General features: G+C 39.1%; 5 protein-coding genes across 6 annotated transcripts in view; all 5 read right to left on the bottom strand.

Annotated features, from left to right (window-relative positions):
* mmp23bb (matrix metallopeptidase 23bb) overlaps positions 1-4,999 on the bottom strand; it is a 16,656-nt gene extending 11,657 nt beyond the window's left edge. The window contains exon 1 of the mRNA XM_023277809.3: positions 4,563-4,999. Within this exon, the coding sequence (XP_023133577.1) occupies positions 4,563-4,631 (69 nt within the window). The 5' untranslated portion in view covers positions 4,632-4,999. The remainder of the gene's footprint in view (positions 1-4,562) is intronic.
* A 9,027-nt stretch (positions 5,000-14,026) lies between these two features.
* Positions 14,027-34,110, bottom strand: ap2m1b (adaptor related protein complex 2 subunit mu 1b). Its single transcript, XM_023277779.3, has 13 exons — positions 33,781-34,110; positions 32,572-32,613; positions 31,577-31,691; positions 28,856-29,121; positions 27,466-27,548; positions 25,896-25,901; positions 25,655-25,790; positions 20,811-20,955; positions 18,396-18,515; positions 18,182-18,317; positions 17,970-18,067; positions 15,706-15,817; positions 14,027-15,562 (listed from the first exon to the last, which is right to left on the bottom strand). The coding sequence occupies exons 3-13, from the start codon at positions 31,648-31,650 to the stop codon at positions 15,428-15,430; spliced, it is 1,311 nt and encodes a 436-aa protein (XP_023133547.2). The 5' UTR covers positions 31,651-31,691; positions 32,572-32,613; positions 33,781-34,110; the 3' UTR covers positions 14,027-15,427.
* LOC118470823 (uncharacterized) lies at positions 15,824-17,963 on the bottom strand. The gene has a single exon (XM_035951666.2). It carries the CDS (start codon positions 17,412-17,414, stop codon positions 16,395-16,397), a length of 1,020 nt encoding a protein of 339 aa, XP_035807559.2. The 5' UTR covers positions 17,415-17,963; the 3' UTR covers positions 15,824-16,394.
* A 1,711-nt stretch (positions 34,111-35,821) lies between the features above and the next one.
* Positions 35,822-55,564, bottom strand: LOC111573553 (segment polarity protein dishevelled homolog DVL-3). Its single transcript, XM_055012038.1, has 15 exons — positions 55,156-55,564; positions 51,271-51,340; positions 48,550-48,680; positions 48,368-48,462; positions 48,126-48,270; positions 43,882-43,978; positions 43,535-43,604; positions 41,844-41,983; positions 41,671-41,747; positions 40,298-40,365; positions 40,140-40,220; positions 39,928-40,062; positions 39,672-39,839; positions 39,010-39,192; positions 35,822-38,171 (listed from the first exon to the last, which is right to left on the bottom strand). Exons 1-15 carry the CDS (start codon positions 55,329-55,331, stop codon positions 37,873-37,875), a joined length of 1,935 nt encoding a protein of 644 aa, XP_054868013.1. The 5' UTR covers positions 55,332-55,564; the 3' UTR covers positions 35,822-37,872.
* Positions 55,565-57,665: 2,101 nt separating this feature from the next.
* On the bottom strand, positions 57,666-70,909 carry rnpepl1 (arginyl aminopeptidase like 1). 2 transcript variants are annotated; one of them, XM_023277796.3, is made up of 12 exons: positions 70,442-70,909; positions 68,905-69,438; positions 68,003-68,143; positions 66,598-66,749; positions 65,779-65,895; positions 65,468-65,703; positions 64,227-64,340; positions 63,988-64,100; positions 61,973-62,081; positions 61,660-61,887; positions 61,012-61,154; positions 57,666-59,554 (listed from the first exon to the last, which is right to left on the bottom strand). In XM_023277796.3, the coding sequence occupies exons 2-12, from the start codon at positions 69,391-69,393 to the stop codon at positions 59,243-59,245; spliced, it is 2,154 nt and encodes a 717-aa protein (XP_023133564.2). In that variant the 5' UTR covers positions 69,394-69,438; positions 70,442-70,909; the 3' UTR covers positions 57,666-59,242. The 2 variants fall into 2 exon arrangements, 1 of the variants encoding a protein (XP_023133564.2); XR_004847982.2 differs by having other exon boundaries at positions 59,414-59,554; positions 61,653-61,887; positions 68,905-70,909.
* Positions 70,910-71,515: the final 606 nt, after the last annotated feature.

Genomic DNA, 71,515 nt, shown 5'->3' with positions numbered 1-71,515 from the left:
CACAAAATGTCAAAAAACAACCAGAAAGAGACACAATACAACAAATACAAGATGCAAAATAACCACAAAATATCACAACGCAACTCCAAAGATACAAAATTCTAAAAAGCAACTGCAAAGAGACTCAACACAACCACAAAGTGAAACAAAACAATGAGAATGAGACACAAAATGATGACTTTACGATGCAAAATAACCGCAAAAAGATAAAAATGACCACAAAGAGACTAAAAATGATGCAACACAACAATGAAAAGCTACAAAATGTTGAAAAGCAACTGCAAAGAGACACAACACCCCAAAAAAGAGACAAAAATACGTATATCTGGAGGCATATCAATGAAAAACAGACACAAAACACTACACAAAATGAGACTATTAGATGCAAAATGATCTCAAAATATAGAAAGTGACCACAAAGAGACACAAAACGGCTTCAACACAACAACAAAGAGTGGCAAAATGGTAAAAAGTGATGACAAAGACACACAAAACAACAACAAAGAGAGACAAAATGGTAAAAAGTAACTGCAAAGAGACTCAAAACAACCAAAAAGAGGCAAAACAATGAAAAACCAGACACAAAATGATGACTGTAGGATGCAAAATGACCACAAAAGGATGAAAATGATTAAAAAGAGACACAAAATGAGTCAAAACAACAACAAAGAGACACAAAACTGTAAGAAAGCAACAGCAAGAAGACACAAAACCAGAAAGAGCCACAACCCAAAAAAAAGACACACAACAACCACAATGGGCCTCTAAGACCTGAGAACAGATGCAAAGACTCAACACAAAGAAGAAAAACAAAAGATACACAACCACAAGGACGGTTGCCAAATGTTATAAAACCAACAGAAAGAGACACAAAACAACAAGTATACGATGCAAAATTACCACAAAATGCCACAACAGAATTCTAAGGATTCAAAGTGTTTAAAAAGAAACTGTAAAGATTCTCAAAACAACCAGAAAGAGACAAACCCAAGACAAACTGACAAAAAAACACTGCACAGACACACAAAATGAACACTGGAAGGTGCAAAATGACCACAAAAACATGAAAACGACCACAAAGAGACACAAAACAACCAAAATGAGGCAAAACAATGGAAAAATGAAGTCATGATAAGATTAAAATTACCACAAAAAGATGTAAACAAGACACAAACCAATCAGAAAGATGACAACCCAACAAAAAAGATGCACAACAGCCTCAATGGACGTCTACAAGATGAAAAAAGATGCAAAGTGTTCAAGTAAAAACCATAAACAAAAGATGCACCACCACAAAAAGACCAGCCAGTGAAAAAAGGTCTCAAATCACTGCAAAGAGACACAAAACAGCAACTGTAAGACACAAAATGAATACAAAATAATGATAAACTACTTCAAAGATACAAAATATTGAAAAGCAACAACAAAGACACTCAAAACCACCACAAAAAGACACTAAGCAATGAAAAACAGACACACAAACACTGCTAAGACACACAAAACGATGAGTAGAGGACAGAAAATGATCATAAAATTACAGAAGTGGCAACAAAGAAACACAAAAAGAACTACCAAGAGATTCAAAATGTTGAAAAGTGACCGCAAAGAGACCCAAACCAACAAACAAAGACAAAAGAACCAGTAGAAAGTGAAAACCGATGAAAAGGCTCAAAACAAAAGATTCACAACCAAAAAGAGACGCAAACCAATGAAAAACAACCACAACGACAGACAAAATGACAACTATGGGATGCAACATGACCATAAAACGATGAAACGACCACAAAGAAACACAAAACAACCACAAAGAGACACAAAACAACCACAAAGAGACACAAAACATCCACAAAGAGACACAAAACGACCACAAAGAGATGCAAAACAACCACAAAGACACACAAAACATCAACAGAGACACAAAACAACCACAAAGAGATGCAAAACAACCACAAAGACACACAAAACATCAACAAAGAGACACAAAACAACCACAAAGACACACAAAACTACAGCAAAGAGACAAAAAACATCAACAAAGAAACACAAAACATCCACAAAGAGACACAAAACAACCACAAAGAGACACAAAACGACAACAAAGAGACACAAAACCTCAAAGCAACAACAAAGAAGCAGAAACCATCTTGTAGTTTTCCAGCTGCAGCTACTTTCAGACAGAAACTACAAAATAAAAGCTGGGTTCAGGCGGTTTTCTGCTCACATGGCTTCAATCTGACTGAAAAACGATCCGACGTTCTCCTGAGAGCCCAAAGCAGGGGCTGATGGGTAATCTGTCTGCTGAAGACGACAATAATCCAGACCTTTCTGCACATTTAGAGGCAAACACAGCTGATGTTTGCTTCAGGGGCCCCGAACGGAGCCGAGGGGCCCGAAGAGCAGAAAATACAGGAAATAAAACAGAAAGACAAAATGTTTATCTTCCTGGGAGACAAAGAAAAGCTTCAAATCATCACATCTGAGCTCAGAAACTCAAATATTTAACATTTCTGCCAGAAAATGACCAATTTTCAATCAATCCGAGTTCTATTTTCTTGTTTAAATATCACATTATTCACTATAATCCATTCAGACGTCCTGAATATTTACATCTGTGTGTTTTAATCTGATTAATCTGCTGTTTGTGTCTCACTCTGACCTCATTTAGGTAACTTTCTAAAACTGTTTTCATATTTTTGAGGATTTTTTAATAAAATTTTGCCATTTTCAGATATTTTTAGAATTTTATTTTATTTTTATTATTTTATTCTCCATTTTGTAATATTTTTCCAGATTTTTAGACACTCTCTGGATGTTTTTCTTATTTGGTTTAGTATTTTATTATTTCCATATCTTGATTTGTAATATTATATATTTTTATTATAAATTTTTTTTGTTGTTTTTTTTTTTTTTTTTAAATGAATTTTCCAATAATTGTTTGAACATGTTATATTTCTTGTACAGAAGCTACAGCATATTTCATATTTAGGAATATATTTTTAAACATTTTCTGGTTTTTATTTAATTTTCTTATTATTTTATTCTCCAATTTTGTAACATTTTTGAGATTTTCTGGATATTTTGTGGCATTTTTATAAATATTAATAATTTAATATTTCATTTTATATTTCCTCATATTGTTTTGTAATATATTTTTGAAAATAAAATAAAATTTAAAAATTAGCTTTATGTTCAGAACATTTTTTACATTTTCCGATAATCGTTTGAATATTTTATATTTAATGAATATGTTTTATTTTTCATTTTATTTAAATTATAGCTTGTTTTAAATTTAGTGATATTTTTCTAAAAACTTTCTGACATCTGTAAGAAATTTTTTGTCAGATTTTTTTTTAGAATTTTATTTTATTACCCATTTTGTAATATTTTTAAATTGTAATTTGAGATTAAATGTATTTTTTCAGATTTTTAGACACTTTTGAACATTTTGTGGCATTTTTGATATAATTTATTTGGCTTAATTTTTTATTTTACTATTTTTACATATTATTATATTATAGATTTTAAATAATATTTTATGTTTAGTAATTTTTGTAAATTACATTGTCCTATAATTGAATATTTTCTATTCTATTCTTTATTTTAATTAAACTTAAAAAGCTTATTTTATATTTAGTGATATTTTTCTAAGCATTTTCTGACATCTTTAAGGAGTTTTATAAATACTGCCACTTTTTGTCAGATAATTTTCAGGAATTTTATTTTATTTCTTATTATTTTATTCTCCACTTTTGTAATATTTTTCAGATTTTTAGACATTTGCTGGATGTTTTCCTTCATAATTTTTTATTTTTATATCAGAATATTTTGTGGCATTAAAAAATTATTTTATTTAATATTTTATTTAATATTTCCACATATTGTTTTGTAATATTATAGATTTTAAAATAATATTTAGTATTCATTTAGTAATATTTTTCTGAACACTTTCTGACATCTCAAATACTGTCCCTTTTCATCAGACTATTTTCTGGAATTTTATTTCTTATCATTTTATTCTCCATTTATTTATTTTTAGACACTTTCTGGACATCTTCTATGATTATTTTCAGTCTTTAGTCAGACACTTTTCTGGCATTTTTAAAACAGATTATTTTCAATATTTTTCAAACTTTTTTAGACATTTTAATTAATATTTTTCCATATGTTGAGTTTGTTGTGATCTTTTTTATTATTTAAAAAATTATATTGATTTATTATTAATATTTCCTAATAGTTTTATGTTTAGAAACATTTTAAAATGTTCTTGAAACTGTACATTTTGGCACCTCATTTAAACTACAGCTTATTTTATATGTAATGATATTTTTCTAAACATTTTCTGACACATTTGATGATTTTTATGAATACTTTCCACATTTATTTATTTTATTCTAGATGCTTCTCGTGAATTCCAGATTATTTTTAAATCTTTATTCATTCATTTCTTTTTTTTCCCAACATCCTGAACTTTCTTTGTTCTGACTGGAACTTGAAGCTTCAGTTTCCTGAACAGAAAAATTAAATAAACTGAAAGTAAACCAAAGTTCGGTTCTGGTACCGACCTGCGGCCTCACGGCGGCTCCGCTCCTCTTCATCATCATCATCAGCAGCAGCAGCAGCTGGAGGTCCATGATGAGATCAGAACCGAATCATGACCCGCCAATCAATCAATCAATCAATCAGCTGATGCTCTCCGGGTTTTTAGGCTCCACATGAACGCAGCTGCTTCTGATCCCCTCCGAACCTCCTGGACCTGAAAACCCGCCTCGTCCGGATAAAAACCCAGAACCAGAACCAGAACACTGAGTCCTGGTGAGTCCCGGTGCTCCGTCCCCTCAGAGCGGCTCCGGTTGACCCGGTCGATCCGGTTCGGTGCCTCCAGCTCCGCTCGGGAACAAACTGAGGGAAGTTCCCAGACGGTGCGCTCGCTGCGGCGGCGGGTTGGTCCGGAGGGGCGGGGTCAGGTGAGTGTGAGGGTGTCCGTTTACAGAGAAGCAGATTAACTCCTTAACCGCCTCAGAGACCAACTTTATCTACATTATTATTAATTAGTCTGATTAAAACTGAAAATAAAAGTCACTGAGATGAACCAAACTTCTATTTTCTGTTCCTTCTCTACTTTTAAACATCACATAAACAAACCCTGATGTGGGGCCCCTGGGGGCCTCCGGTCCGGGGAGCAGGTAGGGCCACCCTGAGGTGTTTTCCCAGCAGCAGCAGTCCAGATGTGCAGCGTTCAGTCCAGAACATCTGTCCAAACAGCCTCAGACTCTACAGAACATCAGCTTCCTGTCAGATTCTGCTGCAAAACAGAGACGCTGCTGCCACGCAGACAACTGACAAAACACCCCAGAAACACAAACAGCCAGAAATATCCTAAAAACACCCCAAAATATCCTGAAATATCCTGAAACACCCTTAAATATGCTGAAAACATATGGAAATATCATAAAATGTATTGAAATATCCTGAAAACACAATTAAATCTCCTTAAAATGCACTAAAAATATCATGAAACACAGTGAAAACACTCTGAAATATCCTGAAAATATCCTGAAAACACTTCCAAACATCATAAAAACACACTGAAATGTCCTGAAATATCCCCAAAACACCAAGAAATATTCTGAAAACGTAATTATATCTCTTTAAAACGCAGTAAAATATGATGAAAAACTCTGAAAACACCCCAAAATATCCTGAAAATATCATGAAATATCCTGGAAACACTTTCAAACACCCTGGAGACACTCAGAAGTGTCTTGAAATGTCCTGAAAACACACTAAAATATCCGGAAGCACCCTGAAAATGCCCTGAAAAATCTTGAAAATCCCTTGAAATATCCTTAAAAACACACTTCAACCTCCTTAAAACACACAGAAATATCATGAAACACCTGGAAAACACACTGAAACATTCAAAAAAAATTGCGAAATGTCCTGAAATATCCTGAAAACACATTCAAACATGTTAAAGACATCCTGAAATGTCTTTAAATATCCTGGAAACACAATTAAATTTCGTCAGAATGCTCCAAAAATATCATGAAAAACCCTGAAATATCCTGAAAACACTTCGAAATTTCCTGAAAGTAACCTGAAATACCTTGAAAATGCTCTCAAAAATCCTGAAAATATCTGGAAATATCCTGAAAACACAATTAAAGCTCCTTAAAATACATTGAAATATCACAAAACACCCTGAAAACACTCTGACACATCCTAAAAATACATCCTGAAATATCCTGATATATCCAGAAATATCCTGAAAACACAAATCTCCTTAAAATGCACCAAGATATCATGAAACACCCTAAAACACTCCAAAATATCCTGAAAACACTTTCAGACATCCAAAAAACACCCTGAAATTTCTTGAAAACATCCTGACAACACAATTAAATCTCCTTAAAATGCATCAAAGTATCATGAGATATCCTGAAAATGCCCTGAAATACCTTGAAAAATACCCTGAACTATCTTGAAACAATCTGAAATATCCAGGAATATCTTGAAAACACACCAAAATATCCTGAAAGACCCTGAAAATGCCCTGTAAAATCCTGGAAATATCTTGAAAACACCCTGAAATGCCTTGAAATATCCTGAAAACACGTGAAGACATCCTTAAACTCCATGAAAATGCCACAAAAATCCTAAAAATTCCTGGAAATATCTTGAAAACACCTCAACACACCCTGAAATATCCTGAAAACAGTGAAACAACCTGAAATATCATGAAAGCATATTGAAAATACCCAGAAATATCTTGAAATGCCCTAAAAATCTCCCGAAAAAACCCCACGCTGAAACGTCCTAAAAATCCTGAAGTCTCCTGAAAACACAGAGAAATAGAAACAGAAATATCAACATAGACGATCATGAAAAAAACAGAAAAATCTCAAGAAGTCCAGAAAAATGCAAAAAAATTCTCCAATACAATCCAGAAAACAGCAAAATGTGGAAAAATCTGAAAAACACAAAAATTTTGAAATACTAACAAATAAAAACAACCAAAAACATCTGAACACCATTGAATCAGAGAAATACCTTGTTTCTCCTCAGGGTCTTTCAGGTTTTCTATGTTTTGGCTTTGATTGGTGTTTTTTGATGTTTGAGCTTTCCTAAAGTCTGGTTTGCTTACTGTTTATAAGTGAAATAACCTCCAACTGTTTGTTACAAGAACCCAAAGGGAAAAGTCTCATTGCTGCAGCAGTTTTTAATGTGTCTGTATGTGTATATGTATGTGTGAGGAACAAAACATTTAGTGGGACTGGACCTTCATTCGGAGCCTAGTCAGACTGTGTGGGAAACTCATTTAACGCTTTAGTCAAGACCCAAAGCTCACGTCTATGGCTTAAGGTTGAAAAATAAACAGAAAGTTTCAGTAGTTTGTAAAGCAAAAGCGCCAAGATACCTGAACTGCCAACATAGTAAGACCACTATCTCCATCTGGAATGTAGATTTGGTGGTCTGTCCATCCATCCATCCATCCATCCATCCATCCATCCATCCATCCATCCATCCATCCATCCATCCATCCATCCATCCAAGGTGTTCCCAGGCCAGATGAGATATGTGATCCCTCTAGAAAGTTCAAGGCCTTCCAGGGGTGTCCATCCAAATGCCCAGAAAACCTGCAAATGGAAGCGATGTTGAACCACCTCAGTTTGCTTCTTTCGACTCTACCACGAGCTCCTCACCCTACCTCTAATGGTAGACATCCACAGGATCGGTCATTTCAATGCTTCCCATTCATTGTCCAAGTGAGCAGCCATGCAGTTGATTCTGGTAGCGTTGTAATACGTTTCTATAGACAGGGTGTCACTGTACCCACTCCTCATTAGCATAAAGTTGAGGCCCGTTCTATTTTCTTCAAACCATGACCATCAAGCTGCCACTAGACACCTCTGGAAACTTTAGAAAAACTTTCAAACAGCTGTTGTCGATTCAACAAGAAGACAGCAACTGTGTGTCTCATTTGTTACTTTAAATGCCTCCAGAAACAGATTTTGATGAATCATTTTCCTAAAATAACTGAAAGTTTCCAATGTTGGTCTGGTTTGTAATTCAGGAGCAGATGACCCTCAAAGGAAGTGCTCGTCCACTCAGGTGCAACCAATGTTTGCAGGGTTGTGGGAGGCTGTAGCTTGTATTTAGCTCTTGTTGGAAAGCTCCTGTCAATCATCTATCATGACACTGTTGAGTCCCACTGCATCAACCATCCAATGCTGTCAAGTGGCACAACTTTTCACATCCAAAAACCACCTGTGGATGATTCCCATGAGGCTCAGCCCAGCCACCCTACAGACAAAACTCTACAATATCATTTAGCAGGTACACAACAGTCCAGACTGTTGTGGCAAAGAAGGATAATTTGGATTGACCAAGCCTTAGAGATAGGGTTAGGAGATCGGAGTAGAGTCAAAAGGAACCAGCTGAGGTGGTTCGACTTTAGGATGCACCCTGGCCACTGTTCTTTGGAGGTTTTTTGAGCAGCTCGGATTGACTCTAGAAGCCTCCTATAAACCTCAGCTGGTTCCTTTTAACTCTTTTCATGTACTGAACAAGAGATTGATGATCAAAAGAAATGTCAGTCTGAGTTCCTCACCCTGTTTCTAAGGCCGAGCCCAGCCATGGTATGGAGGAAACTCATTATAGCTGCTGGTATCGCATTCTAATGGTCGCTACCCAGATTTCAGGACCATAGTTGAGGGTTAGACCAATCATTTTTTTGAGAATTCCTCTTTCTTTGCCCGATGTTCTGGACAGCTGTGTCCCGGAGAAGTAGCCGATGATGACAGCTAAACTGGCAGGATGAGATGCTCATCGAACAATGCTAGACGTAATCTCTCCATAGAGTCCTGTTTTGACCCCAACTGCCCAAAAAACCTCTAAAGAACAGCATCCAGGAGGCTTCCTAAAGTTGAACCACTTCAGCTGGTTCCTTTTGACTCTACTCCGATCTCCTGACCCTATCTTTAAGGCTTGGTCAATCCAAATTATCCTTCTTCGCCACCACGGCCTGGACTGTTGTGTACCGGACAAGCATCAGCTAATGAAAACTTAACTTTCAGGACAAGACGATACCGGATAGCGCCATGATTCTCCAACCCAGGTGCAAAACACAAATCCAGCATGAAGACTTTAAGGTAGAACCAGCAGAACCAGAACCAGTAGATCTTAGAGGTGAATCTAACAGATACCACAGCAACAAATAGGTAAAGACATGGAGGCTCTAAAGCAACGGTTCAGGTTCAGGCTTTGGTCCAGTGTGTTCAGTCAGGATGATGATGATGATGATGCTGTCTCCTTCATCACTTCTTCACACAGCAGCAGGATGGAAACAAACATCTTAAACTCAATTTTGCACTAAACCTCAACTTGTGACCTCGTCCATGGACTCCTCTGATTGGCTGTTAACATGAAGTATTGATTAACAGTCATTTCTCCCGAAACAACAGAATCACAAAGCTGCTGATGGAGCTTTAATTTGGATGCTTTATTGCTTAAATTAATCCGGAGACGATAAATGAATCATTACTCGCAGCCTCATCGGTGACACCCCTCCCCGCCTCTTATTGTTGCTCGTATTGTGTTCATTGTTGTGGTGTTTATCTGTCCGCCCACACTCGGTGCCAGCGTCCGGCTCGCGGTCACCTTCACTCTGTCAAACTGCCTGCAGAGGCATCTTTGGAGGAGCTCATCATATGGTGCATGTTAAGCAGCTCATTAAAGCCGCATTGTGAGCTTTGAATGTTGGCAGCCGAGCGGCCTGGCAGACTCCCATCATGCACTGCAACAATGCTGTGACCTCACGCTGGCTCTCTCTCTCCGCTGGCAGAGCGACGGCCGATCGATGGAAACCTGAGACTAGACGAGGATGCTGGAAAGTCAGAGACGAGTTGTGCTGATGATGACGAGGAGGATGAAGGACAAAGAGTGACGGAACGCGATGGAACATAAAATCTACCGTCTGAACGCAAAATCATCATCACCAGTGTCTTCACAGTCAGTCTGCAGCTCATTCATTTGTGTTAACAACAAATTTACTCTCTGCAAACGAAGTACGCAAACTTCCCTAAGGGTACTCAATGATACTTCAACTTCCTCTGAGGTCATTCATTAAAACTCTAAAAACTAATTTCAAAGTGCCATCACCAACTGATCTTCATTCCGTGGTTCTTGATGCAGTTCCTTTAAGTGCTAAAGTTTCTTAATTTTTTTTTTGGAGATATTTGGTGGCACCAAATTAGAGCTGCAACTCACAGTTATTTTCACTATCACTTAATGTTTTGGTAGAAAAACATCAGAAATGTTGAGAAATTCCCATCAGTTTCCCAAATCCCAAACTAGAATCTTATATGTTCTATCCGACCAACAGTCCAAAATCCAAAATATGAAATGTATTATAATGAAAGGAACCTATAAATGCAGCAAATTCTTACATTTATACATAAATAATTTTTAGTTTTTAAATGTTTTTTGTTTAGATCCACAAGTTAATTTAAGGGTTTAGGGCTTAATTTTCCTCCTCATGGCAACTAATCTTTTTGTGTGTTTGGACAATAAATACAATATCTGTAACTGAATGAAATAAAATGGAAAGTTGTTGTGTTTGCTTTTCAACCAACATGTAAGAAGCTGATTTAAAATGCTCAGCAATCCATTTATTTAGAGAATAAAATCCTTTTAAAAAGATTCTCGACTGATCCGATCTTGAAAATGGTTCTTAAATGGTTGCTAAAGCCGTTTGGAGCACCATTCATGGAACCATTTTTGGATGGTTCATTGAGGCACTTGTGGCAGTTTAAATTAAAACACTGACTAATTTATATATCTGGCTTTAACGTTATTGCTCAGTTTTCGAATTCTATAAAGTTGGAAAAATATAGTGTAGAGACGTATCTTTACCATAGATTTGTGAGTATATATTAAACAAACAGAAATATTATTCATATAAAAATCAAACTGGATTTAAATTTGGTTGTCCTTACTGTTATTAGTCTCCTTGTGCAGCGGTGCTCTGCTCCCAGTGCTCCTGCGACACTTGTAAAGTCCACTTCTGTAATCTCCAATGAGCTGACCCTCCTAAACTGAGTAAAAACTGAGATTTTTCAACTTTAATTTCATTTTGGGGGAATAAAAAGAAGTAGAATCTGGCAAATAGGGCAGGTAAGAAGCAGCGATTGTGCTGTTGTGGCCTAAAACTTGCACTGAATCGCAACACTTTGACGAGACGCACAGTGGACATATCGAACGACAGGGTTAGGGCTAGGGAATTTATTTTTTGTAGCTAGCATGAATTTCAGCCATTACTAATTCTTTATTTTCGGCTGATACATTTGGTCGTCCAGAATGGGGTTTGTCCATCCACTGCCTGTTTCTTTGAACTTTTTAACCACCTTCACCACCGTGGAAAAGCCAAGTGGAATCCTCCTTGGATGCATTAAATTCATCTGCTCTTGTTCCATATGTTCGTCCTTTACGTCCACTGAGACGTACCAGTTCAACTCTTTCTTCTTTTGACAAAGCCATATTTAATCTGTGGAGGTAAAAAAATGATCATAAATGAGATTTCCTATGTCCAGACTTTAGGGACACCCTGTAGATTTGAAGCCAGCATGTTACAGTTCAGAAGGTTTGTTCTAAATATTCTCTCTTAGACTTTTCAGGATGTTCCAGTAAAACTCTGTATTGACAGTCCAACCATGGAAAACAAATTTCAAGTTAAATCTGCACAGTAAAGTGAGCAGAAAGTGAAGTCTGATTACTTTGTGATGGTGTTTTTACCTGTTCATCACACTGAACCTTCACTAAAGGACCTTTGGAGCGTTCAGCAGCTGCAGTTGTCCTCCTCAGGTGCAGCTCTCCGGTTCTGTATCCCATCATGTGTCACTGTTTCTGGTGTTTCTGGGGCCCCCAGGGACCTCACTGGCCTCCATCCAGCCGACCTTGAGGCCTGAGAGTCGGGCTTCTGACGGGACGTCGCTCAGAGAGATGGAGGAGGAGACAGACTTTCAGCCGGAGCTGAAGGATGACGATTTAATTACATCTCTGCCCATTCATCTGTCCATCCACACACACAACTCACAAAGACACACAAAGACACACACACAAGCATGATGAGAACACACACATTGAACACACACTCTTGGTCAGCAGGTTCCCACACCTCCCAAACAGTCACCTCATCTTGTTTCCTTTTTTTTTCTGGTTGCTGAAAGAAAACCGTCTGTTTTTACAGGCTGCTGGTCGTCACGGTGACCGGCAGAAACCAAAAACTGGACGTTTCAACAGTGTGACGTTCTGTTTTACACAACGAGCTGCAACGAAGACACAAACGTTCAACTGAAGCTTCAGTTTCAGTCAGAAACAGAGGAACGATATTTAGAATTATTAGTTATAGATTATCTAATTGTAAAAGGACAGTGAGGAGACGGACAGTAAATGACTCCAAGTCTTCCTTAGAGGATGGTTCTACAACATAATTTATCAGGTGCTGTGAAAAGTCCTGAGAACCCTCACCAGGCAGTTTCACGACCACAAACACCTCGAGTCAAGTTTGACTGCTAATAATACATAGAAACATATCTTCCTTAAACACGACGAATTACCCCTCCCTGGCCAGTTTTACCACCACTCCTTTGCACTTCCACTAACATCAACACCTTGCTGTATCCCTTACCAGACTGTTTCACCACTGGTCACTTTGAGTAATCCCTCCCCTTGCAGTCACCTCTTCTGATCACACTTTAAGTCTTCCCTCCCCAGGTATTTTGACCATAATTCACACCTTGAACCATCCATCCCCAGGCAGTTTCACAACCAATAACGCCTTCTGTCATCCCTCATCAGGCAGTTTTACAATAATTAACAACTTGAGTTGTCCCTCACCAGGAAGTTTGACTGCTAATAATACATAGAATCATATCTTCTCTCAACACTAGATATCAGCCCTCCCTGGGCAGTGAGCTATCACTCCCCAGGCAGTTTTAACACCATTCCTTTGCACTTTCACCAACATCCACACCTTGCGGTATCCCTTACCAGACAGTTTTACCACCGTTCCCACCTTCAATCACCCTGGTAGCCACTCCTTCCAACAACACTTAAAGTCATTCCTCCCCAGGCAGACTGAAGATAATTCACACCTCCAATCATCCGTCCCCGGCAGTTTCACCATCCACTAACAACTTTGGTGATTCCTCATTAAGCAGTGTCACCACCTTTCACACCTAGAGTCATCCCCCACCAGGAAGTTTCACCACCACAAACATGTTGAGTGATCCCTCCAGAGGAAGTTTGTTTGCTAATAATACCCAGAACATATCTTCCTTAAGCACTAGGAATCACCCCTCCCTGGGCAGTGATAAATCACTCTCCAGGCAGTTTCAACATCCACTCACAACTTCTGTGATCCCTCAGTGTTGCCACCACCGACACCTTGAGTTTTTCCTCTCCAGGCAGTTTCGCCACCTTTAACACCTTGAGTCACCTCCCCTCAGGCTGTTTTACAATCATTCAAATCTTGAAACATCCGTCCCCAGGCAGTTTCAGAACCAATAACGCATTCTGTCATTCCGCATCAGACAGTTTTATCGTCGTTAGCAACTTGAGTCATCCCTCCCCAGGTAGTTTCACAATTCAAACAAGCCACATAAGTGAGTTGTTAACATGCCTTAAATCGTGCAATTTGGGGGTGAGAATCAATACCTTGAACTCTCCATCAGTCAGTTAAAACTAAGGAAGCCTCTTGGATGAAGTTGAAACATCTTCAAGAAACAAAAAGAGAAACCCAGTTTCCTACCACTGAGGCTCTTAGGACATAAGCATTTGTCTCTGTTCTGTAGATTTGGTCAGGACTGTTGTGTCCATTTGGTCTGTGACTACCTTGTGGATCAGTTCAAAGAAATGACAGAATATTCTTGATATTTGATGTACTGTTGATGTAGTCTGACTTGGCATTGCTATTAGTGCTCAGTTTGTAAAACCATGACCATGTGGACAGAAACAGAGTTGGCAGTTTTCATGAAATTAAATCAGTTTATTCTCTGCATCTTTTGCTCAACCACGTGATGATGTCATTGGGGGTCGAATCTTATGCGAAGGGAAAACAATGACAAAGTCTGTATAGACAGAGGGTTGAAACATTAAAGTCAGTCTTACTGGTTTTACTAAGAAAACAGAGGAACCATCATCATCTTCATTTCTTAGTCACAACATTTGTTTGATTTACACACAACAAACTGATTCAGGATACAAAACTGTAAAAAAAAAAAAAAAACATAATAAAACACAGATGCATGCTGGGTAGTAACACAGTTTACCACAGACTGACCACAAGACAGGAATTTCACTCTGTTTATGTCTGGTTTAAAGAGTCTGGTTCAAACCTGGCTTTAACTGTCCAGGTGCAGTTTGAATCTGGTGTAATGAGTCCAGATATTGTTTGAACCTTCCAGATCTGGTTCAAGTCTGGGTTTAGCCTTCCAGGTCTGGTTTAGATCTGGTTTATTGTGTCAATGTCTAGTTTAAAGTGTCCAAGTCTGGTTTAAAGCTTCTAGGTCTTGTTCACGTCTAGTGTAAAGTGTCCAGGTCTGGTTTAGATATTGTTTAATGTACTCAGGCCTGGTTCAGGTCAGGTTTAATCTGTCAAGGTCTGGTTTCAAGTGCCCAGGTCTGGTTACATCTAGTTAAAAGCTTCTAGGTCTAGGTCAAGTCTGGTTTAAAGTGCCCGGGTCTGGTTCAAGTCTGGTTTCAAGCTTCTAGGTCTGGGTCAAGTCTGGTTTAGTGCCCAAGTCCAGTTTACATCTGGTTTAATGTGTCCAGATTTGGTATAGATATGGTTTAATGTATTCAGGTCTGGGTCAAGTCCAGTTTAAAGTGTCTAGGTCTGGTTTATATATGGTTTAATGTATCCTGGTCTGGTTCAAGTCTGGTTTAAAGTGTCTAGGCCTGGTTTAAAGTGTCTAGGCCTGGTTTAAAGTGTCTAGGCCTGGTTTCAAGTTTCCAGGTCTGGTTTGAAGTCTTAAGGTCTGCTTTAGATCTGGCTTAAAGCATCGAGGTCTGGATTAAAGAGTCTGTTTCTGTTGGTTTTGGGTCTGTTGGGTTTCTGCCTTCACACAAACACAAAGAAGATGAATTTAGCTCAGAACTCTACTTCCAGTTATTGTTAACCCCTGCCCACTTATGCTTCCTGGAATGTGATTGGCTGATCAGTGTCCCTTGGGAGCTAAACACAGGAACGTGTTGGCAGCAGCTCAGAAACAACAACAATAACAACGATAACAGGAATAATTAAGAGGCCACAGAGCAGAATATGAGTTTGTAAACGGAAGATAATAAACAGGAAATGTATCTGTGTCTGAAGATCACCACGACGACAACAACAATAACAATGATGTCACATTGAGCCCTGGTGGCATCAACAGCGCGTCTCATAGATCCCGCTGCGACCAATGTAGCGAACCCATTTAATGACGTCATGGTCGCTGTAGTTGAGTTTGGGCTCAAAGACCTTTAGGTAGCGAACCTTCAGACCCGAGGGAGCAAATGGGACCTGAGGAGGAAGAGGAGGATGGAGAGGAGGTGGTGGTGATGGAGGAAGAGTTGGATAAAACCACAGTAATTAACAACAGAGTTTAGAGACAGCCAGGAGGAGGAACACAGCAGGTATCTGATGAAGACCAGTCAAGTTCTCACCTCAAAGTTCATTGAGATGGGAGGTCTGGCCCACTTCTTCTTATCGTTGGTGGGAAGCAGCTCGATCTCTGCACTGATCTGAGACTCCTTCATCCCCGCCATTCGCTTTATCCTGAAACACACATAATAATGTTTGTACACATCGGAAGCAGGAGTTCATCCAGAAACCAAACTTTCTAAGACCATGTCAGTCACCAACAACAACACTTGCACCAGGTGAGATTTAGATCTAGGTAATAGTGCCCATGTCTGGTGTACGGTGTTGGTGGTGTTACTGGTTCAGGTCTTGTTGTTGGTTGAGGTGGTGGTAGTACTGCTCAGGTATTTTTGATGCAGATGTTGTTGATTCTGGTATTACTGTTTCAGGTGGTGTTGTCGGTACAGGTGTCATTGGTTCAGGTGTTGTTGGTACAGGTTTTGTTGTAAGTGCAGGTGTTGGAAGTGTTAGTGCTGTTTATGGTACAGGTATTGCGTTGCTTTTCAGGTGTAATTGGTTCAGGTGTTGTTGGTTCAGGTGTTGCTGTTTCAGGCATTGCTATTGGTTCAGGTGTTGGCGTTTCAGGTTTTAATTGGTTTCTGTGTTGTTTGTTTGAGTAGGTGATGCAGATACAGGTGTTGCTGAATGCTTGTTGTTTCAGGTGGTGTTGGTACAGGTTTTGTTGTAAGTGTAGGTGTTGATAGTGGTGATTTTAGAGTGTTTTTGGTGTAGGTTTTATTGTTAGTTCAGGTGGTATTGTTCCTTCAGGTGTTGTTGTTTCAGGTGTTGTCGGTGCACATGTTGTTGAAGTAGGTGATGCAGATGCAGGAGTTATTAATGCAGGTGTTGTTGATTTAAGTGTTGTTGATGCAGGTGTTGTTGATGTGGGTGGTGTTGTTGATGTGGGTGTTGATGTAGGCGTTGTTGATGCGGGTGTTGTTGATCCGGGTGGTGTTGCTGATGCGGGTGTTGTTGTTGATGCAGGTGTTGTTGACGTGGGTGTTGTTGCTGATGCGGGTGTTGTTGATGCAGGTGTTGTTGATACGGGTGTTGTTGCTGATGCAGGTGTTGTTGATGCAGGTGTTGTTGATGCGGGTGTTGATGTGGGTGTAGTTGATGCAGGTGTTGTTGATGCGGGTGTTGTTGCTGATGCGGGTGTTGTTGATGCAGGTGTTGTTGATGCGGGTGTTGTTGCTGATGCAGGTGTTGTTGATGCATGTGTTGTTGCTGATGCAGGTGTTGTTGCTGATGCAGGTGTTGATGCGGGTGTTGTTGATAATGTGGGTGTTGATGATGCGAGTGTTGATGATGCGGGTGTTGATGCGAGTGTAGTTGATGATGCAGGTGTTTTTGTTGATGCGGGTCTTGTTGTTGATGCAGGTGTTGTTGATGCGGGTGTTGTTGTTGATGCAGGTGTTGTTGATACAGGTGTTGTTGATGCGGGTGTTCTTGTTGATGCAGGTGTTGTTGATCCAGGTGTTGATGTTGATGCAGGTGTAGTTGATGATGCAGGTGTTGTTGATGATGCAGGTGTTGTTGATGATGCGGGTGTTGTTGCTGGTGCGTCAGCGCTGATGCAGACCTGCTCTGTCAGCGGACAGTTTGGCTGAGAAGTGGAACTATTGATCTGTTCAGGCCTCAAAAACCTCAACATCAGCAGAGACGATGACCTCAGAGATGAACAGCAGAAAGAAGAGGAAGAAGAACAGCTACACCTGCTGCTCTTCTCCATACTGGAAGATACTGGTTCATTCCCAGGACAACCTCAGAGGTGTTAATGAAACCTGACCTGTGGCTTCAGTCTGCTTTCTATGACAATTTAATGCGATTCTTTGACACCAGTTTGATGAAATGTACTCGACATTTGAGCTCAACAACTATTTGTTAGTCAGTTTCTGGATAAAATTCTGACTGACTTGAGAAGGTGGAAGGGGCTCAAGGAATGGTAGTAGTGAGTGTCTTCTTATTTTTAGTTTTTATTAAAACTTTTACAAGAGCATAAAATATACGAAAGACAATAAAATGCATTATCATACAGAATCTTGAAAGGGAGACCGAGAGGCTGAAATAAACCAGAATTATCTTTATTATTCTGTATTTTTCTGCCCCACAGGTGGACATCAGATCATCCACGTTTATCATCTGAATCAGGACTCTGGAGATTCTGGACTTTGTCGTATTCTCCAGACTTTGATCTGTTTGATTCTCCTCAGAGGTCGGCAGCTCTGTACATCTGATTTATAGGGTGAGGTTTTCTGATCTTTATGACTCTAAAACTAAAACTTACTTCCACACAATGGCGTTCTCGCTGGCTTTATATTTGGCTTTTCCCTTCATACAGATGAGCTGAACTCCGCTGGTGTTCAGAGGGGTGGGAACACGGACCTGAGGAGATAACCAGTGGAAAGTCACCAAAATGATTCTAAAGAAACCGTAAAAACAGGACGCACTGGTAGATCTTCAGCTCTTCTTCAAACCAGGACCTCCTAGAAGCCTTACCTCGATTTTCTGAGCGAGCAGCGACGACTTGAAGTTGGACTTGATGACCACTTTGACCTCCAGCTTGGTGCGACCGACCTCCCTGACCAGAGGGATCACTCTGAAGGGCAGGATGATGTCTTTGGTGGTTCGGTACCTGGACGGAGACACAGATGGTCAGACTCACCTGAACCTGAGCCCACAGGTGTGTGAGTGAGTGGGTGTGGCCTCTGACCTCATGAGCTCATATTCCCCGTCAGGAGGGATGAAGCTGATGCTGCGTTCAGAGTCAAACTTGCTGAGGCGGACGCATTGATGGAAGGTGCAGTCGTCGATCGCTATCGACTGTTTACCGCTGAGGAGGAGGAAGAAGAAATACAGGAGGAAGAGGAAGAAATGGAGGAAGAAGAAGAAATAGAGGAGGAAGAAGAAGAAATAGAGGAGGAAGAGGAAGAAGAAATGAAGGAAGAAGAAGAAATAGAGAAGGAGGAAGATGAAATAGAGGAAGAAGAAGAAGAAATAGAGGAAGAAGAAGAAAAAATAGAGGAGGAAGAAATAGAGGAGGAAGAAAAAATATAAATTTCATTCATTTTGTGTCCTTATGTCTTCTTTTAGTCAGTTTTAACATCTTTCTGGTCATATTTTGTAGTTAGCTTTCTGTCTTTTTTGTTGGTTTGTGTGTCTTTATAGTCGTTCACAGTCTCTTTGTGCTTGTTTTATGTCTCTATCAGTCTTTTTGAGTCTAGACTTCCTTTTTAGTATGTAAGAGGTGATTTTACCTGTTTGTCCTCTTTTTGTGTCTCTTTCTTGTCATTTCTTGTGTCTTTCTAGCTGTTCTAGTCTGTTTTATGGTTCTAGGTATTTCTATAAGTCATTTGAGGGTTGTTTCATCTCTCCAATGGTTTCGTGTTTATGTTTTTTGTTCATTTTGTGTCCTTGTGAGTTCTTTTAGTCAGTTTTAACCTCTTTGTGGTCATTTTTTGGGGTTAGCTTTCCGTCTTTGTGTTCATTTTGCACGTTTTTTTTTTGTTGGTTTGTGAATCTTTGTAGTCGTTCAGAGTCTTTGTGGTTGTCTAGTGTGTCTCTATCCAGTCTGTCGGCATGTATGCTTCCTTGTTTAGTATCTAAGAAGTGATTTTACATCTGACTGCAATGTTTGTGATCATTTTGTGTCTCTTTCTTGTCATTTTTCTTGCTGTTTTTGTCTGTCTTATGGCTGTAAGTCATTTTATGGTCGATTTGTCTATGTTTGCATTGGTTTTGTGTTAACTTTTTGTTCTTTTGTGCATTTGTGCGTTCTTTTAGTCTGTTTTAATCTCTTTGTGGTCATTTAGGATCTCTTTCTGGTCATATTTTGTGGTTAATTTTCTGTCTTTGTGTCTTTTTTTTGTTGGTTTGTGAGTCTTCGTCGTCGTTCAGAGTCTCTTTGTGGTTGTTTTGTGTCTCTATGTAGTCTTCTGGCATCTAGACTTCCTTTTTAGTATCTAAGAAGTGATTTTACCTCTGGTTGCAATGTTTGTGATCATTTTGTGTCTCTGTCTTGCCATTTTCTGCGTCTTTGCTGCTGTTTCGTCACTATTTGCATTGGTATTGTGTTTGTTTTTTCTTCATTTTGTGTGTACTTGTGTGTTCTTTTAGTCTGTTTTAATCTCTTTGTGGTCATTTTTTTCAGGTTAGTTTTCTGTCTTTGTGTCTTTTTTGTTGGTTTGTGTGCCTTTGTAGTTGTATTGTGTATCTCTATGTAGTCTTTCAGCATCTAGACTTCCTTATTTAGTATCTAAGAAGTCATTTTACCTCTGTTTGCAATGTTTGTGATCATTTTGTATATCTTTCTTGTAATTTTGTGTGTCTTTGTAGCTGTTTTTGTCTGATTTGTGACACTTGGTATTTCTTGTAAGTCCTTTTGTGCATCTTTACTGTCGTCTGTGTTTGCATTGGTTTTGCATGTTTTTTCTTAATTTTGTGTACTTGCGTGTTTTTTCAGTCAGTTTTAACATCTTTCTGGTCATATTTTGTGGTTAGTTTCCTGTCTTTGTGCCTTTTTATGCTGGTTTGTGTGTCTTTGTGGTCATTCAGAGCCTCTTAGTGGTTGTTTTGTGTCTCTATGTAGTCATTTGGCATCTAGACTTCCTTTTTAGTATCTAAGAAGTGATTTTTATCTCCAGTTGCAAAGATTCATCAATGTTTGTGCTCATTTTGTGTCTCTTTCTTGTAATTTTGTGTGTCTTTCTAGGTGTTTTTTGTCTCATCGCTGATTTGGAGCACTTGGTTTTTCTTTTTTTAGTCTTTTTGTGCGTCTTTGCTGTTGTTTCGTCTGCGTTTGCATTGGTTTTGTGTTTGTTTGTTTGTTGCTAGTTTTGTGTCTTTCTGTTCATTTTGAACATCTTTTGTAGTGGTTTGGTTCTAATTGTGTGTCTTTGTTGTTGTTTCTCTCTCTTTTTTCCTTGTTTTGTGACTCTTGGTGTTTGTTTTCAGTCATTTTATGTGTCTTTACTGCTGTCTTGTGTCTCTAAGTCTTGATTCATAGCTTGAGCTTCTGTAGTTTTGGTCTTATATTTGGTCTGGTGTGTTACTTCAGTCTAAAGTGGGTGTGGCCCTACTTCCACAGGACGTGACCATATATGGCGGTCAGGTGTGTGTGACCTCTGACCTCTTGGCAGCGTCCTCGGAGCCTCCTCCCTTGCCCTGCTTGTCGATGACGATCTTGTCGTTCATCCCAAACTTGCACTCGGGCATCCCGCTCAGGTAGCTCTTCATCACCACCCGGCCAGAGACGTGAGCGCTGAGCACCTGGCCTGGACACACAAATGCACAAATACACAAACGTCAGCAACACAAAGGTGGCCACTGGAAGTGTGACGTCGCCCTCTGGTGGTTCAGAGACGCTACTGCAGCTCCGACAGACTAGAATGATTGCAGAGATTCAAAAGATACACAAAGAGACTTAAACTAACAAAAAAGAGGTGAAAAATCAACAAAAAGACACAAAATGACCATAAAGGTGGTAAAAACTGACCAAAGAAGATGCAAAAACAACACAAATAGATGAAAAAAACAATGCAAACAGAAGTCTGTGTCAGTTTTGTGGCTCCTGGTATTTGTTTTAGGTAATTTTATGTGTCTCTGCGATTGTTTTTTGCTTTGTTTGCTTTGGTTTTCCATCGGTTTGTGTTAATTTTACATCTTTTAGTCAACTTTATTCACTTTTGTGGTGATTTTGTGTCTTTGTATTAACTTTCCATCTCTTTTTAAAAAAAAAATTGGTTTGTAATTATGTACGTCTTCATGATTGTTTTGTCTTTGTTTGCTTTGGTTTTTCATGTGTTTTTGTTAATTTTGCATCTCTTGTAGTGCATTTTAAGCACTTTTGTGGTGATTTTTTGCCTCTTTTTGTTAGTTTAGGCCAAATTGTAGTTGTTTAGAGTCTATCTGCTGCCATTTTGTGTATCTAAATAGGGGCTTTGCCTCTGTTTGCATCCGTTTTTTGTGAATTCTGTGTCTTTTTGTGTTTGGTTTTGTCTCTTTGTGGTCAAGTTGTGTGTTTTTGTAGTTGTTTGTCTCTCTTTGTTCAGCTTTTAGGGCTCTTGGTGTTTCCTTTAAGCCATTTTGTATGTCTTCGCAGAAGGTTTTGTCTTTGTTTGCTTTGGTTTTGCATCAGTTTGTGTTAGTTTTCCATCTGTTAGTCAACTTTATTCATTTTTGTGGTGATTCATGTCTTTGTATTAACTTTCCACCTCTTTTTTTTAAAAATTGATTTGTAATTTTGTACGTCTTCATGGTTGTTTTGTCTTTGTTTGCTTTGGTTTTCCATCTGTTTTTGTCCATTTTGCATCTCTTGTAGTGAGTTTTAAGCACTTTTGTGGTGATTTTTTGAGTCTTTCTGTTCATTTTTCACCTCTTTTTTTGTTAGTTTAGGCCTATTTGTAGATGTTTAGTGTCTCTTTAAAGCCATATTGAATATACTGGCCATTTTGTGTACCTAAGAGGTGGTTTTGTCTCTGTTTGCATCTGTTTTTTCTGAATTCTCTGTCCTTTGGTGTTTGGTTTTGTATCTTTGTGGTCGACTTGTGTGTCCTTATAGTTGTTTGTCTCTCTTGGTCCCAGTTGTATGGATCCTGGTGTTTCTGTTAAGTCATTTTGTGTGTCTTTGCTGTTTATGTTCATTTTATGTCTCTTTGTACCTGGTTCTGTCTCTCTCTCTGGTAGAGTCTTTGTTTGCTTTGGTTTTGCATCAGTTTTCTTCTTTTTGCATTTCTTGTAGTGAGTTTTAAAGACTTTTGTGTGATTTTCTGAGTCTTTGTGTTCATTTTTCACCTCTTTTTTGTTAGTTTAGGCCTAACAGTAGTAGTTTACAGTCTCTTTGCAGCTGTTTTGTAACTACTGGTCATTTTGTGTATCTAAGAGGTGGCTTCGTCTCGGTTTGCATTGACATAGGATCTGCCTGTGTTCATTTTCTGTCTTTTTGCATTTGGTTTTATGTCTCTTTTTGGTCATTTTGTGTGTCTTTGTGGTTGTTTGTTTCTCTTTGTCCCCTTTTGTAGCTCTTGATGTTTCTTTAAAGTAATTTTGTGATGTTATTTTGCACTCATCTGTGTTCATTTTGCCTCTTTTAGTCAGTTTCAACCACTTTTGTGTTCATTTTTCACCTCTTTCTTGTACTGGTTTGGCCATTTTGCATCTAATAGTCCTTTTGTCTCAGGCCTTGTCCACACGTAGCCGGGTATCTCACAAAATGAAGATATTTTTCTACGATTCGGCCTATCATCCACACGAAAACGCAGATTTACGTCATCAAAAACGATTCTTTTTAAAAACTCCGACCAAAGTGAAGATTTGCGAATTCTCCGTTTTATGCGTCTGCATGTGGACATCAGTAACCGGGGTTTTGTGTTTCGAAACGTCACCGCCTGCGACAAAATATGTTGTTACGTCACATATGCGACCTGTGTTTACATTCGGTAACAGTATGGATGCTCTCACAAGGTTTTGGGCGCTGTTTCTTGTACAGGCGCTTGTCACTTGCTTGTTTTTACAAGCCCAGATACTGCTCCACATTCAACAACACAGGCGAAGGACGACGGTAAGGACGGTTATTCTCCACCACCTTGCTAGGACTTGGGGAACTACTGCCACCTAAAGGTCCGGCATGCTTATGAATGTGCTGAAAAACGCACCTATGCGGTTAGGTGTGGATGAAGTTTTATTCTAAAAACGAGGTGGTGTGTACATAAGTTTTTTTCTAGACGGAGGGGGAAGGATATTCGGTTTTACAAAAACCCTGCTACGTGTGGACAAGGACTAAGAGGCGTTTTTATCTGTGTTTGTGCTGAATTACCGTCTGTGTGAGTTCATTTTGTGTCTCTTGTATTTTGTTCTGTCTCTTTGTGGTAAATTTTTGGCATCTTCCTGGTCTTTTTGTGTGTCTTTGTCTTGTCATCAACACAGAACTGGAAAAACACACAGTTGTGTTTGATTAACAGTCTAATGGAAGGATTCATAAATCACTGCTGATGCCTATTATTAGCTTATCAACTTTAATAACATGAGCAAACACACATAACCTGAGCCAACTGTTCTGGCTTTGCTGTGTTTCTCTGTCTCACTAGATGAACCCATTTAACGTTGAGGATCCTAAAGAAACGAATATGGTTCCTGCAGTACAAAAATTAGAAAATAGAGGAACTAAACGGGAACTTTTGATCATTTTAACTTAAAATAATGTAACATAATCTGCTACATACTTCTAGTTGTGAACAATAATGCTTGTTACTGGGATTAAAAACATTTCTTGTTTTTGAAATTAATCATAAATCTGCCTTTTGAGAAGTTTTTCGTTGTTTTGGAGGATTATATAAACAGAGTGAGGTTCTATACTTAAGTAGGAGGAGTTTAATATTTAATCTTTGCTTAACAAAACCTGAAACTGAAGCTTCACATATAAGGGATTTGGATTTTTAATGTTTGTTTCTACCTTTTACTCCAGTTAATTTACCACTAAATTGCACAGTACTTGTTCTGTGCATCACCTATATCCTCCGTATCAGTAAAAAATTAGACAAATCTGGAAATTTTTTTGCATTTTCTTTATTTACAGAGTTTCTTGTAGCTGCTATGAAGATATTTTCTTGCTTTGTTGTATTTTTCTGTCTGATTAGATGCACCCATGAAGCGTTTTAAGTTTGGAAAGAAGCAAATATGGTTGAAGCAGCAGAAATCTCTCCAAAATCAGAAAATAGAGGAAGTAAACCGGCACTTCTGATCATTTTAACTTGAAATAATGTAAAGACTTCTGCTTGTGCAGAATAATGATTATTAATGGGATTAAAAACATTTAGTGTGTGGCTGAAGCTAGCAGTCGCTTCCACGTGTGGAGAAAAATTAATATGTTCTTGAATTTAATCATAAATCAGCCTTTCTTATAAAGTTTTTATTTGTTTTGCAGCGAGTTTGTCTTTGCTCGATGAAACCTCAAAACTGAAGCTCCGCAAAAGAGTCAAATGGATTTTTAATGTCAGAAATGCAAAGTAGTTCTTCCGTGCATCACCTCCGTTTCAATTATAAACTTTGTGTGTTTGTTTTTGTTCCATGCAGCTAGGGCTGGGCGATATGGCCTAAAAAAAAAATCTCCAATTTTTTCACAAAAAATCCCGATTCACGATTTATCCGATTTTTTTTTACCCCCTACCTAATCTCCTCATGCCGGAGTCCAGTCTACTTAATGCAAATAAACTGCAGCCCTCTCCAGGTAAACACACCGGATCACAGCTGGAAATGTGTTGCATGTGGGATGCTGGTCCGGTCGCGGTGCGTTTTCCGCTGCGATCCGGTGTGTTTACCTGGAGAGGGCTGCAGCTCATTTGCATAAAGTAGACTGACTTCTACTTTATGCAAATTGGATGCGGAGTGGAGATTCCACACATCGTGAAACTGTCCTCAAACTTCTAAACTAGGCGTCGGTGACATAAAACGAGGACAGATTCAGCTGCTGCAGATTATTTCTACCTCAAATGCTTTCAGAAATACTTTTCACTGAAGTGTTTTTGAAATAAAAGGGAAAGTTTGTGGCCGAGCCGCTGTGTTTATCCGACTTGTCTGCAGGACTGTCCAGCTGAAAGCTCGGTCATGTGACCACGTAGCGTCCTGCTGTTGGTCAGTGCTGTCATGTGACCATGTTGTGGTCCAATAGTGACCACCCGCCGTCCGTGTGATTTTCAGTTTTGGTGCGTTGCCTTGCGGGAAAATCACATCTAGTGGACACGCGCCTTTAGATCTGCACCGATCGCCGCCATGTTGTTTGTGTATCAAGCGCGGGGGGGAGGGGGGCGCACTCTGAACTACGGGAGCCCAGCGGGAAGGCGTTGGTGGCGGATGTTGATGGAAAATCGATTTTCATTAAAACAAATCGACATTAAGTACAAACTCGAATTAATCGATAAAATCGATATCGGCCAGCCATACACGCAGCTAATAAAAGCGTGAGCGTCGCTGCGTTACCTTGCGGTGACATCAGCAGGTTGACGCTCTCCAACACGTCCAGGAACAGCTCGTTCCGTCGGTACTTGATTCCTTCCCTCCTCCAGCCGATCTGCCCGGTGACCTGGCTGGTGATCTGGGACTGCTCCTCTTTGCTCTGGGGGAGACAAAAGGGGGAGACAGAAGAGGGGAGGCGGTGAGAGATCGGAGCGGCGTGGCGTCACCGAGGCGACGGCGTGTTTGTGTTTGTGCTCAGACTCACGTGGTGCTGCGGGACGATCCGGATGGACGGGAGGCCAAAAGAAAACAGAGTTTCAGTCAGAACATCTGCTCAGGAAGCAGAACTTTACAACATCTGGAGACAAACTCTCTACTCAGGGACACAAATCACACAAAACTAAAGTCCGAATACAACTTATCAGCAACTTAGAGGCTTCCAATATGAAAAAAGAAAAGTGAAACCATCTGTTAACAAGCAGAGAAAAGTTTTAACATATTTACTGCTTGATTAATCGATTAGTAAATAAAGTTTATTCTATGTCTTGCATTTAAAAATTCACCAAAATAAACGGTTTGACGCAAACAAATTCTGTAAAAATCTAAAAATTCTGACTTTCTGGACGCACCTGAGAAACCTCGACTGACTCGGCTGTGACTAAAACTCACCTGACAATAATTCAGAGATTTCAGGTTCAACTGTAAAGTCTGTAAAAGTACAAGTTTTGCAACATATCAAAGGTTTGCTTGAAATTCTATGACGTTTAAATGGAAACGCGGCTGCTAAACATCACTATAAAACAAGAAACAACAGTGAGTCGATAAATATATGCAGCTATTTGCGTTTTGAATTAGTTTCCATACAAACACTGCCTGCACTTCAGCTGAAAACTCTCAATTTTTGTTTCTTAAGAAGAATATTTTGTAGAATATTTTGTATTTTAAAGAATCTGGTTCAAGAAAACTACATTTTTTGCAAATTTTTAAATTAGACGTAGGAAAAAACGATTTTGATCAAATAGTACAATTGTAAGCTCATGTTTGACTACAAATAAAGAATTTTTTTACTTGAACAGTTTCTTGTAAATTAATCTTGTCATTTTTCACGATTTTTTTAAAATGATAACTTGCTTTTCAAACCTGCCAGCTGGTTTTTAGAGTTCAGAGAGTTAAACCACAACAATTTTAGGTCAAATATAGAATTTTTTTAGTGAAATGGGTAATTTTTTGATAAGAATTTGCAGCACCGTTAGTCTAAATCAGTCCTACCTGACTCTTGATTTCCTGCTGATAAACTATTACAATCGTAATCTACAAATAATTTGTCCAAGAAGCGTCAGAAAGCTGAAAATCCATCAATTTTTACAGTTGTTAATAAATGGTGTCATTTTGGTGAATTTTTTAAAAATGCTAACTTGATTTTTCAAACCTGCCAGCTGGTTTTGGAGCTCAGAGACTTAAACCACAACAGTTTTAGTTCAAATATAGATTAAAACTTGTCATTTTTTAAATAAGAATTTGTAACACGATTCATCCAAATCAGTCCTACCTGACTCTTGACTTCCTGCTGATAAACAATTAATACTGTAAGCTCATGTTTGACTACAAATAATATGTCCAAGGACCACATTTTTTTCTGTTTTACAGTTTCTTGTTGATAAATCTTGTATTTTGGTGATGTTTTAAAACAATAACTTGCTTTTCAAACCTGTCAGCTGGTTTTTAGAGTTCAAAGTGTTGGACCAAAACAGTTTTAGTTCAAATATAGAATTATTTTTAAATAAAAAAGGTAATGTTTGAGTAAGAATCTGCAGCACGTTAGTCTAAACTCCTACCTGACTCTTGATTCCCTGCTGAGTGATGAAGGTTTTCAGAGCTCCGGTCTCTGAGTTCTGAGGGTAACCAAAGTCCAGAATCTCTGCAGGACACAAACACAGTCACAACAAAACCAACAGAACCAACAGAACCACCAACAGAACCAACAGAACCATCAATAGAATCAATAGAACCACCAATATAACCAACAGAACCACCAAAAGAGCCAACAAAATCACCAATAAAACCAACAAAACCACCAATAAAACCACCAATAAAACCAACAGTAGAACCACCAGCAGAACCACCAGTAGAACCACCAGCAGAACCACCAGTAGAACCACCAGTCCAACTTGCCGCTCGGTGACGCTTGCCATCAGCGCTGTATTTTCTTTAGGTTTTGATTTTCTCATCCAACGCTACAAAAATCAAAACCTAAAAAAACCACAGAGCTGCAGACTGAAGACCTGTTCAGGAAGTTTAAGGTTTAAAAATGAAAACACAGAAATAAAACATCCAAAAACGAGGTGAAATAATCAGTTTATTGTAAGGAGATGTAAAGAATCAACATCCTGCTTTTAAAAACTACCTGCTGTGTCTCTGGAACCCAAACTAACATCTGGACCTGCAGCTGTCAGATTTATCAGCAGCTCATAAGCTACAAACATGTGAAATTACATGTTTATATTATAGTTTTATAATTAAAGTGTTTCTACCACTCTTTCCATCCTTAATCTACATTAAATACCTTCATGGAAAAGAAGGAAAATAAATAATTTGTGTTTCTTTATGTATTAATGCAGTGTTTCCGTCAGTTGAAGCCATTAATTGTGTTTCTTTAGAGCTGCTACGAACAATTATAATAATAAAAACAAATAATCTATTAACAATTTTCTAGTTTAGTCGACTAGAGGATTGATTTACGTCCAGTCGATTTCTATAGTTCCAAATGTCTTCAACAACCTACAAGACGTCCAGTCGATTTCTACAGTTCCAAATGTCTTTAAGAACTTCGAAGTCCAGTCGATTTCTACGGTTTCAAACATCTTCAAGAACCCACAAGAAGTCCAGTCGATTTCTATACTTTCAAACATCTTCAAGAGCCTACAAGAGAAGTCTAGTTGATTTCTACAGTGCCAGAGACCAGATATCCCTACTATCTCTAAAGATGATATAGATGCATAACATCAACAAAAAAAGAAGTCCAGTTGATTTCTACTGAAGCTTCTACAATCTAACTATATCATTCTGCAAAGAAGACATTTCTGAGTTCTTCTTCATGGTTGTTTTGTTTCCATAGAGGTTCAGGACTTTAGATTTATGAGAAAAATGAGTCAACAGTAACGAAAAAACTAGTAGATGGTTCAGAGGGTTAGACGCAGTAATGAGGTAAATGAATCATCCGTTTACCATCAAGCAGCTCGTAGATCAGGACGAAGTTGTTCTTGACATTCTCCTCGCTGATCTTGCCGAAGTACGCAGTCATGACATCGCACATCTTATAGAGGAACTCGAACACCATGGCAGCGTTGACGTTCTGCTTGGTGGCGGCCGCCAGCCAGATGTTGGAGCGTTTGACGTGGAAGAAGCTGGTCCGGGCGATGTTGGTGACTGGTGAGCGGACCTGCTGCCGGGCGTGGATGACGTTTACCCGGAAGGCGTCAACCGCATTTCGCCTGAAAAGACGGAGGACGGAGTTCAAGAATCAGGAGGTTTGTTTGCAGGAGTGACAGAAGACGAGAAACACTCTGGTTAAAGGTTGTTATACCAAATCACAGTAGGCAGTGGTGGCGCAACAGTTTAGTCTCTGGACTACTGATTAGAAGGTCAGAGGTTCAAGCCCCGATGCGGCCACTGTTGGGCCCTTGAGCAAAGCCCTTAACCCTTCCTGCTCCAGGGGGCGCTGTACTGTGGCTGACCCATCGCTCTGACTCCCCCAATTGGGGAGAGATGCGAAAATCAGAATTTCCCCTCGTGGGATTAATAAGGGATAATAAAATAAAATAAAAATAAATCAAAAGCAGTCCAGATCTATTTTTACCAGACGAAAACTACCTGTCATCAACAGAATGTATATACTAAAGCTAAAAACTGTGTAGATGGTGTGTAACTAGGCATAAAAATAAAATAATTTTAAATCAGATTTGGTTGATTTTGCTAACGCAACTGTACATCACAAATGATACGTTCAGGCCAGGACTGTTGGAAAGTCGAAAATTTGAAGATTCTTTTGGCTGATAAATGGAGTCATGTTGGTGACTTTTTATAAAGAAAACATGCCTTTCAAATCCATGAGTGGGTTAAGGGTTCTTTTTAACTATTTATCATTCTTAGCTATTATCTGTTATTACTTTGTCATTCACCTGGATAGTAATTTGAGAGTTTGATTATTTGATTGATTAGGTGATTGCCTAAAAATGAATGAACAGAAATGGGGACATCAATTATCATTAATTACTAATTTAAGCTCCAAAATAAAAAATACCCTTAACACTCTTGTATAGATTGACACTATACAAGGGCAGCAACTAAGAACTATTTTTATTGTCTAATTATCTTTTGATTATTTTCTGGATTAATTAGTTGTACAAAATTTTCAGAAAATGGTGGAAAATGTTGAGTGTTTCCTAAAGCCTGAGATGACAAACGTCTTCTGTTTATTCAGTTTACTGCCACTGAAGAGGAAAGAAACCAGGAAACATTCATAATTAAGGAGCAGGAATCAGAGAATTTAGACTTTTTTGAATTGGAAAAATTATTCAAACTGTGAAAAAAACTGATTATTGATTATTCGTTCCAACTCTACACTTTACTCTGTTGCCTATTTACCAAAAAAAAGAAAATAAAAGCTAAAATCCTAATGTTTGGTTGTTTGCTGTTGTTTTCTTTTACATTTATCTTTGCTGCAGTTTATAATGTGTTGACGTCTTCACTATAAGCTCTATAAAAACATTAGAAACTATTTAGAGCCGAGACGTCTCACTCTGTCCTATAAATCTAGACTCTTTTCCCTCCGTCGCTGCTCGGCAGCCATGTTGTCGGTGCAGACAGAGGTGACCTCATCACTCTCAGGTTTCCGTTGCTGCTGCAGGGCTACGCTGCTGTTTCCTAGCAACAGGCTCCCTGCATCGCAGCGACACAGAGCAAAGCTGCAGCGCTTCATGTTCAGCATCTCTACAGCGTCCACAGAGAAAAGACCGATTCACAGCGATGTCATGTAAATGTAGTGTTAGAAGGTAAATGTATATTAGAGAGTAAATGTAGTGTTAGAGGGTAAACGTAGTGCTAGAGGGTAAATGTAGCGCTAGAGGGTAAATGTAGTGTTAAAGGGTAAATGTAGCATTAGAGGGTAAATGTAGTGTTAGAGGGTAAATGTAGTGTTAGAGGGTAAATGTAGTGTTAGAGGGTAAATGTAGTGTTAGAGGGTAAATGTAGTGTTAAAGGGTAAATGTAGCGTTAGAGGGTAAATGTAGTATTAGAGGGTAAATGTAGTGTTAAAGGGTAAATGTAGCATTACAGGGTAAATGAAGTATTAGAGGGTAAACGTAGTGTTAGAGGGTAAATGTAGTGTTAAAGGGTAAATGTAGCGTTAGAGGGTAAATGTAGTATTAGAGGGTAAATGTAGTGTTAAAGGGTAAATGTAGCATTACAGGGTAAATGAAGTATTAGAGGGTAAACATAGCATTACAGGGTAAATGTAGTGTTAGAAGGTAAATGTAATATTGGGGGGTAAATGTAGTGTTAAGAGGGTAAATGTAGTGTTAAATGGTAAATGCAGTATTAAAGGGTAAATGTAATATTAGAAGGTAAATGTAGTATTAGAAGGTAAATGTAGTGTTAGAAGGTAAATGTAGTGACTACAGGAAGTTCATGTTGGCAAGTAAAGAACATTGTGGGAGTTTAGCTAGTAAAAGGGGCACCATGACAAAGACTTCTGTTATGATTAATGATCTCCGACCAGAACTCAAAAGCTTTAGACGAACTGCGAATGAATCAGAGGAAATTATGGAGCCCTTATCATGTGTTTATTGACTTTACAGTAACGCCAGAGTAAATAAACATCCACTGGGCTCCAATATCTTTGGTCAGTAAGACTAGGTTTGAGATCGGATCGGAGCGACGCCAACTCACCCGATGTCATCGCGGTAAACTCTGGAGATCAACACCTCCCCCTTGTGGTTGTAGATGAAGAGTCCTCCAATCATGGCCGCCGCTGTCAGTCAGAGCCAAGCATAATGAAGAGTCACTGCAGCAGAGAGAGGAAGAGGAGGAAGGTCTTCATCATCATCATCATCATCTTCACATGAAAACATAGCGTTAACCTCTGAGCAGCTGCAGCGCCCCCTGCTGTCTGCATTCTGTAGATGGTTAAAGCTAAAATCTGTTATTAGCAGCACGTTGACATCTTAACCTGGAATCTGGGGGATAAAAAAATGTAGCAAAAATGAATATTAAAGAGTTTTATCTTTAATATTTGAGCTGCTACACTAAAAAAATGGCAAAAAATTAAGTGTAAATTAACTTTTTTCCAAAGAAAACTGTGTGTAGACCAAAGTTCAGATTTTAGTAGTTTTACTAATAAGGAGCAATTTATGGATTTAAATAAAACCAGTTCAAATAAATTCCTGTTAAGAAATCTAATAGGGTAAACATTTTAAGAGAAAAATTATTATTATTATTATTATTATTATTATTATTATTATTATTATTATTATTATTAGTATTATTATCAATAGGATTTTGCATTGTTCTATTTAATCTTATCTTAAAGTCTCGCTTCAACTGAATAAAAACTTGGAAAATTCAATTTAGTAACATCAAATGTAGATTGTAAATATCTGAATTAAAACCTAACACATTAAATATCAGTTTTGTTTGAAAAAATGACAATTTATTTTCAATTTTGTCATTTTTCCTGTACAGTAACTACAACATAAATGACAAAAACTTCTTAATTTTCTTGGTTTCTACAGTGAAACTACTAAAATCTGAATTATATTATGCTTTAAATTAGTCAAATACCCAATCCTCTTTGGAAAAAAGGTAAGTTAGTCATTGTTTAACCATTTTTCAATGAAATAAATAACATATAAATGATGAAATTCTTTAAATTCAAGCGTTCTCACCAGCGAACCAGATTTTCGGTTGATGTGTAAAAATATTCTCAGCTGTAATAAAAACAGAAAACATTTTAATTAATTACAAACCAGCAGCAGCTTTTACAAACTTTCAATTCCACATATTTGTAGCTGATTAGCTGCCAATGAAATGATGGCTAATTGGTTAATGAGACACTAATTAACATAAAAACAGGCTGAACATGCAGATACCCACACAGCAGGGGGTGCTGCACAGAGGACAGTAATATTTAATTATAAAAAATTAAAGATTTGCTCATAAAAATGATAAAAGTAATCACATTCTTGGTTTAACGTAAGAGCTAAGTCTATTTCGTTTCTACATAATGATTAGAACCTGATATGTTTAGGCTTTTATCTATATTGTCAGATTTTTTTAGATGTATTTTTTCTGACTGAAAATGAAAAGAAACGTGATCACTTTTTTTTATTAATAGATATAACTCTATAATTATTTTTTGCAATTAAATGAACACAAAAAAAAATTTAAATGGGCTGTGCCAGCGCTTAATGTTAATACAGCTGTTAGCATCATTAGTTTAGAATTAGCTGTCCTTTTTTAGAGTATAAATCTGATCTAAATGAATGTTACATATAAACATGGAAGCTAACGACCGTCTGCAGTCATGAATCTGTGAACCGCAGAACTTCAGTCAAAAAACAGCCATTTTAACGAGCTTTCGTGTCACAGACCCGCAGATCTAACCGTTCAGGCCCGGACATTTACCTCGTCGGTACCGAGAAGCTCTTATCGTTCTATCGGGGTAAAGTAGAACCGACGTGCAGCTCGTGTTTCGGTATAATTTCGACTTTACCATCCGGACTGAACCAGACTGACGCTACCGCCCAGTCACGTAGTGCCCGGAGCCGCTGGAGATATTAGCGATGATACGGTGACCGAAAAACGCTCAAAAGCTAAAATATTATAAAACACAGTTACTTTTTACCGGAGCCGAACTAAAGGAAGGTTCATATAGATTTAATAAATACACTCAATCTGTGCGTATATTGAACAAATAGTACCGATAAGTGGCTCATCGCTGAAAACTGCGGTTTTTAATGTCGGTTCGTTAACGGCTAGCTGTTAGCCTCAGATGCTAACGGTACCGCAGTCAGACGGTCACTCCGCCGCTGCTGCAGTGCAGACAGACGCACGGACCGTTGGTCGGTTTGACCCGCCCTCCTCGGTGTCCTTACACGCTCCAGGCTGCTGTGTCTCCGGCCGGCCTCCCTCAGCACCCCGCGGGCCGCACCGTCACTCCATCCGGACATTTGACCGTAAAGCCCGGACTCTCCGTCTCCTCCGGTCGGAGGCAAGATGTCGGCGGCTGGAGCAGCCAGTCAGCTGACGGAGCCCGACGGACCGCGTCCCCGTCAGGGCACCGCCCTCCTCCGCCCTGGTCCTCCGAGCCCCGCAGAGAGACGTTTAACCCCCGGCAGGTGTTTGTTCCAGCGGCCGGGTTAATGAGGTGTTGTTCTGATCCACACACCGACAGCTCCCGGTGGGTTTCCTGCCTGCTATGGCCGCTGTTAGAGTGCGAGGAGACGGATGTCCGGATTGGGACGCGGCCCTCCTCCTCCGAGAGTCTGAAGGAGGAAAAATCATCACATCAGCCTCGAACAGCTCCAGTCATCCTGCTGGGCTCTGAGGAGGGATAAACAGGGCTGTATTAATCATATATTATACATTATTTAATATTACTGGGTGGTATTTGATCATATCTTAAAAAAAAAAACATTTCAAGCAGTTTTGTTGACAACAATTTAGATAACTGAATAATTTTGTTATTGTTTTTTTTTTTATCAGAGTGAGTTTGGTTGTTGACAGCCGGGATTGCAGTAAATTAAAATTAGTTTTAAGGCATGAAAAATCTTTTTCTGCCTATTTTTTGCACAGTATACAACCTTCTCTGCACACTTTACAACATCCACAACAATCCATCTGTACAGTTTACATGACATTCTGCACAGTACTTGTACATTTCATCTATATTCTGTATATCTGTGCTCTATTTTTACTTACACGTTTCTCTTTCTCAAGTGTAGCTGCTGTGTCAAGTGAATTTCCCCCTTGTTGGATGAATAAAAGTGTATCTTATTCTATCTTATCTCACCTTATCTTATCCCATCTCATCTCATCTCATCTTATCTCATCTCATCACATCTCATCTTGTCTCATCATATCTAGTCTCATCTTATCTCATCTTATGTTGTCTCATCTCATCTCATTTCATCTTATCTCATTTCATCTCATCTAATCTTATCTCATCTTATGTCGTCTCATCTTATTTCATCTCATCTTATCTCATTTCATCTCATCTTATCTATCTTATCATATCTAGTCTCATCTCGTCTCATCTCATGTTATCTCATCTCATCTAATCTTATCTCATCTTATGTTGTCTCATCTCATTTCATCTCGTCTCATCTTATCTCATATTATCTAATCTTATCTCATCTTGTGCATTTGCAGTAGCTTCTCACACAGCTGATCAGTTATCAGAGAAAATACCTGTCAGGTGTACTGATGATGATGATGATGGTAGTTATTGTCTGTAGCCTCACAGCTCCTCTGTGATATTTTCTGTTTGTTAATTATGGAAAAACAAAGGTAAAAATACATTAATTAGCTAATAACTAATTAAGAAAGAGGATCAAAAACTAAAATAAATATTACTAATAATTTAAAAATTGCGAAAATCTGGCAGCAAGAATGCCACAAAAACATATTAAAAAATATAACGGTCACTTAAAAAATAGTAATCATAGCTAAATAACAGGCAGACAATAGAAATTTATAGTGTCGCCTGAAGATGCCATAAAATACCTGAAAATACACAGAAATGTTTTTGATTCTTCTGCAATTTTACAGCAAATTATTGAATGAAAATGTAAATTATTTTAATTGACAGCTAAATTCTAAAAGGTTGCTGAAAGAAAAATAGAAAATATTGGAAATGTAGAGCACTTTTGATGAATTTATAATTATATAAATCAGCAAATATTAACATTTGAGAAGTCATCAGAGAAGTTTTGGTACTTTTAGGGCCAATTAAAACTGTTGTTACAGCATCAGGATCCTCTTTAAAGGGTATTTCCGCTGTTTTTACAAAAATAAAATCTATATTTATCACAAAATAAACCCAAAATTCAGCTTTTAAATAAAAAAATCCAAACAAACTCACTGGAGCTGCACATTATTATTCGTATTTGTAATGAAAAATAAATAAATCAGAGGTTAATTTGAGATTTTTATTGTGTTTTTCCACTTTAAGAAGGTGAAGACAGAATAAAAATGTCTATAAATAAAATCAGCAGTGTCACATATTAACACACCTGAATGTACAACAGTAAACACGGAGGTCTGGAGGATGGAGAGCAGCAGAAAATGAAGTTTTATGTGTTTGTGTTACATTTGTTTTTATTTCTGGTAGTTTGAAGATGATGTTAAAGATCAGTGAGAGTGTAAACTGGTCACACTGTTCGATTCTAATCTCAGTAAACTCATGTTTCTTGTGTTTTCTTGCAGGTTTGTCCACATGTCCTCAGCATCGGGTGACCTGAAGCTTCTGCATCCATCAGGATACTTTGGTTTGTCACTTTTTCACGACACAGTAAACATCATCATGTTCTCAGGAGTCACAGCAAAACCTTCACACTCATGCAGGAATCTCAAATCTCTGCACAAATAAAGTGAAATCCATCTCGTCCGGAGCTGCTACAAGACTCCAAAGCATCGTCCGTGTGGTGAAGCAGCACAGTGTCCTGGTTCAGTTTGATTCTGAGTGAAAAGAAACTGTAAAATCTTCATTTCCCCAACAAAAAAGGGACTCCCTAAAAAGATTCAATCAGGGATTCAGTAGTGATTCTCTGATTGGACACCAGGTTCAGGTGTGATAGTTTAACTCGGGGACATCCAAAGTTGTTTTTTGCATCCGAAATGATCCGAGACACTTGATTTTTCCCAATTTGATTCCGTTTTCTTGGATAATACATACTTCAAGTTCTGTGGATCAGCTGTAGATCCTTTTTAAAGCATCATGGTGGTTTAGTGAATAAAGGGGCACCATGACAAAGTCTTTAGTGTGGCTTAATGACCTCCAGCCAGCACACATGTATTAATTAAAACCTGGATCCATTAGGGTATAACTCCTACATCCCAGTGACATGTATACAGGGGGTCCTCAACTTACGTCAGAATTCGATCAGAGGCCGATTTTCGCCGTAAGTTGGAACTCCGACGAAAATGTAACCAAAGTCATTACGTGCATCACGATATCAATCAGTTCTTCGGCAAAGTCGTGAATACCAACAACTTTCATGCATGTATAAATCATTTTACGAGAAGATAACACAATAATGTAATGGACTGATATTGTTGCTGATGTTGAGGTTTCAATGTTTATTGTTCAGTTCCAGATTTACCTAATGTCAGTGAACGTGTCATGTTTAGCTAGCTCACCTCTGATTGGCTGAGAGTCAGCAGTAGAGAGAGCTGGGAACGGAGGCTAATTCTGGAGCTAAGTTACAGGGTTTTTGTAGTTATTTTGGCGTTGGCTACGGCCCACAGTAGCCTGTGTGAAGGTTCGATAAACCAGCAGAGAACCAGATAAAGTCTCACTCATTCATCACAGAGGGTCGCTACAATATGTTGACCTGTTTTTACAACTTGACCGATGTTTGTCGGTGTTTCGCACTGTTCTGAGCGTTTTATTAGATCTAACTTCACTTCCATGGAGACGGCTTTCCTTTTCTTTGAAGCATCAGATGAGTCCTTCTCACGCTTAGGAGCCATAATGAAGGACAAAAAGTTGGTGAATGTAGCACAATCCAAGGTGGCCTACAACCAGAGAATGTAAACAAAGCCGTCTTATAGTGCCACGTGACGACCTATTCGTCCACTCTGATCGTCAACTAGTTCCAGTAACTAGTTCCGACGCGATGACGCAACGCTATAGGTCGATGAAGTTGTAAACCGAGGACCCCTTGTAGCAGCTTTAATTGTTGCCTTTATCGTGTATCTGCAGCTTTGCCAGCACTATAAATGAGTCATCAGTGGGTTATTTGTGAATATAGTTCCACTTATGAAGTACATCAGTCACACCTGTGCTACAGTGAATGTAAACAAAGCATTGGTCTTAGGTTTTGGCCGATATCGATCAGCTATAAACTGTCTTGTCTGGTTTAAATAAATAAAATTTAAAATCAAATAAATAGAAGTGTCCCTGATTGAGTTCACAGTTTTCAGTCTAATCTTGAAAAATGTCCGAAATCACCGTCCCCATGAGGTCACATGACGTCCACGAAGAAGTCGCTGGGGTTTCCCATGGCCAAGCGGAAGGACTGCCGCGAGGTGGCGAGCTCGTGGTGTGGACCTCGAGGTGGAGGCGGGACATCGTTGTTACCTTGGAGACTGGAGAAGGAGGCAGGGGATCGCTGGTCGCTGCTGTTGCCAGGGGATTCGGCAGCCGGCTGTTGGTCAGGTGACGCACTCGCTTCCAGTTTGGGAGGATCTGACTCACTGCCTTTGGCTCCTCCTACTTCCTGCTTCTGATCGTCACTAGAGTTCGATCCACTGCTGCGACTTCCTGTAAAACCGCATTAAAACATGACGGTCAATCCATGAAAAATAAACCTGGGTCAATCAATCTATTGACATGGTTTTACTACGAATGTCCCGATCAAATGTTTTTACCCCCAATCTGACCCAGGTCATTTAATAGGTGGTATCTTATAAGTCTAAATGTAATACCGTTTTCCTACATGCAGTGCACATGTACCGTTAGAAGGTAAAGGTAGTGTTAGAGGATAAATGTAATATTAGAAAGTAAATGTAGTATTAGAGGGTAAATGTGGCGTCAGAGGGTAAATGTAGCGTTAGAAGGTAAATGTAGTGCTAGAGGGTAAATGTAGTGCTACAGGGTAAATGTAGTGTTAGAGGGTAAATGTGGCGTAAGAGGGTAAATGTAGTGTTAGAGGGTAAATATAGTGTTACAGGGTAAATGTAGTGTTAGAGGGTAAATGTAGCATTAGAGGGTAAATGTAGCATTTGAGGGTAAATGTAGTGTTAGAATCTAAATGTAGTGTTAAACGTAGGGTGTACTGAGGCTCCACAAGCTCCAAAAGACATAGATAACCTGTTTTCTCTACATGAGGTCAGTAAATGTATCATAGATCAGCTGTACTTCCTGGTTGTTCCACCAGGTGGAGCCTCTTACTGTTTAATACTGTAGAGTCCAGAGGAGGCATCACTCAGACCACAGTTCATGATGCCAGGCAGAAAGCATTGTGTGAGTTTAGCTAATGAAGAGGCACCATGAAAAAGACTTCTGTGACGCTAAATGACCTCCAACCAGAACTCAAGTGCTTTAGACGGACTGTGAATGGTTGATTTATAAGGACTGAACCATGATGTCATACTGTTACCTTCACTGTGTTGACTTCCTCCTCCTCCACCCCAGGCTGGGAGCTGGTGCAGAGGGTGAGGCGAGCTGTAGGGGTGAGGGATGGGGTACTGGTGAGGGAAGGCCGGAGCTGGGGGGTCACAGTCGGATCCTCCTGCTCGACTGGAGCCTCCCTCTTGGTCCAGCAGAGTCAGGCCACCCATATCTGAGGACAGGGAGGATAATAGTGACTTTAAAGTCAGAGAAACCCTTAAAGCTTTAGCAATACAATATCTGGAAAATGTAGTGTTTTTGTGTTTTTACTATCTCAATTTCATGCAAAAAATACCTTAAAAAAAGAGATATTAACCGTCTGAACTCCAAAATCTGCTGAGCAGTTTGAAGCTTACCTTAATTTTTTTTAATAATCTCCAAAATGACACTAAACTTGATATTGTGTTAGAGGGTAAATGTAGTATTAGAGAGTAAATGTAGGATTAGAGGGTAAATGCAGTATTAGTGACCAGACCGAAAAACGCCCAGAAACTGCTCAGAGTTCGGAAGGTTGATGTAATTTACAGTCTGACATTCAGTCCTTTGTCACAATCTTGTGGCCACTAGGGGTACTGTAGCTCCAGACACCAGTTTGGCTGAGGTGTGGTTCAGGTAACCAGCAGGTTAACTACGGATTATTTACTTCCTCACCTCCACAGAGGTCTCCGAACACGTAGTAGCACTGCTCGGAGAAGGTGACCTTGTTGACGGTGTGTCGGATGAATCCGGCCTTCAGCAGGTTCCCGGCGTACTTGCGAGCTTCGCGACGGTCGGTGAAACCTTCGACGTTTCGGTGCAGCCAGTTGACCACGTCTGAACCTGGAGGATGGAGGAAACAGCAGTCAGACTGTTAGTTAGGTTCCTTCATGGACTCATTGAGAACCTCGGTTCTGTTGGACCGTCCTACCAATGAAGGCATTGGGGATGGTGATCTTCAGCCACATCCTGTCCCGGACCTCCAGGCCCGACTCCGGATTGGCCATCGCCTTGACAATCACCGTCATGTCGCTGTGGATGGTCAGATGGTTTTCTTCGTGCATGCCTGGAAAAACAAAAGATTATAATTTAATGGTCACATGACGGGTGGATATATGCTGTAGTGGCTGATGGGAGTCGTACCGTAATGTGGGAGGAGACTCCCCGTCATGGCGGCGGTGTGGGACACCCAGGCAGCTGGGTCGATGGGACGCACCGGCTCACCTGTGGAGGGATTCCAGATCAGATTACTTTACTAAGCATCAGATAAATCATGTGACCTGTAAATGTTGCTGACTCACTTCTGGGCAGCGTGAAACAGCCTCGCGGGTTCGGATCCCAACACTTCGCCACCGTCAATGTCACTGGACTGCAGCAGAAAACAGAAACATTCAGTCAAACATCTCATCTTACGGTGTGAAGTCGAGACTCATCAGTACCAGAAAGTGTTCCTAATATTCTGTCCACTTCATTAATGTAAAGGTATTAAATATCAGAAACACTTTAAAATGTAGAACACTGTTAGTCTGGCAGCTCTCTGAGAATGCAGTACCTCGACTGACCACCAGGTGATGATAAAAGATCAGCTCAAATTCAGACAATTCCTCATTCAGTATTTTTAAGATCTTTGTACTTCTTTTTAAGGGGTAGCAGTAGTTCTGGTGTTAGTAGTACGAGTAGTACTTTAGTAAGAGTAACAGTAGTAGAAGCGGTCACTATGGGGTTAGTAGTAGCAGTAACAGTCATAGGGTTAGCAGTTGTAGCAGCAGTAGTAGTAGTTTGATAATTGGTGTAGGTAGTTATGATATACATTAGTAGTAGTAATAGTTTGTGTTAGCAGTAGCTGTTATGGCGGTAGTAGTAGTAGTTATGGTGTCAATAGTAATAGTAGTTATGATGTCAGTACTAGTTGTAATAGTGCTAGTAGCAGTGGTAGTAGTAGTAGGAGCACTTGTAGTGGTAGTGGTACTTGTGGTGTTAGTAGTTCAAGTAGTAGTCATGGTATTAGTAGGAGTGGTAGTGGTAGAAATACTAGTAGTACTGATAGTGTAAATAGTAGTAGTAGTAGTAGTAATGGTGTTAGTAGTAATAGTAGCCACAGTATTAGTACTAGTGGTACTTATGGCGTTAGTAGTAGCGGTAGTAGTTAAAATAATGGTGTTAGTAGTAGTAGTAAAAGCAGCAGTACTAGTAGCAGTGGTACCTATGGTGCTAGTAGTAGTAATTGTGTTACTAGTAGAAGTACTAGTTGATGATGATGTAGCAGTAGTAGTAGAAGTACTACTTATGTTATTTGTAGTAGCAGTAGCAATTATTGTGTTAGTAGTGGTTGTAGTGGTAGTAGTAATGATGTGAGCAGTAGTGTTAGTAGTGGTACTTATAGTGTTATTATTATTAGTAGTAATATGTATTAGTAGTTATGGTGTTAGTAGACTTAGTGGTACTTATGGTGTTAGCCATAGTAGTTATGATGCTAGTAGAAGTAGTAGTTACAGTGTTAGGAGTAGTACTAGTGGTAGTAGTTATGCTAATAGGCACAGGTATGATGGTAGCTGTAGTAATAATGGTGCTTGTAGTGGTGGTAGTAGCTACAGTAGTAATTGCAGTAGTAGTAGTAGTATTGGTGTTAGTAGTAGTAGTAGCAGTAGTATTAGTAGTAGTAAATCAGTGTGACCCTGGCTGGTGGACGATCTCTCTCAGGACTCGAACAGCGTCGTCGTTACTCATGTTCTCAAAGTTGATGTCATTCACCTGAAGGACATAAGAAAGAAGTATTATTACAAATACCAAATTCTATATGCAGCAGTATCTGTAGTACATATGTAGTACATCAGTAGTATACAGTACCTGCAGCAGCATGTCTCCCGGCTCGATGCGTCCGTCCGCCGCCACAGCTCCTCCCTTCATGATGGAGCCGATATAAATCCCTCCATCACCTCGGTCGTTACTCTGACCCACGATACTGATGCCCAAGAAGTTATACCTCTCTGACAGACAGATGGACAGACAGACAGATGGACAGACAGACAGATGGATAGATGGACAGACAGACAGATGAACAGACAGATGGACAGATGGATTGATGGACAGAACTCAGTACAAAGAGTAAATAAACTGTGAACTGTAAACTTATGGTGGTTTCAGATATAACTTTACTGTGACTCTCTTCTGCTTGTTGATAAATAAACACAAATTGCTCTTCCTGCCTCCATTTTGCTGCACATCTGGTTAACACATCTGGTTAACACATCTGGTTAACACATCTAGTAAAACAAAGATTATTCTACTGACTCCAGTGAAATAAAACCACCCTACAGTTGAGTCCTCATGTAACCAGATCACAAAATGTGGACCTGACACCCAACAGACCTCCAGAAAACTTTTCTTGACTTCCATTTTCCAAAACTAAAATGTCTGAAGATACTTAGACCTGATAGTCCAGAGTGTCAATAACCTGGTCTAGAATGTGGTGGATCTGGTCTAGAATATTGTAGACCTGGTCTAGAGTGTGATGGACTGGATCTAGAATGTGGTAGGCCAGGTCTAGTGGATGGAGACCCCGTCCTAAATGTGGTGGATCTAGTTTAGAATGTGGTAGACCTGCTCTGAAATGGGGTGAACCTGGTCTGGAATGCATTGGGCCTTGTTCTGAGTGTGGTGGCCGTAGATTGGAATAGATTAATTTGGTCTATCATGTGGTAGATTGGAACTAGAATCCATTGGACCTGGTCTACCATGTAGTGAACTTGATTTTTGAAGTGGTGGACCTAGTCTAGAGTGTGGTAGACCTGGTCTACAACATGGTAGACCTGGTCTACAACATGGCAGACCTGGTCTAGAATGTGGTGATCTGGTCTAGTGTGTAAAGGACCCGGTCCAGAATGTGGTGCACTTGGTCTGGAGTGCAGTGAACGTTGTCTGGAATGCAGACAATCAAGTCTGAAATCTGGTGGATTTGGTCTAGTATGTGGAAGACATGTTTTAGTAGAGTGAACCTGGTCTTAAGGGTGGCGGACATGGTCTAAAATGAGGTGGACATAGACTAAAATATGATGGACCTGATCTAGAATGTGGTGGACCTGCCCTAGACCGTAGTGAACCTGGACAAGACTCTGGTGGACCTGGTCTTGAACGTGGTGAACCTGGTCTAGAATGCATTGGACCTTGTCCTGAATGTGGTGGATGTGGTCTAGCGTGTGATGGACATGAACAAGAATGTGGTGGACCTGGACTAGTATGTGGATGACGCAGTATGGTCTGGTGGACTTGGTTTAGACTCTGGTGGACCTGGTCTCGACTCTGGTGGACCCGGTCAATAAACGTATTAAACCTGGTCTAGACTCTGGTGGACCCGGTCTATAAAGGTCTTGAACCTGGTCTAGACTCTGGTGGACCCGGTCTATAAAGGTCTTGAACCTGGTCTAGACTCTGGTGGACCCGGTCTATAAAGGTCTTGAACCTGGTCTAGACCCTGGTGGACCTGGTCTAGACTCTGGTGGACCCGGTCTATAAAGGTCTTGAACCTGGTCTGTACTCACCCATGTTGAGGGTTACAGTGATGATGTTGAGCGACATGGTGGAGTCAGTGACACTGCTGAAAGACACAGACTGACAGACAGACAGACGGACAGTTATAGACAGGTATAGGACAGACAGAGAGACAGAGACACAGAGAGACAGTTACAGAGAGTTACAGAAGGACAGAGAGAGAGAGACGGGTTGACAGGAAGACGAAGGACAGATCAGATCAGATCAGAGACTAAACTGAACCGTTTGATTTGATAAGGTGAAATCAGTGATAGATTTTATATATAAAACAACAAAACTCTGGATGTGAGTGTGTGTGTGTTCGCGTGCGTGTGTGTGTGTGTGTGTGTGTGTTTACCCTCTCCATCCGTGGCGTTTTTGGTTTCCGGTGGCGGCGGCGTTGTCGCCTGATGAGTCGTGGCAAGGAACTGCTCTGCTCTGTTGATTGGCTGAACCTGGTGTGACATCACAGAGGGGAGACACACCTGACTGAGTTTGTGGTTACGAAGCAACAAGGTGATGGCCCAATCAGAGAGATTTTAAACAAAAAAACAAAAAGCAAGTGAGCCTAATAAAAAAGAAAAATGATGAGAGTTTAAAAAAAAAACAATAATATTATATTAAAATAAATAATAATTACTAAAACAATACATCTTAATAAAGTTATTATATAAATAAAAGTTTAAAAAATAAATCTAATATAACCTCAAAAAGCAAAATTTTACAGCAATAAAAAAAATATTAAAAATACATTTGAAAATGTGTATTTTTTAATAAAAATTATTCACAAAATTATGAGCAAAATAAAAAACAGAAACCTATATTAAAAATTGTGATAAAAAATAATAATTTAATCAATAATATCATTATGGAGTGTAAGAGATAGAATGATTTTTTTAAAATTGAAATGGTATATCTTAAAAACATTACAGCAAAAATTTTAAAAAAATTAAAACATGGAAAATTTTGAAAATAAAATGTCACCCAAAAGACAATAAAATAAAAAAAAGAAATCTTGCAATTACAAAATAAAACAATAAAAATAATATATTAGAAATTAGTCGACTTTAACACTATTGTTATTATTATTATTATTATTATTATTATTATTATTATTATTATTATTATTATTATTATTATTATTATTATTATTATTATTATTATTATCATCATCATTATTATTATTAAAACAAAAACAATAACAAAAATTAACAATTAAAATAAATCATGCAACTTTTAAATATGCAGATTAGGACAAAGTGAAAGTGTTTAAAAATCAAAGTGAATATCAGAACATGTCGTATCTACATACCTGTGAAAATATTTAAAATATAAATATAAATTTGTAAAATCAGATACAAAACTGTAAAAATCCAAAAATGTAACAGGAAGTTAAAAATGGTTGTAAAGTGTAAGAAAAGAGGATTGACTGAAAAATAAAAATGTAGTTTTTGATGTAAAGATGAATCAGAAGCAGCGTCTGAGTCTCTGGAACATTATTTCTGCTCTCAGATCAACAGGGACGCTTTTATCTGTGGGACAATACAAACTGCACCGCCGGTCACATGACCAGCAGCAGCCAATCAGAGCAGCAGGAGGAGGATGGAGAATGAACGGGTTTACTAGAGCAGAAGAAGACGCCCTGAGGGCAGGTGAGCGTCAATGAACTGACCAATCACAGGGAGCACTGTTGATGATGTCATGGAGTCACATGACAGTGTGTTTACGTTCAGAGCTCTTAAAGGGACAGTTCAACATTTCATCCTTCAGCGTATCCCTATGATTAGCCTAGCTTAGCACAAAGACTGAGAACAGGTGAAACCTGTTAGCCTAGCTTAGCACAAACACTTAAAAGAAACTGAAACTGTTAGCCTCGCTTAGCAAAAAGACAGAAAGCAGAGGGAAACTTTTAGCTTAGCTTAGCATAATGGCTGGAAGCAGAGGGAAACTGTTCGGCTACCTGAACACAAAAAATGAAAACAAAGAAAAACTCTTAGCCTAGCTTAGCATATAAACTGGTGGCAGAGGAAAACTGCTAGCTGAGTTTAGCACAAAGATAAGAAGCATAGGGCAACTCTTTGCCTAGCTTAGCATATAAACTGGTGGCAGAGGAAAACTGCTAGCTGAGTTTAGCACAAAGATAAGAAGCATAGGGAAACTCTTTGCCTAGCCTAGCACCAAGATAGGAAGCAGAAGGAAACCATCGAAATAGCTTAGCACAAGGACTGAAAGTAGAAGGAAACTGTTAGCCTAGCTTAGCACAAAGACTGGAAGCAGAGGGAAACTGCTAGCCTAGCTTAGGACGAGGACTGAAAATACTTGTGAACTGTTAGTCTTGCTTATCATAAGGACTGAAGACAGAGGGGAAATGTTAGCTTAGTGTAGCACAAGGATGTACAGCAGAAGGAAATCATTAACTTAGCTTAGCACAAAAATTGGAAGCAATAGGCTATTGTTATTCTACCATGGCACAAAGATTGAATACAGGGGGAAACTGTAAGCCTACCTTAGGACACAGACTGGAGATAAGGGAGAACGATTAGCTAGACTAGAAGCAAGGGGGAAACTGTTAGCCTAGCATGATAGAAAGACTAAAAACAGAGGGAAACTGTGTTAGCCTAGCTTAGCACAAACATGGACAGTAGAAAAAAATGGTTAGCTTAGCTTAGCAGAGAAACTGGAAGCAAGGGGCCACTGTTAACCTACTAAAAGACTACTACCTACTAAACCTAAAAGACTGAAAACAGGAAAACCAGTTAGCCTTGCTAAGCACAAAGACTGGAGACAGAGGCGAACAGTTAGCTTAGCATGAACTGTTAGCCTAACCTAGCACAGCCTAGCTTGAAGACAAAGACTGAAAACAAGGGAAATTCTTAGCCTAACTTAATTCAAAGTTTGGAGACAGGGGAGAACAGTTAGCTTAGCTTCGCACAGATGGTTAGCTTGGCCGTTTGTGTGTATGTGTGTGTGTGTGTCTGGTTGTGTAGTATTTGTGTGCCTGTGTGTAGTATTTGTGTGGCTGTGTGAAGTATTTGTATGTGTGTGTATCTGTGTGTAGTACTTGTGTGTCTGGTTGTGTAGTATTTGTATATCTGTGTGTGTGATTTGTGTGTCTGCGTGTAGCATTTGGATGTGTATGTGTGTAGTATTTGTGTATCTGGTTGTGTTGCATTTGTGTACCTGGTTGTGTAGTATTTGTATGTCTGGTTGTGTTGTATTTATGTGTCTGTGTGTAGTATTTGTATGTGTATGTGTCTGTGGGCAGTATTTGTATGTGTGTGTCTTTGTGTAGCAGTGGTGTGTTTGGTTGTGTAGTATTTGTACATGTGTGTGTCTGGTTGTGTAGTATTTGTATGCCTGGTTGTGTAGTATTTGTGTGTCTGTGTGTAGTATTTGTGTATCTGGTTCTGTTGCATTTGTGTTCCTGGTTGTGTAGTATTTGTGTGTCTGTGTGTAGTATTTGTATGTGTGTGTGTGTCTGGTTGTGTAGTATTTGTAGGTGTGTGTGTCTGGTTCTGTAGTATTTGTGTGTCTGGTTGTGTAGTATTTGTACGTGTGCGTGTCTGGCTGTGTAGTATTTGTGTGTCTGGTTGTGTAGTATGTCTATGTGTGTGTGTCTGCGTGTAGTATTCGTGTGCCTGGTTGTGTAGTATTTGTGTGTCTGGTTGTGTAGTATTTGTATATCTGTGTGTGATTTGTGTGTCTGTGTGTAGCATTTGGATGTGTATGTGTGTAGTATTTGTGTATCTGGTTGTGTTGCATTTGTGTACCTGGTTGTGTAGTATTTGTATGTCTGATTGTGTTGTATTTGTGTGTCTGTGGGCAGTATTTGTATGTGTGTGTGTCTTTGTGTAGCAGTGGTGTGTTTGGTTGTGTAGTATTTGTACATGTGTGTGTCTGGTTGTGTAGTATTTGTATGTCTGGTTGTGTAGTATTTGTGTGTCTGTGTGTAGTATTTGTGTATCTGGTTCTGTTGCATTTGTGTTCCTGGTTGTGTAGTATTTGTGTGTCTGTGTGTAGTATTTGTATGTGTGTGTGTGTCTGGTTGTGTAGTATTTGTACGTGTGTGTGTCTGGTTGTGTAGTATTTGTGTGTCTGTGTGTAGTATTTGTATCTCTGTGTGTCTGGTTGTGTAGTATTTGTACGTTTTTGTGTCTGGTTGTGTAGTATTTGTGTGTCTGGTTGTGTAGTATTTCTGTGTGTATGTCTGGTTGTGTAGTATTTGTACGTTTTTGTGTCTGGTCGTGTAGTATTTGTGTGTGTGTGTCTGGTTGTGTAGTATTTGTACGTGTGTGTGTCTGTGTAGTATTTGTGTGTCTGGTTGTGTAGTATTTCTGTGTGTGTGTCTGGTTGTGTAGTATTTGTACATTTTTGTGTCTGGTTGTGTAGTATTTGTGTGTGTGTGTCTGGTTGTGTAGTATTTGTACGTGTGTGTGTCTGTGTAGTATTTGTGTGTCTGGTTGTGTAGTATTTCTGTGTGTGTGTCTGGTTGTGTAATATTTGTATGTGTGTGTGTGTCTGGTTGTGTAGTATTTGTGGGTGTGGTTGTGTACTATTTCTATGTGTGTGTGTCTGTGTGTAGTATTCGTGTGTGTTTCTGACCTTCCTCCTGAGTCTTCCTCAGATGAACAGAAACTCGTCGTCTCCAACTCACTGCTCTGTTGGGTCGATGAGCTGTCACCTCCACTTTTTGGCCCCGCCCCTTTCTTATCAGTTGGTTGGTGGGCGTGTCCATTCAGACGTCCACCTGCAGAGACAGCAGCCAACCAGAAACACGGATGTAAGGTGCTGTTGTGTGTTTTATTGTTGTCTCTCTCTCTCTGTTTCTGTCTGTGTTGTCTTACCTCTCTCGCCCCCGTCTCTCCTCTGTCTCTCTCCAGGTGAAACGGCAGGTTTGACCTCTGACCCCTGCAGGTCGTCATGGCCGACGGCAGCAGCACTGACACACATAAACACAAACACAACACGTACTGTACATGTACTGCGTAGTACTGTAAGTATACAGTGTGTATTCAGGTGTACTCACTGGAAGGATGGAGGTCTGGAGTCTCCGATCCCACCTGTCCTCTCTATGGGGGGCGGGGCCAAACAGGTGGGCGTAGCTATAGACTGGATATCTGAGCCCCTGAAATCTGGCTGACAGTCTGACGACACGAGCTGCAGACATGAAGTGACACGATGAACACCTGAGGAAACCTGGTTAGACCCTGGGCTACCTGCTCTACTAACGTACGGACACGTTAGGTTAAGGTTAGATTAAGGTTAGACTAAGGTCAAGTTAAGGTTAGGTTAAGGTTATATTAAGGTTAGATTAAGGTTAGGTTAAAGCAGTGGTTCTCAAATTTTTTCTGTCAGGCCCCCCTTCGGAGGACAAAAAACTTTCGTGCCCCCCCAAAACTTTGTGCATGTATATATATATATATATATATATATATATATATATATATATATATATATATATATATATATATATATATATATATATATATATATAAAGATCACGGGTGTCAAACTCATTTTAGTCCAGGGACCACATAAATCCAATCTGATCTCCAGTGGGCCCCACCAGTAAAATCACAGCATAATAACCTATAAATAACCACAACTTCAACTTTTCCCCTTTGTTTTAGTTAAAAAAAAAAAGTACATTCTGAAAATGTTCACATTTAATGAAGTATCTTTTTACAAAATATTATGAACCTGAAATTTCTTAAGGAAAACAAGTTCAATTTCAACAGTAACCTATTATACCTCAGTTCATCATTTACACATGCATTGTAACTGCCAGATAACAGTTTATCTACAAAAACACAAAACATTCAGTCACAGGTATCTGCAACTGAACAATCCAGTATTTTACTTCATGATGTGAACAACTTGTCAAGTTCTAGAAATTATTTTAAATTTACAGTTTTACAAATTTACAATTTACAGTTAATGTTGTTGTAATTTTTATCATTTGTAAAGTCGTCCCGCAGGCCGAAATGGACCGTCTGGTGGGCCGGTTTTGGCCCACAGGCTGTATGTTTGACATTGCTGGTTAAAAATAATCGGAGAAGATGAGCCGAGTACGTGACGTGATCAAGTACGCTGGTGTTCCGACTGCACATTAACGATGTGTTCTCCTGTTCTCAGGAGTCTGTACTTCAGAGTCTGAATGGCCAGTGCATATACCATTGATATATATAGAAGATCATTATTATTATTTATATCCATGGCATATACAGTCTATGGGGCCAGCACAATTTCAGTATTGTTGTACGCCGTGAAAAACAGGCCGACGTTAAAACAATAGTTCAGCTAATTAGTTCTGTGTTGAAGAACCTTTTCCTCCCAGTCGCCCGCGCCCCCCCCGACATGCCTCTGCGCCCCCCCAGGGGGCCACGCCCCACTATTTGACAAACACTGGGTTAAGGGTACACTAAGGTTAGGTTGAGGTTAAATTGAGGTTAGGTTAAGGTTATGTTAAAGTTAAGGTTAGGTTAAGTTAAGGTTATGTTAAGGTTAGTTTAAGGTTAGGTTAAGATTAGGTTAAGGTTAGATTTAGGTTATGTTAAGGTCAGATTAAGGTTAGGTTAAGGTTAGATTTAGGTTATGTTATGATTAGATTAAGTTTAGATTAAGGTTAGGTTAAGGTTAGGTTAAGGTTAGGTTAAGATTAGGTTAAGGTTAGATTTAGGTTATGTTAAGGTTAGATTAAGGTCAGGTTAAGGTTAGATTTAGGTTAGATTAAGGTTATGTTCAAGTTAGGTTAAGGTTAGGCAGAATTCAATGTGAGATGACCAACACCAGCAGCACTCATGCATCCCCAAACCATGATACTGCCTCCACCATGCTTGACAGTAGATGCTGTACATGCTGGAGATAATGCTTCTCCTGGCCTTCTGTGTACCCTCACATTAGCAGGAGGAAGATAAAGCTGGAAACTGGACTCATCTGACCACAGAATCTTCTTCCAGTTCCTGGCTGCCCAGTTCTTGTGTGCTCTCATTGACCAGGGGCTTCTAGACAGCCTTGTAGGACCTGAAGCCATGATCTAAAAGTCAACCATGTGCAGTGCAGGTGGAACATTGAAGACCAGTTTGGTTTGACCACTGCTGCTGAAGCTCCTGTGATGTCATTTGGTGGGTTTTCCTGCACATGCGGATCAGGATGAGGTCATTTCTTGCTGAAGAAACCCTTGGACACCCAGATCTTGGTTTGTCTTCCAAGCTGCTGGTTCATCTGTATATCTGCAGAGTGTATCCAACTGCTGAAGGACTGCATCTGCACTTTCTGGCTATCTGGAGGCAGCTGGACCCTTCCTGGTTCACAATCTGCATCTTCAGGTGTGTTTCCTGCATTAGGTTCTTTGGTTGTATAACCAGGTACACAGTTTTTGTCTCTGAAGAACTTTCTAATGTGCTGGCTTTATATAGACACCAAGCACGGCAACAAAAATTGTGTCTTTTAATAAAAAGCATGACCTTCATTAGTGGATCGCTGGAACCAAAAATACCCAATACTCAACATTCCTTATGGATTTTTATGGAACCAATCAATTTTTAGTTTTTAATGGCTTTTTTAGGATTTGTTTAGTATTTTGTCTGTGACTGTACTAAAAGAAATTACAATTGAAGACCTAAGAGTGATTCTTAAAGCAATATTTCGCAAATGCATGGGGTGTCCGAACATTTTTTTCCACCACTGTAGGTTAAGGTTAGTTTAAGGGTAGGTTAAGGTAGACATACAGATAGGTGTTTCTTACCCAACAAACGACTCGTCCGTTCACAATAGGCAGCCTGGCATCATCATCACTGATCTCCTCTTTAACCACCCTGTAACACACATCATCATCTTCATCATCATCATCATCATCATCACCATCATCATCATCATCATCTTCATCACCATCATCAACATCATCATCATCATCATCTTCATTTTCATCATCATCAACATTTTCATCATCATCATCCTCATCATCATCATCTTCTTCATCATCATCATCATCATCATCATCATCATCATCATCATCATCTTCATCATCATCATCATCATCATCATCATCATCATCATCATCATCATCACCATCATCATCATCATCATCATCATCATCATCACCATCATCAACATCATCATCATCATCATCATCTTCATTTTCATCATCAACATTTTCATCATCATCCTCATCATCATCATCTTCATCATCATCATCATCATCATCATCTTCTTCTTCTTCATCATCACCATCATCATCTTCATCATCATCAACATCATCATCATCATCTTCATCATCATCAACATCATCATCAACAACATCATCAGCATCATCTTCATCATCATCACCTTCATAATCATCATTATCATTGCAAATCCACATCTGAGGGGCACTCAGTAACTACATCAAGTGAAAGTATTAAGAATACTCCATACAACAGTACACCCTTAAGTGTCAAATAATTATAACTACTATCATGTGTGTCTATCTATGTCTACATCATGGCTCCACATGGAAAAGAACTGACAGAAAAATCTGACTGTGAGACTTCCCAATGATGGAAAAGAATCCAGGAAGATCAACTAAAAATTACAGTGTCAGCAGTCATCAGGATGTACAGAAGGAGATGTAGTTCCACTAATCAGGGCTGCAGTGGTTGTCCTGCTAAAATGACTCCACAGACAGTGAACTACTTTCACCATGTAGCTGTGAAAGCAGACGGCAGCTGCTTCAGACTTGGTTCAGGGGTTATCAATGAAAATCAGAGTTTCTGTGAAGCTCAGAACATCAACCTCTATGGACAACATCAAAAAATAAAAACTTTATTTGCTCTTTGGCACAAAATTTCCACATGAAACTTTTCTAAAGAACACCAAAAGAAGCCTGATGAATGTTGGGAGAACCTTCTTTGGTTAGATGAAATCAAGTTTGGTGTGAACTTGACCAGTACCACCACAGTAGATGCATCGTCCTGATAGGAAAAACATAGGGGGAAATGTGATGGTATCGATACCGTATTTATAATATCGTGAATGTAAACTGTCAGTTTATAATGTGACATCAGAGGTAATACTCTACTGTTCAATTTGGAAGTAATCAGATTACTGTAATCAGATTACTTTTACATTTAGAGTCTTTTAAATTGAAACGGTATTGTCGTGAGCATTTGAATTTCCCTCGGAATTAATGAAGTATCAGTCTATCTGTGTGACTGTCTGTCTATCTATCTTTGCACTGATGTCCTCACTTCTGAGATATACAGGTGGTCCTTGGTTTACAACATCCTCGACCTACGGCGTTTTGTTGTTACGTCGGAACTGGATACGGGTGGATCCTTGGTTTACGACATACGGCGTTTCGTTCGAACTGGTTATGTAGAACTAGTTGGCCAACAGACGAATATGTCGTCACATGGCACTATAAGACGGCTTTGTTTACATTCTCTGGTTGTATGCCACCTTGGATTGTGTTATATTCACCAACTTTTTGCCCTTTATTATGGCTCTCAAGTGTAAGTCAGACTCTTCTGATGGAGTTCCGACTTATGGCGAAAATCGACTTAAGTCGGGCGGTAAGAACGAGCTGAGGACTGCCTTTACTGTAAATAAATGTGGGCCGATCTTTCCTTATCGTCGCTACTTTTACTGATGGTACTTTATAATTTGAGGCTAATACTTTATAGTAGTTGTACTAAAGTAACATAAATCGCATTAGTTGCTTATTTAGGTAATTATATTAACATTGTTTTAACATATTTGCAGTATTTTTATTTTATTACTATTATTATTTAATAGCATTTGAGTGGGTAAACTTTATTTACACACTGATGTTAAGTGAACAAAACAACACAAACATTGTGTGGAATCCTTTAATTTCCTCCTGTGGTCGTCCAGCTGCTCTACTCTGCTGATCCTAACCAGGCCGACTGATCGGATCAATACTGAGGATTATTGGAGGGCCGACGGCGAACAAAGCCTCAGCTGGAGCGGCTCAGCTCCTCTGCAGCAGGATTTCATCAGAGAGAATATTAAAGAGCTTTTGGTTTGAACAGATACAGTCTGTTATATAAGCTGGCGGTCGGCAGGGATTAAATGAATGCTCCGATTATTAAACTTCCATCTCGTCTTTGGCTGTAAAAATATCCTGACGGTACGACGGACGGATCAACAAAACGGAAGGTAGAGGATAAAAATAGAGACGCAAAGTGACCCAGATCTATACGAACACATGCTGCATGTTTAATACGTCGACATACATGAACAAACTGAACACGCCTGCTGCTCCTGCACACGTGAACATGTGGAGAATGTTAATGTGTTTGAATTTACTGCACGTTAATGGATTTACGTCTAATCAAACCTGTGTTCTCTTCATAGAGTTTTAGTTTGATGTTTTCAGTCTGAATCTATACACATAAAACACACAACTCAACACAAACTGAACAATACGACAAGACGTGACACAATGAGAAACCATGACACAGCACAGCGTCATACAACACAACATGACTCAGTACTATACAATACAACAGGATACATCTCGACATTACACAATATAATACTACACAACATAAACAACACAACACACGATGAGACAGTACGATACGTCATGATATGATGTAACACAACACAATCTGATACACAACACGTGAAACAATGCAACAGCACAAAATGATACAAAGCAACGAGATACAACACGATGCGACACAATGACACAGTGTGACACGATAATGAAAACACAACACAATACAGCACAATACGACATGACACAACACAATACTACACAATACGATGTGGTAGCACACAATATAATACAATGCAACACAAAACAATACGATACAACACAATGCTATACAATACAATGTGACACAACGACATGACATAATACAACACAACACAACGTAATATGATACAATACAACACGATACAACACAACATGATACAATACAACACAACATGATACAACACAACACAACACGATACAACACAACATGATACAACACAACATAACATGATACAACACAACACGATACAACACGATACAACACGATACAACACAACGTGATACAACACAACATAACATGATACAACACGATACAACACAACATGATACAACACAACATGATACAACACAACATGATACAACACAACATAACATGATACAACACAACACGATACAACACAACATGATATCAGCCATGATACTTATATTTCTGTATATTTCACCACAGTGAACTCTCAGTCCTGACAGTGAAGAACTGAGTTGTCATGGTGATGACATCTGGAATGTATCTGATACAATATGACGAAACACGACATGATAGGACGGATAGACATGATATCACAGCAACACAACAGCAACACAACAGCAACACAACAGCAACACAACCGAAAACACTTTCAACATTAAAGTGGAACAAGGTGAAGGTTTTAAATCTGATTTTACTGATGTTTTAATTCAGTTTTAATTTCCTGCCGATCACTAAATGACAGTTTAGTCTCTAATCTTTATTTAAATTAAATCTGCTCTGAGTTCAAAGCTTTCTGATTGGTTGATAATTGATGAGGCTTTTTATTATCATTTCTTATTAATATTCATTGGCAGACTGCAGCCGTGACACGTGTTTGATTTATTATTTATTTCTTTTCTCACCCGAAGTCGTCGTCCACCGACTTGAAGAAGAATTTCACGTTCGGTTTGTTCACGACCTGCTTGAAGTCGGCCAGGGTGACGCGCTGCGCGGGCACGTTAATCCGGACCAGGTAGGGGGTCTCCTGGTCGTCCAGATGGTAGATAACCCGGGTCTCCTCCGCCATGCTGTCCCCCATGGAGCCCCGGCGGCCCGGCCCCGGAGCCGCCGCCGGCCTGGAGGAGAGGATGCGGGGAGGCGGAGAGACACCTGCTGGTTGGTCCTCCGGTTGGTCCTCCGGTTGGTCCTCCGGTCCGTCCGCCCGGTCTCGGTCTCGGTCGGTCCGTCCCGGTCCGTCCGGCTGCTCCGCGCTCAGTTCTGGTCCAGATGTGTCTCCAGCTGCTGTGATGCTCCGTCTGCTCCAGCTGTCAATCGAACGCTCTGACGCTGCCTACTGCTTCCTGGACCCTTCAAAATAAGAGCAGATGACTCTGCAGATGAAGAAAAAAGCATTTAACCCTCCTGTTGTCCTCATTTACGGGCAGCAAAAAAAAGTTATTTCCTTGTCTGAAAAAAAAATTAAATTTATGAAAATTTGCAAAACCTTCAGGAAGAAAATTCCAAAAAAGTTTCCCTTGAAAGTTTTATTTTTTTTAAAAAATCCCCCAAAGAAAATTCTTGTAAATATTTTTAAAAAATGAGTAAAAATCTTCCAAAAAAAAAATCCTAGAAATATCTAAAGTGATTACATATATATCAGCAAAACTTCTAATATTTTCTTTAAGAACATTCATATAAAAATCAACCAAAATCCAGCAAAATACACTGGATCTTGGTTGATTTTTTGTGTGAATGTTCTTAAGAAACATTTTTAACATTTCTTTTTTTCCACCAAAAAATGTTCAAAAATTTCCCAAAAATGTTGAAAATGTGGACATCAGAAGTTTCACTGTGAAAATATACATTTTTTCCACATGTTCAAACTTTAAAACGGGTCAGTTTTGACCCACAGGACGACACAAGGGTTGAATGAACAATTTTTAACTCTAAAGAGGAATGAGCATTTTAGAATCACAACTGAATGATTTTAAATGCAATTATCAACAATTTTCTGCATATATTTTAATATAAGATAGAAATATTGCAATTTCTAAATTACATACACTACCATTCAAAAGTTTGGGTTCATCCAGACAATTCCATGTTTTCCATGAAAACTCACACTTTTATCCATGTGCTAATATAACTGCACAAGGGTTTTCTAATCATCAATGAGCCTTTCAACACCATTAGCTAACACAATGTAGCATTAGAACACAGGAGTGATGGTTGCTGGAAATGTTCCTCTGTACCTCTATGGAGATATTCCATTAAAAATCAGCTGTTTCCAGCTACAATAGTCATTTACCACATTAACAATGTCTAGACTGGATTTATCATTCATTTAATGTTATCTTCATTGAAAAAAGGCTTTTCTTTCAAAAATAAAAGGACATTTCTAAGTGACCCCAAACTTTTGAACAGTAGCGTTGATAAATTCAATCTTTAGTTTCTTGTTTTGTTGTTTTTTAGACATAATTTTATTCAAGAAAGAGGTGAATGGTACAGGAACAAGTAACTACAATGTCTGGAGTAATTTTTTCTTGTATAAACAATCCAAAACCAACCAACCCTCCAACCCACATACTGACGGACAAGAAGAAAAAGAAAAGAAAAAAATATTTAAGTAAATATAAGTATAAATAATAATAATACTAATAATAGCACTATCTTCAAAGATCCAACTTAACATGTGATTAGGAGCCCACAACAGTTATTTTGACTTTTGATTAGATTTCTTGCTTTTTGAATTAATTCAAATTGTTTTATATAACTGATTAATTGTTGGTTTTAAATAATTCAATTTATATTGAAAAAAATCTAATTTATTTGTCATGGACTGATACTAGAAGAGTCCATGTAAGTCCTCAAAAAACGATTAATTTTCTTTATCTGCTTGAAAGAAAGTCACTATTGTGAATTTGTTTTGGTTGTGTTGATTATAAAGCTAGTTTTCCAGATTTTATTGGTCATTCCTACCAACTAGTCAACCGATAAGTTCAGGTCTTTCTTCCTCTACCAGGTTAGAAAACATTTATGACACTTTTATAAATATAATTCAAGACTTAAGATAACTTTAATTATGTTTAAGGGAATTAAAATCATTGTTTATTAACAACTTAAAGCCGCTCACAAGATGAAAAAGACAAAAACAGCTGAATCATCTCCAGCAACGAATGTCTCCTGCTTTTGTTGTGAAGGCAGAGCCGCATAACTTCCGGTACAGATCGAGCGAATATTTGACTTTACACTTCCGGTTTGCGCTCGGACGAAAAACAGGCATTTAGCTCCAAAATAAATCAGAACTTTTAGGGGTTTTGATTCATCACCACCATAAAGGCAGTATTAAAAGATAAAAATAAATAAAAATGAAGTTTTATTTTATTTATTTGTTTAATCTGTTGATGCAGGTTAAAAAAAAAAACAAGAAAACTGAGGTTTCAAGTGTTTTATTTGTCACACATTCATTATAAATCTGTCTGCAGAGGCGTTCAGTGTCAGCTGGGAACGGTGGGAAGTTTCAGAGCTCAGTAATAAAGTATTATTGCGTTTTCTTGGCAAATCAGTCGATTCTGTTCAGTCGGTCGTCTTCCAGGTTTCTGAGTTTGGTCGGAAACAGAAATCCTTAAACTCAGAAACCCGGACGTTTATTGCTGCTGGCTTTGGGTGAGATCGGCACCGAACGTCTCGGTTTCCAGCCTCATGAAGGCAGCATTAAGGCCACTGGGGTGAAGTCTGCTGGTCTGTGGATTCGGGTGGATGGAGTGGAGGCTCGGTGGGTCGGCAGGTGAGTCGGGATCAGATGGAGGTAGAGTTTATTGGTCGAGTCCACCTGGTCGACAACTCTCCGTTCGGATCGACTTAAAGCAGAAAATCCGTTGGTTATTTTAGCGAAACGTTTCAGTCCTCGGAGTTCAGTTCAATCGCATCGCCGGCGTCATCGCTCAGGGAACAGGAAGTAGTTCCTCCAGGATGTTGAATATGAAACGGTTTTCCACTGCAGGAACATTTACAGGAACAGAACTAGTCTTTTGGTTTCCATTATGGCGCAGCTCTAACTAACAAATTTAAAGTTCGTGGATGAAACTCAAAGTCTGTTAAATCAATGGAGGTTTGTTTTGTTGTTTTGTAAGAGTAATTCTACAAATTAAGACGGTGACGTTAAAGAGCTGGCGCTTCGTTTTCCTTAAAAACAGGTAGTGTTGAGTTCTTTTGTTCAGACATGAAATGAATATATAGATATTGATTACCTTGGCAGTTCTGGCGGAAACTTTCACCTTCTTCAGAAGTGTCTTACCGACAGCAAAAGTTTCTGCCGAATCTGTCAAGGTATTCAACATCTATCCATTTTATGTGTGAACAAAAGAACTCGAAACTACCGAAACAAGACATGACGAAAGTTTTTTAACAAAATGACAAAAATGAGACTCAAAACAAAAAAAATGAGACAAAATGACAAAAACGAGACACAAAATGACAACAACGAGACACAAAACGACAAAAACGAGACACAAAACGACAAAAACGAGAGACAAAGGGACAAAAATGAGACACAAAATGCCAAAAACAAGACTCAAAACGACAAAAATGACGGTTCTTGTGTTCCTGAAATGTTCCTGCGGTGGAAAACAAACTGTACCATGTGACACGGCGGCGTCAGGAAATAAATAGAGCTGGAGTCAGTGGATCCGTTGACTCAGACACGAGTTTAGCTTCAAATCGAACTTCTGATTTCGTCCAACATCGGTAAATTAAAACGCAGATATCAGTTCTGAAACGTTCTGCTGGGAATCACTCGAACGTCTCATTTCAAGTTAAATAAAAACCCGTGGGCCTCCGGGGTCCCGTCGGATGACCCGTCTTGGGGCCGCGGGCCACAGTTTGAGCAGCTCAGGGTTTGAAAGGCGGCCGCTTCCTCCTCTGTTCAACCCTTTAAAATGTCTGGAGTGTTTAAACAGTGTTTAAACCTGCTGCAGTCGCCATGGCAACCGGCGTCCGGACCTCTCACCATCACGCCGAGACGTTGACATCCCGCAGAGCGATGGAGGCGGTCGTCCCGGCGGCAGCGGTTGCCGTGGCGGCGGGCGACTGCTGTGAGGTCGTGGAGGAGGGAGGAGGGGAGGCGGGGGGGATGACGGACAGGGCAGAAGGTCCGTTCTGATTGGTTGGAGCCGAGCCGGTCTGGAACAGGATCTGCTGCAGCGTCCGTCGGAGGTTCGGGTGGAGGCGGCGCTGCGTCTGGTAGAAGATCTCCATGGCAACGCACTTCATCACCCCGGTAACCAGGTCCTCGTACAGCGGCACCGTGTACATCCTGGAAGTCTGAGGACAGAAACGGTTCATGAACATCTCAAGAACTCCGGAACAATCCATTATCTGTAGCAGCAAGTGGAACAAACCATCTGTTAACACCCCTACGACGTTCGGAAAACAACCACAAAGACACAAAATTACTAAAAACAAACAACAACAGAGACAAGCAATTACAAATACACACAAAAAGTCAAGAAACAAACACAAATCGAACACAGACACAAAATGAACACAATCAACTGCAAAAAGGCAGCAAAGATCGACTAGAAATTGACTGAAAGAGATTCAAAAATGAGATGAAAAACGGCTGCAAAGATACAAAAAAAGATGCTAAATGACCAAAATTAGATAAAAATGGACTAAAAGAGACACAAATAGATGCAAAACCAATGAAAACACTGACGAAACAACAGCAAAGACACACAAGATTACTCAAAACTAATACCAAGAGACAGAAAACAACTAAAAAGAGACACACATAGACCAGAGAGATGCAAATTGACCAGAGTGTCACCTTAAAGACACAGAACGAATACTAGATGAAAAACGGCTGCAGAGACACAAAAAAGATGCAAAATAACAGAAATGCGATAAAAACTGACTAAAACAAATGCAAACTACACACAAACAGATGTAAAACCAATGAAAACAGCAACAAAACAGCAGACACAAAATTACTCAAAACAAACTTTACAAAACAACAGAGACAAACAACTACCAAGATATGCAAAAACTGAAGAAACAAACAAATCCACCACAAAAAGACACAAAATGAACACAAACAACTGTAAAATGGCAGCAAAGATTGACTAGAAACTGACTAAGAGATTCAAAATGATACAAAACCAACGGAAACAAAGATGAAAATGCAAAGATACACAAGATTAGTCAAGACTAATACCAAGAGACACAAAACAACTACAAAGAGACACAAAACGACCCCTAAGACACATAAAAGGAATATACTAGATGAAAAATGACTGCAAAGACACAAAAAGGGGAAAAATGACCAAAATGAGATAAAAACTGACTAAAAGAGACACAAACAGATGTAAAACCAATGAAAACAGAGACAAAACAACAGCAAAGACACACAAGTCAAGAAGCAAACACAAATTGACCACAAAGAGACACAAAACCAACACAAACAAATGCAAAGTCACACAAAACGGCAGCAAAACAAAGACAAGCAACTACAAAGACAAACAAAAAGAACAGAGAGAGTCTCAAATTGATCTCTGAGAGATGGAATCAAACACAAAGAGACACAAATAGATGCTAGTTGAAGGCAAACATATGTAAAACCACATTCTGAACACACAAAAGGAATACTAGATATAAAACAACCACAGAGAAACCAAAACCAATTTTAAAAAAAGGTACAAAATCAGCACAACGATACAAAAACACAACCAGAAAGATTGACGGATACAGGACTCAGCAGCAGTTTTTTTGTGGGTCCTTACGTGTTTGTGCAGGAAGGCTCGGACTCTCGGCAGGTCGGGGTAGAAGGTGTTCCTCACCACCATCTGCAGCCAGCGGATCTGGACCTCAGCGTTCAGACCGTCAAACAGCGACGAGTAAGAACCCGACAGACTCACCATCACGTCTGAGACACGGATAATCAAGGATCAACACAATCTAATTATATACTGGAAACGCAGGAAGTGAGGAAGTGAATATATAACAGTGTACGTTTGGTGGTATACATGCTAAGGTGTACTTATGGTGGTATACATGCTAAGGTGTACTTATGGTGGTATACATGCTAAGGTGTACTTATGGTGGTATACATGCTAAGGTGTATGCTGGTGGGCTATATGCTAAGGTGTATGTAAGGTGGTAAACATGCTAAGGTATACGTATAGCGGGGTACATGCTAAGGTATACCTAAAGCGGGGTACATGCTAACATGTAGCGGGGTACATGCTAAGGTATACATATAGTGGGGTACATGCTAATGTATAGCGGGTACATGCTAACATATAGCGGGGTACATGCTAACATATACATGTTGCGGGGTACGTGCTGACGTATACATGCTAACGTATACATATAGCGGGGTACATGCTAACGTCTAGCAGTGCATGACTGCAGGTGTTCGTACGGAGTACCGTGCGGCAGCGGCGAGTGGTCCAACATGCGGTCCAGGAACAGGACGATCTGGAAGGTGCTCCAGGCCGACAGGTCGAAGGTGGAGAGCGTCTGCAGGTCGGGGGGGTCGGCGCTCCTCCAGAGGTCACACAGATCCTGGACGGGTCGGATCAGAGCGCCGCCTGCTGACAGGTCCGGTTCGTACGGAGGAGGTCCACATCCACTGAGCCAGCGCTCAAACTCCAGACCTGAGGACGCACACACACAAGAAGTGATGTCACAGGGGGGACGGGTCAATGAGGATGGACTCTGTGGGTCTAAACGTGTCCCGACCTTCTCTCTGGGCGATGGCGGCATCCTTCAGCTCCGGGAAATAACCCAGGAAGTAGTCAATGAGGTCCTGAGCCACGACGCTCTTGAACTTAAACTCTGAGATATAGTCCTAGAAACACACAGAGGGTGATGTCGATGTAAAACATGATGTCGAGTTTCTGAGTCACAGTCAAATTTATGGAAATATCAGCAGATCTGAGCTGCTGTCAACGTCCTGAACAGAATGTGGACGTTTCTACTGGCTTAGTTCAACTCAGTGAGAAATAAAACCATGGTTCTACGTCACAAACTCTTCATATCTTGTTTTTTATTAAATCATCACTCCTTTTACTAACAGGAAATAAAAAATGTTGAGAAATATTAACTCCATGTACAGCTACAGATTATAAAACTGTGCTCTAATTTAGTTTGTGGGTTTAGTCGGAGCTTTGTGTTTTTAAATGTCCAAAGATATGAAAAAAAAAAACATCCAAGATGTTGCAAAAAATGATTAAAAATTTTAAAAAACGCATAAAATGTTAATGAATGTTTGAAAAATGCAAATAAAATCTGAGAAAAATGAGATAACGTCTGAAATTCTATTGATTACATAGAAGATTAATTATCTGGAACACGTAATAAAGTAATAAATATTTTTTAAATGTCTGAAATTCTAAGAATTAAATGTCTTAAAAACACAAATTAAATGTCTACTAAATATTATTAAAATATCAGAAAAAAATGCAAATAAATATCAGAAAGATATTCATAAAATACCTTAAAAAAATACTTGAAATTATATTAACTAAATATTGAAAAATATAAAATTAATAGTTTGAAAAATATAAATAAAATGACAAATTAGCTGTCTGAAATTATAAAAATCACAATTCTGAAATATTTATTCATAAATTGCCTGAAAAATGCTTGGAATTATTTTAATTAAATGTTAAAAAAATACAAAGCAAATATCTGAGATTGTTCGAAAAATACAAATAAAATGGTAAAATAGCTGTCCTAAGTTATAAGAATTAAATGTCTTAAAAACACAAATTAAATGCTTTAAAAATGTCTACTAAATATTAATAAAATATCAGGAAAACATTAATAAAATATATGAAAAATGAAATTAAATGAAATGAATGTACAATAATTTAGCTACAATATATGACAACTATCAGAACATTTGAAGTCTGAAAAATATATAAAAAATATCTGAAAAATTCTTGAAATAATTTTAATTAAATGTAAAAAACTACCAAGCAAATATCTGAAATTGTTCTAAAAAATAAATAAAATGAATGAATAAATAAATAAAATAACTGTCTGAAATTATAAGAATTAAATGTCACAAAAGTGTCTACTACATATTATTAAAACATCAGAAAAACATGAATAAAATATCCCAAAAATAAAATTTGTATGAAATTAATGTACAAAAATCAACCTATAATTTATGAAAACTGTCAGAAAATTAATTACTGGAGTTAAAATGCCAGAAGAATAAAATCTGAAAAAATATTAATTTGATTTCTGAAAAAATATATAGAAAATATCTAAAAAATGTTTGAAGTTATTTTAATTAAATGTTTTAAAAAATATGTAAAATAAATTGTTCAAAAAATTATAAATAAAATTCTCAAATAACTGTCTAATATTATATTAAGTAGATATTAAAAAATAAAAATTAAGTGTCTGGAAATTGTTTGAAAATAGAAATAAAATGTCTGAGAAAATATTAACAAAGTATAAAAATAAAAAGTAATGTAATTAATAATTATCTGAATTTATTTTAATTAAATGTTTAGTATCTACAGCTATCTATACATATATAAAATGTCTGAATAACAATAAAATATTAACAAAAATTAACAAATTTTCAAAAATATTTATTAAACAGCTGAATATTTCCATAAAATTTAAATTAGATGTGCAAAATGTCAATAAATAATAATAACATAATAATACTAATCCTAAAAATAATAATAATAACAATAATACTAACAATAATAAATAAATAAATAGTGTGTTCTGACCCTGAGGAAGCAGTCGAAGCGTGTCACGTCTCCACTCAGCTCAGACAGGTAGGACACGAAGCAGAAACCTTTCTCATAGGTGAACAGGTTCATCAGAGTGCTGGGGTTCACACCTGGAGGAGGAAACACTCAGGTAACCTCATCTGTAAAACACACCTGTCTGTCTCTGTGTGTGTGTGTGTGTGTGTGTGTGTGTGTGTGTGTGTGTGTGTGTGTGTGTGTGTGTGTGTGTGTGTTACCTGGCTCAAACTTGACCTGCAGTTTACTAACAGGGTTGTTGTCTCCAAGGAGACGCAGCTGTCTGTGGAGGGCGTCCAATCGCACGACGGTTTCCAGGCAGGTAAACGCCTCACCTGGAGATGAGAAGGGGGAGGTGTCTAACTGCTGCAGGTGTGACAAAAGTACGTGGACGCTGCCATGGTACTAATAGTACTGATAGTATCATAGCAGTAGTACTCATACTGATGGTAAGACATCGATACAATTCATCACATCATGATGCTGCCACCACCATGCTTCATGTCACATGATGCTGCCACCACCGTGCGTCATGTCACATGATGCTGCCACCACCGTGCTTCATGTTATGATAATGGCAACGCCATGCTTCATGTCATGATGCTGCCACCACCATGCTTCATGCCATGATGCTGCCACCACCATGCTTCGTTATGATAATGCCACCACCATGCTTCATGCCATGATGCTGCCACCACTGTGCTTCATGTTATGATAATGCCACCGCCATGCTTCATGTCATGATGCTGCCACCACCATGCTTCATGTTATGATAATGCCACCACCATGCTTCATGCCATGATGCTGCCACCACCGAGCTTCATGTTATGATAATGGCACCGCCATGCTTCATGCCATGATGCTGCCACCACTGTGCATCATGTTATGATAATGCCACCACCATGCTTCATGCCATGATGCTGCCACCACCGTGCTTCATGTTATGATAATGCCACCGCCATGCTTCATGTCATGATGCTGCCACCGCCATGCTTCATGTCATGATGCTGCCACCACCATGCTTCATGCCATGATGCTGCCACCACCATGCTTCATGTCATGATGCTGCCACCATACTTCACATTTGTGCACTGTTGTATTGTAGTAGTAGTCAGTAATATTTTTACCGTAGGCCTCAGTGGTAGTAGCATTGTAGTATTTGTAGTATTTTTACCATGGTGGTAGTAGTAATGTAGTACTAGTAGCATTTTTACCTTGGTGGTGGTAGTATTGTAGTAGTAGTAGTATTTGTACCATAGGCCTCGGTGGTGGTGGTAGTATTGTACTATTTGTAGTATTTTTACCATGGTCGTAGTAGTATAGTAGTACTAGTACTATTTTTACCATGGTAGTGGTAGTATTGTAGTACTAGTAGTATTTGTACCGTAGGCCTCGGTGGTGGTAGTATTGTAGTATTTGTAGTATTTTTACCATGGTGGTAGTAGTATTGTAGTATTTGTACCGTAGGCCTCGGTGGTGATCCTCCGCTGGGCGTAGGTAGCGAGCCCCTCACTCAGCCACATCTCCTCCCAGGTTGCGTTGGTGACGGCGTTGCCGAACCAGCCGTGGGCGATCTCGTGGATGACGTCGATCAGCAGGAACTCGCTGCTCTCCAAGATGGAGGCGATGATGAAGGTGAGGCAGGGGTTCTCCATGGCAACGATCGGGAAGGAGGGGGGGAGGAAGACGATGTCACACCTGAGGATCAGCTGGGTCAGTGCTGCTGTCATTACCGACCATTTAAATAAACTCTGAGGGCGTCTGAAGGCTCACCTGCCCCACAGGTACGGTCCAAACAGGTCCTCGGCGACGCCAAGCCAGCGCTCCACGCTGCCCCCTAGCTTCTTCACCGCACATGACAGCAGACATGGCTCCGCCCACACACGACTCCTGAGCAGGGATTGGACAGAAAGGAGGAAGTGATGTCATAGCCTCAATCAGACAAATTCTACCAGGAAATACACTTCTAAAATATTTTAATTTTTGTGATCTATTTTTTTTTGGGATATTTTACTAATGTTTGTATTCAAATATTTTACTGATATTTTTTCTGTAATGTTTGTGATATTTTTTGATGTTTTCTTTAGATATTTTACACATATCTTTCTAGAACTGATTCATAATTTATTGAATTTTTAAAGAGATTTTACCAATATATTTTTAGAATTCGATTGATATTTTTTGAGACATTTTATTGATATTTTTTCAGATACTGAACTAATATTTTTTCTGAAATGTTCCTGATAGTTTTCAATATTCTCTTTGGATATTTTATTAATGTTTTTCTAGAATTTATTCATATTTTTTTGATATTTTATTGATATTTTTAAGAGATTTTACCAATACTGTTTTTAAAAATTCTACTGATATTTTTTCAGATATTTTACTAATATTTTTCTGTCATGTTCTTAATATTTTTCGATATTCTTTTTAGATGTTACTAATGTCTTTCTCGAACATATTCATATTTATTTGATATTTTACTGATATTTTTAAGAGATTTTACTGAAACTTTTTTTGTTTTTAGAATTCTACTGATATTTTTTCAGATATTTTATCATATTATTTTTATTTATTTACGGTGTAACTGACCTCGGTCCGACGTCGACGTGCTGCAGCTCTCCGGCCACCAGCGCCACCAGGTAGGACGGGACGGGGAACTCCATGGAGAACTGGAAGACTCGGTCCTGTTTGGAGTAAGAACTCCGAGAAGCACTCATCAGAACCGTCACTCCATCTGGGACCTGAGGAGGAAGAAGAGCAGCTATGTTAATGGAGATAGAAAAAAATGTACATATGTTTCTTTCCTTTCCATTCCTTAATCATATTTTACTTAAATTTATCTAAATATTTCAAGAATATTATTCTGATATTTACCTGTTCTTTTTTCTCCCAATATTTTTTCTATTTTCACACAATTAATTGTTAAATATTTCTGTTGGATATTTCAATATTCTTTTCTAATGTGTTTTTTTAACATTTAAATACTGATTTCAGTACATTTTACTTATATGTTAAGTCAAATGTTTTATTGTTCTTTTATTTTATTTTTTTAGATAAAAAGAAATAAAGATATTTAACAAATGTATGTTGGATAGAACGCTATTTACTACATGTTTCCTGAGATTTTACTAAATTCTGTCAGATATATTTTACTAATATTTTTCTGTAATTAATTTAATTTTTTTGGGGGGGGGAAATATTATTTTTACAATATTTTTTCAGTTATTTCATGATTAATTTTTGTTAAGTTAACTTTTTTTATATACAATTTGAATTGTATTTTAATATAAGTGCTTTTTTTTTATCACATTCTCTTCTTTTTAAAAAGACACTAAGACATTTAACAAATAGTATGTCAGATATAAAACAATTTTCATTTTTTATACTTAATCTCACCATTTTTCCTGTAATTGTTTTTGTAGGATACATAAATATTACCTTTACAAAATTTTCCTCAGATATTTCCTGAATATTTTTTTGTTAAATTTGTGTATTTTTCGTTTGCCTTTTTATTTATATTTGACTATTAATTTATTAATACATATTACCAATATTTTTTCAATATTATTATTAATCAGATGTTTAACAAGTTTCTGTTGAATATTATATAAATATTTGGGAATGTATTTGCACGAGTATTTCTAACATATTTGGTTGATTTTTCTTTATTTTTTTGGTGGATTTTATTGATATTTTCTTGTTTATTTACATTTTTATCCATATTTTTTTGACATACCAGCTAACCCAGCTTCACATCCTCTTTAAATTCTGTTTCTTCTGCTCTATCCTGTTTTCTTCCTGTTGATCTGATGAGACTAAATATGACCCGAGCTGATTGAATTATTCTGATTAAACGGTGAAAGTGAATCAACGTGAGCAACAGTTCAACAGAAACAACCAGGAATCCTTCAGATCTGAACCGCTGCAGCTGGTTCTGGAGGTGAACCGGGCTCTGGAGGTGAACCGGGTTCTGGACCTGAAGGTCAGAACTCACCCGGACAGTTGCCGTGTACGTGCTCTTCACAGCCGGAGTGTCAAAAGAGGGGAAGAAGGATCGATTACACACCGAGTGGCCCTGAGTGAAGACCAGAGGACGAGTTTGTCCACAGGTCAGCTCCGAGTCCAGCCACCAGATCTGAGGACAGAACCAGAACCAGGATCAGGATTTCAGAGGACGTTAGATCCAACCGTCGCCACCAGGAGGCGACTGAATCTGCAGTCGGACCATGAGTCCTAACGTCCAGCCAAAATCAGAAAGATTTTTCTGAACGAAAACCAACCTCAATCTGGAGTTAGTCCAAGTACAAAACTAGTCTAAAACAAGTTTAAAGCCAGTCTAAAATCAGGTCTAAAATCAGTCTAAAGCCAAGTTCAAAATCAGTCTAGCACCAAGTCTAAAACCAGTCTAACATCAAGTTTAAAATCAGGTCTAAAACCACTCTAAAATCTAGTCTAAAACCCAGTCTAATGCCAAGTCTAAGAACCAAGTTCAATACCAAATCTCAAACCGATGTAAAACCAACTTAAAACAATTTCAAAACCAGTCCAAAACTAAACCTAAAGCTCAGTCTAAAATCAAGTTCAAAACCAGTCCAATACCCAATCAAAAACTAGTCTAAAACCAACCTCAAATCAATTCTAAAACCAGTCAAAAATCAAGTCTAAAATCAGTCTAAAAATAAGTCTAAAATCAAGTCCAAAACTAGTTTAAAACAAGTCTTAATGAAGTCCAAAACTAGTTTAAAAATAGTTCAGTTCAAAACCTATCAAAGACAAAAGCAACCTAAAACAAAGCTAAACCCAGGTCCAAAACCAGTACTAAACAGGTTCTGATCTTGGTTCATCAGTCACAGTGACAGTAAAGAGGACGTGTACCCGGTTTCTGGGTGTTCTTACCGCCGGGCCGTCGGTGGTGGTGTATCGGACGGTGATCTGGATCAGCCGGCCGGGTTTCACCGCTGCAGTCGGCAGACTGATGTTGAGCGAGGAGCCGTAGTCCGTGAACGGGTCGACCCGGTATGTGAGGGAGACGGGTTCGTCCAGTCCGGCCCCGGGGACCTTACAGTCTATGGAGTGGATCAGCAGGGAGGGGTGGGAGTCCAGAACCAGGGTGCAGACCCCCAGCTGGACCGGAACCAGGTCCAGAACCAGCCAGCCGCTCATCTCCTTCACCGCGAAGTTCAGCCGCAAGTCCAGGTGGAAGTGACGCAGCTGGAAGCACCGGAAGTTTGACGCCGAGGCCACGTCCACCAGGGGGCACCGTGGGGACCCGGGCCCCAGACCTGCCGAGGGCCGGCCGGACTCTCCGACGCACCGGGCCCCCGAGACCGGCAGGGATTTACGGCAGCAGCACAGCGAGGTGGGAGTCTGGTGGAGCTCCGCCATGGTGGCAGCTAAACCCGGGACCAAACCCGCTTAGACCCGGACTAACTGCATCAACAAAGACCAGAGGAGGGCTTTAAAATTCAGAACCAACCAGGACCGTCTTCACGAGAACAGGACCAGGACCATGTCCGACTTCAGTTAAGGCCACTTCTAAACCAGAGCAGCCCTGCATTCAAAACCCAACCTTAACGAAACCAGAAATAAATAAGGACACTTACTAAACCTGGACTGGGAGCTTCTGGATACCAGTAAACCCAGAACCGACTACGTGGAGACCCCAGTTTAACACGGGACTATAGAACAACAGTTTTAGACCATTTAAAACCAAATTCCAGACTTGACTACATTCAGAAAACTAACCCAGTTAATACCACCAGCCCAGTTTAGTACAAAACTTAACTTTAGCCCAATTTAATCCAGAATACACCGGTTCTATGTGAACCGAAAGCAAACTATATTCAAAACCTCAGTGAACAAAAGCCTGAATCAACTTTTGACTGGAAATAAACACAAAGACATTTGTGACCCACAACTGAGTTAAATTCGGTCCATTTAGATTTTAAACCCACATCAAACCCAGAAATAACTTTACTTTGTTAACTAAAAACTCTTCCTCTACATTTAAACCTAGTCAAACTAGCTAACTTTAGCCTAGACTTAACTACATTCAGAACCCCATTCATCAAACGTCTAATTTAACTCGGAGCGAAAACTAGGTCACTTGTCAGCCAGAAGTGAACTTAAACCTACTTCTCTTGGATTTATTGGACTCTCCTACATTTAGAGTCCACTTTTAGCCCGGTTTAACCAAACCTAGCCTATATTAAACCTAGTTTCTTTTAACTAGAAACTGCCTGACTATAAACCGGGCCACATTACATTCAAAAAACAACTAAAATAAAGTTTACCTGAACAGAAACCTTAAATAAAAAACATTAAGGGCACTTTCATGATGAGGACAGTTTAATTCTCTGAGCTAAACGGTAAAAAAGTCAAGTTTAACCGACTGAACTGCACTTGTAGCCGTGTTCAGTGGCTGCTAGCTTACCGTAAATTAGCACCTTTAGCGGTCCAGAGTAGCTTTAAAAAACAGGCACTTTAAGCGGACAGAGCCGGAGGTCAACATTAACTAGTTTATTTAACGAGTCCTCCTGACCCGGTTAGCGCAGTCGGCTAATCAGCACTCTGGGTAATTAGCATTAGCCGCACGGAGCGCATTATTGAGGGTTTAGAGGACAAACATTTATGTAAAATCCATCAGGAGAACCACACAGACACCGGCTCCTCCTGTGAGCTCAGCCCGGCGTCCCTGCTCTGCGTCCCGGTCACTGGATCCAGGTCCTCCCGGTGTGCGGACGTTAGCTGGAGGTGAGCCGGAGAGGACAGACGGAGGAGGAGGTGGGGGGACGGAGGACGGAGACTCCCGGGAACAAAGACGAGGAGACACCGGCGGAGGACCGACGGGACCGAGAGGACGGAGGAGGCTCCGCTCCGGACAAAACAGGAAGTAACAACAGCGGGAGAAAAGTTTGAGCAGGCCGCAGGGGGCGCTGCGGAGCCGGGGACGGGAGCAGCGGAGAACCGGGGACAGGAGGGTCCGGAACAGCATTCATTCATTCATTCATTCATTCATTCATTCATTCATTCATTCATTCATTCATTCATTTGTTTATTTATTTATGCACTCATTCACTTAATTAGTTTATTTATTCACACATTCATTCATTTATTCATTAATTAATTCAATAATTCGTTCATTCATTCACTCATCCATCCATTTATGTATTTATTAACTCATTTATTCACTCATTCATTTAGTCACTCATTTTATTCATTCATTCATTCACTTATTTATTCATTCATTTATTTGTTGATTTATTAAATCATTCATTTTTTCATTCATTTATTAATTAATTAATTAATTAATTCATTCATTCATTCATTCATTCATTCATCTGTTTACATATTTATTTATGCCAGTAGTCAACGAGAGGCTGCTGTAATTAACTAATTATTCATTCATTTATCAGTTACCTTATTCATTAGTCATTTATTCATTTATTCACCCATCCACCCATTCATGTGTTTACTTTAGTTAAATAATGTTTATTCATGCATTCAG

The sequence above is a fragment of the Amphiprion ocellaris genome, chromosome 7 (assembly GCF_022539595.1).
Source record: "Amphiprion ocellaris isolate individual 3 ecotype Okinawa chromosome 7, ASM2253959v1, whole genome shotgun sequence".
NCBI lineage: Eukaryota > Metazoa > Chordata > Actinopteri > Pomacentridae > Amphiprion > Amphiprion ocellaris.
The sequence above is the reverse complement of the archived record's forward strand: the minus strand, read 5'-3'. Positions and strand labels throughout refer to the sequence as shown.

Excerpts from the sequence above, each read along its gene's own strand:
- LOC118470823 (XM_035951666.2), bottom strand. The coding sequence starts at position 17,414 with ATGGAGAAGAGCAGCAGGTGTAGCTGTTCTTCTTCCTCTTCTTTCTGC.
- ap2m1b (XM_023277779.3), bottom strand. The coding sequence starts at position 31,650 with ATGATTGGAGGACTCTTCATCTACAACCACAAGGGGGAGGTGTTGATC. Across the intron at positions 27,549-28,855 it reads GATCTACGAGCTGCTTGATG|AGATTCTGGACTTTGGTTAC; the intron begins GTAAACGGATGA and ends TGTGTCCTGCAG. Across the intron at positions 20,956-25,654 it reads CCTGCTGATGTCACCGCAAG|GCCAGGTGCTCAGCGCTCAC; the intron begins GTAACGCAGCGA and ends TTGTGTGTCCAG.
- LOC111573553 (XM_055012038.1), bottom strand. The coding sequence starts at position 55,331 with ATGGGGGACAGCATGGCGGAGGAGACCCGGGTTATCTACCATCTGGAC. Across the intron at positions 51,341-55,155 it reads TCGGTGGACGACGACTTCGG|GGTGGTTAAAGAGGAGATCA; the intron begins GTGAGAAAAGAA and ends TGTGTGTTACAG. Across the intron at positions 43,605-43,881 it reads AAACGCCACGGATGGAGAGG|TCTGTGTCTTTCAGCAGTGT; the intron begins GTAAACACACAC and ends TCTGTCTGTCAG.
- rnpepl1 (XM_023277796.3), bottom strand. The coding sequence starts at position 69,393 with ATGGCGGAGCTCCACCAGACTCCCACCTCGCTGTGCTGCTGCCGTAAA. Across the intron at positions 61,155-61,659 it reads CCACTCGCCGCTGCCGCACG|ACGTGATGGTGAGTCTGTCG; the intron begins GTACTCCGTACG and ends TCCGTGTCTCAG. Across the intron at positions 59,555-61,011 it reads GAGCCTTCCTGCACAAACAC|ACTTCCAGGATGTACACGGT; the intron begins GTAAGGACCCAC and ends TTCTGTCCTCAG.